Below are 72,089 nucleotides of genomic sequence, written 5' to 3' on the forward strand. Positions count from 1 at the left end.
GATCCACGAGAACATTTTGAAAACGTTTCGTCTCTTTTCAGCGGTGGTGATGGTGGTGGTGGCGGTGATAGAAGGTCGAACGGTTGTCATGTCAAAACAAGGTGTGCTGAATCAAGAGATTTTCCACCTTAATAACACGTGGTACGTGATCGGCGCTAATCCAGTGATCGTAACCTTTCCCGAAAATAACTGTTTACATTACGCGGAGAGCGTATGTTATAGACTTGCAGACACCAGCAGGCACCAAATCATAGTGTCTAGACACACGCCACATTATCGCAAATATCAACCGTTTGTTCGTCTCAGCAGCTTTCCCGATAGACTGATGTATGCGATCGAAAAACACGGATGGAAGATTGTTGGACGTTTAGCGCGTGTTAGAGGACTGAATAGTAGTAGTAGTAGTAGTAGTAGTAGTAGTAGTAGTAGTAGTAGCAGCAGTAGTATCATCGATACATCTACATTACGATCAAAATACATATGGGTGTCAGAAGGACTTCCAAAATCAGTAGCAGAAAGAGACGAGGTTCTGTGCACAATCGTCATCCTTATCGTGATCGTCACATGTATAGCGTGGTCAGTACATCAAATTACAACAAACAATCGATGTTTCTCACCAACATTAGCAGCAGCAGTACACTCGATTAGAGACCATTGACTGGACGTAACGTTGTACATTGCATCGTATCCGTTGCTACACGAAACGTATGTTATGCACACTGGAGGAGGTTCGCGTACGCACCGTACGCCCAACAACGTACGCAGTTCTTTACAGCCAAGCGTACAATGAATCATAGTCGATGACGGTGGCTTACCTCGTATCCTCAACGAATCTCCTACCTTTCGGTAAACGCTCTCGGTCACCAACGTTAAACGTTCTCGGCTTGTGATCGTTTGCGTTGTATCTAAGACCACGACCGGAATGATCCCCAACACCACCGCCACCACCAGCACGTTGATGATGACGAGGTAATACAGGTGTTTTTTCATCACTATGCTCGTCGTCGTCGCTACTTTCGCACAGTCCCCCGGTAAATACGTCGGTGAGCGTCTTGTCGAATTGTAACACGTTACTTCTGATGAGCTGATCAACGCTCAAAGGCCGGTCAGTGGGCAGAGGAAATGGATCCGACACGTATTCGTAGATTAACTCTATCGAACCGAAACAATTGTTTTGCTTGTTGTTGATGTCCAGCTCCAGCACAAGACTTTTATCTTTCATGAGAACGTAATTCGACTGTGAATGTAAAGTCTTTGTGACACTCACCAGCGACTGTACGACCGGAAAAGGAACAATGTACTCGTTCTTGTTACTACTCTTGAAGTTATCCTTGTCGAAATGATTCCTGTCCGAGATGGCCATCAACAAGCGACCGTTTGACTTGAGCGCTGCGTGAACAACGTTCTCAAAGTGTGCCGTGTTAATTTCGTCGATACCGTAACCGTCATCTTGCATGTACTTTGCGTATTCTTCAAAGTTTTCATGTCTTTTTGGCATGATGATTGACTGAGTGTCGTGATCGACTCTTTGGAAATCATCGATGACAACGCGAAAATCTCGTTCCACAAGATGTTTTACTAGAGACGTGCCAAACACTTGACGTACGTTATCACTCTTGATGTTGTTCATCATACTCGGTACGGCCACGTCGCAAGTCTTCTTGTCCGTCAGCGTTCCGTGGTACTCGACCCTCCATGCCGTTCTTACTCCTTTCTCGACAGTCTTGTCGGCCGTAACGTTTTGACGAATTACGTCGGCCGTACCCGCCCATGTGATGGCAGCCTTTTGGCAAAAGGCCGGCGTCATTAATCTGGTCTTTTTGTCGATCACCATCAATCGCCATCCGTACAGCGTTGACGGATCAAAGGTGCCTGCGTTCAATGTCACCGACACCTTATCGAACCGCCAAACACTACAGCCGGCATCAACATCGATTGGAAACAGCGCCCTCGACGGTTGACAGTCGGAATGCAGTTCAGTTTGTATGGCATAGTCGCCCGGTTTCTTTGCAGGACAAACGTCTCGCGATACGTCGTCTATTTTAGCAAAACATGAGTTTTGAAACTGAAACATTTCATGATGTCGACGAATGTTTTCGTAATCTCCATCATCACCTATCACGATATTTGCCATTTTCACACGCTTACACACACACACACACACACACAAACACACACACACGCACACACATTTATACGTTATTGAAATAAAAGAAAAGAAAAACAAAAATGGTATTTGCTTTTGTCTTTATTTTTCTAATTTCTTAAAACCCATATTTTTTTCGAAGTGAACCGTTGTTTCGTAGACGATAATCTATTCCGGAATCAGTGATGGTCATGTATTCGATAAAAAAGAACATTTTCCGCAAATGTCGATCCAAACTCTCCAGGTCTTTAGCGTTCTTTTCCACTCGATCCTTCCATGACTTTGCCGTCATCTGAACAATGTCTTCTGCATAAGAAGCAATGTTCTCCTGAACGTACCTGAACGGTATCAGAGAATCTTTGTATCGAAAACAGAACATGTTGTTGTATTGTGCCAACAAATTGTGCCACTTGGTCAATGTCGTATCATCTTCTCGACAGAATGAATATATCGGTTTCACAACGTTCGACGATACTTCGATGAATGGAAATGCGTATCCTGACTCGAATATGTTAACTTGCGTCTTTACACCGACGCCAACGACATGCGTGTGAAAATCGGATCCTAGAAAGGAGGCTGCAATCAAAGTGTTGAGACTAGCGTATGGACAGTACAGCGTGTCTCTCGCCCATTTGCCTAGCCTGTAACACGAAGTGATCCTGGGCAGTTTGCGTACCAGTAGAGCGTCTGATTGAAGGGCGGTGAGCGTAAACAAACAGTCACTGTCACACGTTTCCATTAGAATGTTGGACGAAGGAATCTGTACGTTGAAGCGTAGAATATCATGAAATGTGCCAAACAGTATGTCTGATTCCGATGATACGTTTCGATCGGGCAGAAAACTCTCGAAATCACAGCACCACTTTTCCAGCGTTGACGAAAGGCATGTGGACAGACGACACCAGTCTCGTGTCGTGCTGTCATCAAAACCGGCTCCGACGACCGTGTAAACGGCGTATTCGCGGTCGTATTGTCGATCCTTTTCGAACGTTGATCGAAGAGCTTGAACGACACCCGATTTGTTTTCTCTGCTACTGATGAACGATTCTATACTGCCGATGTAACTGCCGTCTTCTTGTCGACACACAGACGTGCCCTTTTCAGCGGCAATCGCGCACAGATTCTCGTCTACACTACCTAATTTGTTCACTTGGTTTTGAACTCCCTTTTTTTTAACGCTTCGTCTACGTTTCAATTCCACTGACTTTGCATACGGAGCTGCGCCGTCCACAAACAACAGCAGTGCCTTCAGCGAAACATTATCACTTTTCCGTCGTTGCACTTTTAAAACGTCATCCGCGCATGCCAGTGCGTCTTTGAGAAATTCTGTTAGTACATCTTGAACGGTGAAATGTTGATACACGTTCACCACACCGTTGTCTGTATTGCGCCAATTCTTACTTTCCAGGTTTCCGATAACGCTCGAGTTTTCGATACAGGATTGTAGGTCTGGAAAACATTTCTCAACACGAACTCCTATATTACGTTTAACGATCTTGTGAAATGTCTGCGTAGCGTCCACCATCACGGCCACAATATCGTTACAGTTTTCACCAAACGATTGATTAATCTTAGCATTGCTGTCAATGACGTCAGAGAATTTTCCCTTGAGCCCCATGGCGATTTTATGTCTCGCGTAATACACCTACGACTGACGTATATAATAATTATTATTATTGTAACGTGGCGTCAAGTTACCAAGATGATACTTGATTGGTTCGATTGATTATGATGGACGAAATAGTATGCGTGAAATGCAATTTGTCGTCGTCGTCATCATGAACACACACACACACACACACATAAAACACATATATGTTTGTTTAAATTTTTATTTCATCGACGTAAATTTGAAAAATCAATTCTATGCAATTCTGAACTTTTTTCTTTCACCCATTGCAGTACATCAACGATAGCATCCACGTTCACGTAACTGTACTCGAACTGTACATCGGAATCGTCCAGTGTCATCTGACATTTCAATTCGTACTCTTTTTTCACGTCGATGATTTGAAAAGAGAATGATGTGATGTAGTCACAAAGTGTAATTCGACGATCTCCCAACGGATTTGAACATGTTAGGTAAGCATTCGATATGGTACATAATACACAATAGGGTCGTCCGTAGTAGTTTGACGCTCCTACGTCTGTCAGATTACAACCCATGATAATAGTTTTCATTGCGTCCACGTTCATGCATTCTCCCAACGTATAACTGTTGCCGTCGTCACTTTTTACGTATCGAGATACACAGTCGGCTGAAGCGCATCGACGAACGTTTGCACGCACGTCCGATCTGTATCCGTGTTCGTACCCGTTGAAATTGAGCATGTCTATCGTCCACTGATCTGGAACGAGTGATTCGTTCGGTACGTTGCGTACACGATCTAGAAAGTGTTCATGAACTTTCAGTTGCTTGAGTACTCGTCGTAAATTCAACTCGTACATTTCTGATGTTGGTCCTTCTTCTTCTTCTTCTTCTTCTTCTTTCTGATATTCGTGTACGCTTTTTGTGAGAATGTCTGACTCACCTCTGGTCCTTTTAAGTTCGTCGACAATCTGTTTTATATCGCACGTAGACTGAACCAAAGACACGTTACCACCGGCGTTCATTCTCTGTCTAAATCTTGTGCCTGCACTGCGACTCGCCGCGTGACAAGTCGAGTCTGTCTTTTGAGCAGCAAAACATATCTTTCGCTCTTTTCGTTCTCTCTGAATTATTGGCGCAAAAGCACCATCTTGATCGTCAACGTTTCTTTTCATGTTACCGAATGAAACCTGCAATGCACTCACACACCTTTTTATGACTCTTCACACACAATTGAGTCACTGCACGGTATTCGTTGCTTCAACGACGGTTCTTTCATCGAAGAATAACGAGAACATACGTTTTCCATGAGTTTAGGATGGAATGCTAAAAAAAAACTAAAAACTGCGTTGGTCACATGAAAGGTTTGATGAAGTTTACGACCCATAAAGCGACGAGTATCATGACGACACACACTACAAACCATATTAGATAACAGACACATTGACATGTCTTTGAAAGTACCTTAAATGGTGCGGTAACAGTCTCTACGATCATGGTTGTTTCTTTAACGACAATGTAAACAACGTTAACGTGGGCAACGGTGCTGCTGGTGGTGATGATGACATGTACGTTTCTGTCGCCCTTTTTTCAATCCTTCTATTATCGTGTTTGTCTATTCTCGTGCACGACATACGCGTTGGCTTTAAGAAATTGTCATCGATAGACGATTTGCTCGTAAAAGACTTTAGTGACAGAACCAGCGCGAATATCTTATACTACGAAGACGGATGGAGGGAAGACAATCCGTTACTCGCAGTGATCTGTACAGCGGCGACGACACCGAGTCGATCGGCTCCAGTGAAAAGAAGAAGGGTCGGTTGGCTGGCAGAATCACTACTCGTAGGTCCGATAGAAGCAAAGTTAGGAGTGACATCCATCATGATGATAGACGTAACGACAAGTTTTGCCTACTCCTCTGCGGCATCCAAATCGTGCTCATAATTCTCGTGTGCACGATTCACGTTCATCTGAAACGTGCCTATCGCTCGTTGGATGATCACAAATGTAGACTGAACTTTGGCGACGTTGTCGTCACCTCGGACACGGGATATCGAATCGTGTCGGACGAAGGGCAATCGCTTCTGATGCGCTCCATCGATCGAACGTGGATGCCTTCCGAACCATGTCGAGGATCCGAAGATGATCATCAACAGTTCACGTGCATTTCTAAAATGTCATTGTACTCAACAAAAAACGCGTACGTGTTCACATTGTTCAACGACACAGATAGCGGTAATGTTATACTGGTGCAAGGACCCGGTTACGACGCTGACGACGACCAAGTACCCATCTACATGCGCACAGACTTGGACAGTGGCAAGATAAGCATTGGATATCCACCGGTGCCAAACGATTACGGACACAGGTTTTCAAACGATTCGATGATCTACGTTGACGGTCGTGTCGTGTCGCAGACAACGTCCAAGAATTTGTGAGCACATTTCGACGACCAACATTCCCTTCTCACATAACCTGAACGCAAGGTATATTGCAATTTCTGTCTGGATGAACGATGACATCGACCTGACATTTGGCAGAAACTTTCATTGGTGTCAAAGAAGAAACGATTGCCTCGTCTCGTCGTTCGCGTTATTTCCATGCCGGTGACACGTTGCACGTCGTCCACAATATTTCTCAACTGCTCTTCGGACAAAACTTCTTCGGTGGTGGTTGTTGTTGTTGATACATCTTTCTTTGGCTTTTTTACCAAATGTGACAGATCGTATGGTGTTTGACAAACGCTGTCGGAGCAGTAGTGCGCCAATGCTCGACGAACATCGACGCCTTCGCTGCTGCTGCTGCTGCTGCTGCTGCTGCTGCTGCTGCCTACACGACGCAAAAGTTTAATAGGTTTCGATGAGATTTTGTAACATCCCGGCAAACGCAACGATCTACCACCGGCGTAAATGGACAGATCGACGCATCTCATCTCCGGATAGACTTTGCACAAAGCTGTCATCATGGACGAGAGAACGTCAATGTTTTCAATCGGTCTCGGTAAACGTTGGTATACGTGTAAAGAAAACTTGTCGCTTCCTTGGCTCGAGTATACGTGTGGATTGTCGGGCAAATGGCCGAGCTCGGCCGAAAGTGCACGCTTGATGCTTTCGGCCGTTCTCAGGGCAGATTCATCGCTGCACTGAGGTCTGTTTGCATCGTCGATGTCGATCGGTATGTTGTGAATGTGGAGGTTTTCGTTAAACACTTCGCTGTACGACGACACGGAGCATGATTGAATACTACGCTCTAGTGCGGTCGGTGACGCAACCACAAAACTTCTACTGCCGCTGCCCGCTTGGCACATCTGAGATGCCAACACGGATATGCGTCTAGGTACATCGAGAGCGAAACAAGTCCACGCTCCAACGTCCCTACTGGCTGGAGGAGGTTGACACCGGGCGTACGTCTGTGCCACGGTATAGGCACGAGGAAGTTTAGCGTGACTGGCCAGCAGACCGACGGATGCGAATCGATCTGTGTTGTAATAGTTGACGATACGCTGTTGAATGCCGTTCTGATGAGTGAAGCGATCGACGATCGTATCATCATCATCAGTGTCCTGGTAACAACTGTAGTCCATAAATAAATTTTGCTATTTTCACACTGCTCTCTTTTGCCAGTATATTGTACTCTATAATCAAATCTAAATTGATCATGATCCATGCCTTTCGCAACTGTTTTATAAGAGCCCTAGGAACGAGTATGTGGTCTACATGTGAACCTCCTCCTCCTCCTCCTACTCCTCCTCCAAATTCAAATCTTGGATAGAGAAGAAGAGGAACGTCTACTATACCACCACCACCACCACCACCACCGTCTGTTACCAATTCCTCCGCAACTACCTTGTCGCGAATAATGTGAAACGTGTAGTCGCAATGTTCACTGGCAATTCGCCAAGCTTCGCACGTTGATCTTTTGCATAGTACGTCGAATTCATCCTGCATGGCCATATAACCACGAACATCGACTCTATCGATTACATTCTCGTCACGATCGCAGGCGTCAGAAAAGTCACTGTCAAACGTCCAGTAGCGTCTCCACTCCAAGTACTTTTCTAACGACATGCTGTCAGAATACTATCTGGACGCGGATGCAATAGAACGCGAATATTACCAGCACAGAATCGTCGCTTGCAAACGTAACGATATGGTGTACGTTTACGAGTCTTTAGTCACATTTCAAACGGTGCCTGTACTTTTACCAACACCACCACGACTCAATTGGATTAAATTTCCAACGTTCCAGACGAGCGATGGAGTAGTTCGAAGAGCAAGAGAAATAGAAAGAGTCGGCTACGATCCCTATCCGTTCCTGGAATCTGTCGTTATGAATCGTCTATGGAACAGACTGAACGATCGCGTTCGTGTACTCACCGATTTCAGAAGTCATGCACACAAACATAACTTGGCGTCGATAAAGTGTTTCGATCGTCTCTTTGTCTCCTTCGTACCAGCCATCCACATGCATTTGTTCAACGTCGCACAGTCAACGTATAACGCACGCATACGAACGAGTATAACGCTGGTGGGAAGAGTGTTGAGAGATTGGGGAAAAGGTGGTAGAGCCGACGAGTTTGTTAAAGCGTTACTGAAACCGTTGGTTCTTGAGACCGAAGCAGAGACGGGTATCGTGCAGTCGTTTCGACGATCATGTGGAATCTATAACCGAACGGTCAAGACAAAAAGGAACGTCGTCACAATTCAATCGGAGCCTATTTCGTGGACATTCAATTGGAACGATTGTCGATTGAAGCAACACGATCAACTTGTACTTTACGAACGTGAAGATGAACGGTTAAAGTGGACGTGCTGCATGTTTTTCGACAGACGAGTACCCATCGAACGTATTCCAATAAATCTTCTCATTTCACTCATTTCGGTGATACACATTGAGAAGAATGGAGAAACGATCGATAGAGGCCTCACCTCGTGCTTCACGCGGTCGTGTAATTCATTATTGTCTAAGAGAATCATGAGAAGAATTATTAAAAAAAATATATAAAACGATTTATTGTAGCTTTTTTTTTTAATTTATTTTGTTCGTCCAAGAGTCATTATAAAAAAAAAACACAATGTAACGCACGTCTTTGCTTTTGGTTTTATTTGTCACTACTACTACTACTACTACTACTACTACTACTACTACTACTACTACTACTACTACTATTTAATTTAGATTATGGTAAAAGATTTGTTTCAATTCATGAATCAAAGTAAACAATCCGATAAACAACATGTGTAATAGATAGATCATGAAAACACAGTTTCAAGATCTCTAGCGTTTATACCCGTTATCAATTCTTCACAATCACTATATATAAAAAAAAAAAAAACAAACAGCAGCACATCGATGATTCCAATATACGTACCAACTATTGAGTAACACAGTCGTCGTAACGGCAAACATGTTCGTAGTTCTATTGTGTAAAGGCAACAGTAAGTTTAAACGTGCTAGGTAGTAGGTAGACACGGACACTGAGAGAATCCATCCCATACGTTCATGCACGCGTCACACGTAATCAAATGGTCTTCTTCGTCGCTTACCACCGTCGCTGACGATTGTGGTGAATCAACAAAGATTATTGGCGAATCGGTAATCGATTGGTCATTCGATGTATTACTACTATACGTTTCTTCGCATAACATTGGATCCAAATCGATATGGTTCAACTTTCTTGTTATCTCATGATCAACGATGTCATCATCATCATCATGATATTCCCGGGCGTTGTCGGCATGTAAACATTCTTCATTATTGTACTGCAACACTGGATCGTTTTTGTATTGTATTTCAGTCACTGTATCGTTGCGCGTGTACCAACAAGGACATTGACCGTTTCCGTCCCATGTCTGTAAACAGTGTTCGCATTGAAAGTGATCTGTCAATTCTGCCATATAGCTATTTTTCTTCTCTTCCTCAACGAACAGCACCTTTATACTATCGTTATCAATTGGCAAATCAATATTGTACAATCTTCTTGTCATCTCACCATCATCATCATGACATTCCCCGGCATGTAAACTTTCTTCATCACCAGCGTCGTACTGCATTTCAGTCACTATATAGTTGCAACAAGGACATTGACCGTTTCCGTCCCATGCCTGTAAACAATATTCGCATTGAAAGTGATCTGTCAATTCTGCCATATAGCTATTTTTCTTCTCTTCCTCAACGAACAGCACCTTTATACTATCGTTATCAATTGGAAAATCAATATTGTACAATCTTCTTGTCATCTCACCATCATCATCATGACATTCCCCGGCATGTAAACTTTCTTCATCACCAGCGTCGTACTGCATTTCAGTCACTATATAGTTGCAACAAGGACATTGACCGTTTCCTTCCCATGTCCGTAAACAATATTCGCATTGAAAGAGATCTGTTAATTCTGCCATATTTCTATCCCAAACGAACAGCATCTCTATACGACGATGCGTAATCAACTAACTAATGTCATCTCATTGCCTCTTTTTAAGTACTACAAATAGCCTCCTCGTAACAAAATAGAAAATTCGTCCTCGTACCCCAAACAATGCGGATCCTCGTAGCAAAAAAGAAATTCGTCTTCGAACTCAAGAAGACCGTGCGGATCCTCGTAGCAAAAAAGAAAATCGTCCTCGAACTCGAGAAGACCGTGCGCATCCTCGTTGCAAAAAAGAAAATCGTCCTCGAACTCGAGAAGACCGTGCGGATCTTCGTAGCAAAAAAGAAAATCTATCGATAGGTCCTTCATAGTGTTTTGCTTGACAAAAATAAAATATACATACTATATATGTGTGTGTGTGTGTGTGTGTATGTATGATGCAACATCCGTGATGGCAGCAGGGTGTAGACTGTGCTCGTATGACGTTGACAGTAAGCAGAGACAATTTTGCAACAATGATCCTAGTTCACAAAACTATCATCCCGTGTTGCACGGTGAGCACATATTCGAAAAGTACGGCGGTAGAAATCAAAAAGAGATCCTTCAGAGTATCACAACCAGCATAGCTACAATAGACACATCAATGAACGATATCACGTTGGACGAGGTTCGTCTTCATTTCGATCAGCACATTATACCCAGCTATCGTCGAGTGTGTGAAGAGCAATTGTTGATTTGCAGACGTTTAGAGAGATTCATGGCGGATACGGTGATGATGGAAGACGAAGTACCGTCACCGAGTGATTTTAAAACGTATAGAACCGTGTGTCAGGATACACAAAAACTTGCCAAAGAGATTGAGCAAATAAACGCTTAATTTACACACGAGCACTTGCAATACTATGAGTTCAATATACATTCATTGTATTCATACACAGACAATCTACCGCATAATAAAATGTACTCGAGATGCAGAAAGCACGTTAGTTGAAATCGTTTTATTTTTTCTCTGTTGTGAAGGAAATGAATTTGTACGCACTGAACATCTAAAACCATCAAGATATCCGTCTTGGATCAATTCGATCGTTGTTCTAACTACCAGAAAATTTAAATCCATTCGACATGGGGCAGATTTTGTTAACTCACGGCAGCACAGTTTCACGAGTTTGCTTACGTTGGAAAGAAACAACGTCGTCGCGGGCTCATCAGCGGCTTTAACTGTAGTTAAGTGTAGTGAAGGCCAACAAACAAACCGTTCGAAATAAAGGTGAAGAGAAAACGCAGACCAATTGTTGTGTATTTTTTAATTGGTAGTGGAATAATAAAAAACAAAAACAAACATGTGCCTCAACCAATTCTTTATAATTATTATCATCATCATCATCGGTATTTGAGCACCAACTAAGTATTCGGTAGTTACTACTGGTTTTTTTTTAATACCACTTACGTTTTTGTCGGTCATGTGTATTACATAGTTTGTTACCATCATCAACGTCCACTCAGATAATTTACGTTTTTGCTTCTCTGGCCGTTGTTATTTGTATCGTTTACAGTACTACTAGCTGTCATCGATATTACAAACACACGCGCACAGTAATGAAATAAGAAGAAGACATTAAGGTTTGTGGTGCATTTATTTTTACTTTCTTATGTTATACATGACATTTTACACAATTGTTTCACACCACCGTTGCTCCGTATTCGGCCATCAGTTGATCGCACGTGTCTAGTAATGGATCTTCAGGAAACTGCACCGGTTCAATTGCATGACAAACATTTGCTTCTATTTGATTGACGTCGGCACAGTCTGTTTCAAGATCACCATCAACATAATCCTGTCCGATCAATAGATTCAGCTTTCGTATGACTTCTGTAACGGTTTGTTTGTACGGTAAGTTTGCTCTTCTGGCCAACATTTGACGATCCGCTTGCTCCTTCATAAAGTCTTGTTTGTTGATTTCACATTGAATTTTTAAAAGTTTGATCATCTCGGTCGCCCCCTTGTATTTGGAACATAATTCCAAAGTTTCGGGCAGTTTCCTTCGCAACTGTTCATACTTCACAGTCATTTCAGCGAGTCTTGCCTTTAGGCTGTCTATCTCGTATCGTTGTGTCTCCTCCTTTACCACATCCCTATGCGCGTCCATGGCGGCATGTGTCAAGTCTTTGTACATGTTTTGCGGTAACGAGTTGGCGTACTTTTCGGCAGCGATTACTCTTCCTCTCAGTCGATCTTGTTCTTGTAACATACTCAACTTATCAACTTGCATAGCTTCAAGTTCCTGTTTCAATTCCGCAATCATATCCTTTGACTTTCCCATACCGAACGAATCTGAATGATTTTTTTTTTTGCTCTGACACGTTATTATATAGTGTGTGTGTGTGTGTGTGTGTCGCGTCAAGAAAAGTGATACGGTCGAAAGTATCTGTTCATAAACAGTTCAATCTCGGGACTGCGAACGTTACCGTAGAAATCGGTAGCAAACTCTCCGATGGCTTTCACCATACACGGCGTCACACAACCGTTTCTCGATCGACAAACAAATCCCATAGACTTTAGTTGATTGGGAATATAATGATCGTTGCTAAAAAACAGCGAAGGATATGGATAGTTAAGAGCGTCGGTTACTCCGGGTAGCATGCCTACGGCCAAGTACAGTTTAGTACCCGCTTTTGCATTCAATCGACACGATTCGTGAACTCCAGACAGTGTTGTAATCATCTTACCGAAATGTTGCGTTGTTATGCACGGATACGATTCGTTCGTAAACCATTGATTGCCACCGAAAGAAAGCTGATAGCCGATAGGCAGAAAGTAAGAGAGGAAATCTCTAGGAGTTTTCATGCGTGCCAGTACGGCTCCAAAGCTGTCGAATCCACGTCGTTGACACACCGTTTTGATGTATTCGTTGTGCGGCACGTCGCGATCGAAACAGTCGTTGATGTCGAGTGTAACCTCTTCTTTGATGATGTTTTGGAGGTGAGGCAACGGCACCGTTGCCTTGTCCGTACTCGCTTTAAAACTGGGTTCGGGTAACGCGTAACAGTTTACAGGAGCCGGTGTTGCAGTAGACATTTTCCTTTGACCGTTGTAAAGAAACAGCATATCGCCTCGATTGAATTGAATGGATCTGTTGAAGAATTCGTGATACGTTGTTATGTCACGAACACCGTCCGTATCCTTTTGTGCGTGAGTTGACGTTGGATACATAAAGTTTCTTCTATCGCCGAAATTTGGTATACGCGACGTACCGGCCGTCATGTCTGTCTCATCGAGTCTGTACTCGCCACGACGTTCTGTCGCTTTGATCGGTGAATTTGGCTGTATGCCCGTGTACCATCTAATACCATCACCGGCGGCGTAAGGATGGAATCGTGATACCATTATTATTTGTGTGTGTGTGTGTTTTACGAAAACAAACAAAGAAAACCGGGACGTTAACAACAAGATGGAAGAGAAACGTTTGCTTGTCAATCATCACAAAGCGCGTGAAGATCTAGCATACGTCGGTCAACGACCGAGAACGTTGGGCTACAAAGGATCTGAACAGATTCGAGTATGTACATCGAAAGACAAAACGATTATGGTTTGGATAATACCCACGTACGAGAGTAAAAAGCCTAAAGGGTGCGTAAACATTATTGGAATGGCAAACGATCAACTTGTTGACGCGTTGTTGACGTTCATGAACACGAATAGAAACTCATACTTTGTCGCCACTCTTTCCTATCAGGATCGAATCTCTTGCTTGAGTATAGCCGAGAAGATTGGCTGCAAGGACACCATCTGCGTGTTTACGTCTGCCGTGTACGAGATGTGCATGCACGATCTGCTGAAAGCCAGAAGAACCGCCGACAGAATTTCATCTTGGTCGTTGACGAATGTCGTCGACTCGGCCATTTGCAGAACGTTTGGCAAAATTAAACTGCACGAACAGGAACTCAAGTGGGAAGAGTTGATGACCTGGCTGGATACGGCCAGACACGATCAGCCGACAGAAGTAAAATCGCACGACAGTGTGTACTATATGCCAGAATCGTATCTTTGGCATCTTGTGCACACATGGATTAACAAAAACGGCAAAACGGAACATCCAAGAAAACAACACGCTCTCGTTAAACTCATACGAGGCAGATTACTGAACGATTCGGAAATGCTGTACAGAATTGCGTTTGTACGTCTCTCCTCCATCAATCAACTGGTTCAAGATTTGAGACATTATGTAAAACAAGTGTTTCATCATCATCGATTGAACGAGCAATCGGCGTTGGGTGTTCGTCACAGTCATCGACAAATTGCCACTTTCGGAACAACAACGCCACCTCCACCACCATCAATACCACAACAGCAGCTGGAAGAATACGTACACGTTACCGCTTCGTTCATGACGGCACCGTTCTATCGAACTACCGTAGTTCGGAATCTGGCGTACACAGTATCTCCAGCAGACGAGGAGAACGCGACGATGCGTCTTCATCGATACAATGCCATCGTTGGAACGTTCGTAAGATTGCAAAACTCTACAACGAAGCGTACAGACGAATCGGTATGCCTGACGAGAATGAACGAAGATTTGTTGATACTAAGCGGTGGTGGAGCTAAAGAATTTGAAACGTTCGATTTGGATAGTGGTGCGTGGAGCGTGGAACAGTCATTGGATACGGGCGTCGGCGGTGAATTGTACACGTCGCACGCAACGTGTCAACACGGCCGCGACCTATGCGCATGGTACGTGGATCAAGCGGGTGATCATCTTCTGGTGATGTTGCGACGTACCCGAACAACGTGGAACGTCCTACTCAGACATCCAATTTCCATGGACGAAAACGAAAAGCAAAAGAATGTGAAACGTACCAGTGTGCATTCGTTCTTTGACGCAAACACGATTGTAGCGTTCCACGGCAACACCGTCATCACTGTACACGTACCGTCGGGAAGGTTCGTGAAAACAACGGCACCATTGCATCCTACGCCCGGTGAATGGATAGGCGAGGTGAAACACGAAAACACTGTTCAACGCATCGGCTGTAACGGCATTGTAGACACTTTTGTTTTCCAACAGTCTGTTGCTGCTGCTGCTGCTTCTTCTGCTGCTGTCGACGAATTTCGAATACAGATTGTCAACAGAAAAATAAAACTCGAGCACGGTACTATTGTTGCGTGCGCACCGCTTCTCTTTCCCGATGGTACAGTGCGACCGACAGTGCTGCATGCATCCGTTTTGAATTCCACAAAGAAACAACACAGATTCTCTCTCTTTCGACGATCAAGAAGAAGAAGTAGTAGTAGTAGTAGTAGTAGTAAGCTGAAAAGTTGACGTGAAATCATGTTCAGAAACGTCGAGCATTTCGGCGAGCATACGCCGTCCACAGCCTGATCGAAAGTAGGGCAGAAGGGGCATCATCATTTCAATGTCCTCAAACGCTCTCTTTGTCCACGGTTTCAGCGGTACGCCGTATTCTTTCATCCAATCGTCGAGCAGTGAACTGACGATGAAATCTTGCCACGATGCCGAACAATCGCTGACAATCTGCTGTAACATTTTCGCTGGAAGCGCAGACGTTGTTCCGTGGCGTGCAACGTTGCCGGCGCCTCCCCCTGACACCGGTATTGATCCCAATAGAACGTTTCTGACGAGAACATCGAGAGAGGCGGATGCCTGTTCGAGTCCCGATTGAGTTTTTACATCCAATCTGGACGCCAACATACTTCTCTCGTCACCAACATCCTCGGTCGTCATAACCGGTAACAAGTGTCGTTCACGTCTTTTATCGAAAAGAAAACTCTTTCTCAACTTTTCCTTCTCCTTTCTGCATCTGACTAGATCGCCGATAAGTTTCTCTTTTTCGTCTACTGTGCTCGTTTTGTTAACGTCGTCCAGTAGAGAAGTTGCCATTGGAACGCCCATGGTTCTGGCTTTGATCAGATTCGCTACGGCTGCTCCGGTAACCAAGTCTTCTGTGTTGTTGTTGTTGTTGTTGTCATCTTCGCCATCATTCATGCCGTTAGATTTTGATTGAATTTTAGGACCGGTCACAATAATGTTCGTGGCCGAATTGCGCACGGCCGCCAAATGATATTCGGTCAAGAGACGTACGTTTTCACAGCTGGCGAGCAGATTTTATAGAGCGCTGTGCATTCTACCGTCAACGCCTGGCCGATGAACGACAACGACACGCAAACGAGATTGGCTTTTAATCGATCTAGCATACAGATCACCTTCGTCGTCTCTGAATACTAAACATTCGTCCATGTCGACGGCAACCGGACGACCATCGACACACGTCGTCACCACAAATCCATAGATCCATATACATCGAATGGTGTCGCGTATGAAACGTTCGATGGATTCCTTGTACGTTTGACAAAAGACGGCAACTGTACATGAAGTCGGCGATGGTATTTCGACGGTTGTGCACTGCGTTCTAACGATCGCTTCGGCACTAGCACGCATTCCATGTTCAAACATTGATTTTACCGAGATGGATGCACACAGTCTATTGAGTATACACATGCACATTGGCAACTGATCGAACGTTCGACGCAATAGTTTGGCGTGCTCTTCGTCGAGTAGATAAAACGTTTTGTTCTTAAACTCTTCATTGACGGCCGTCATGCATGTTTTGCGTTTTTCAAACACATGTTGTGCATAGTCTTTTGCGTCGAGGAACATGTTAGCGTCTCGAGTCTCTGAATCAATGGATGCTCTAATGCTGTCAACTGTCTTTTTGGTCACGTTACTATCGACCGTAGTCAGGGGCATTACTTTCCCGCCCAGAAGATTCATTTTGGCCAGAGGTGATGTGATTTCCACCGATTCGATTCACTTTCAAACAATTGACTACTTTGAGTATTCGTTGCCGATAACCACACATTTCAGAAGCAGCAGCAGCAGCAGCAGCAGCAGCGGTCACAAAAATGTTGATTGATGCTTGGAAAAGATTTACGGATAGTCTGCCTAGTGGACTTGTCGAAAAGTCAAAGCCTATCTTGATAACGGACGACTTGTGGGGTGCAACGCTGACGGGTGACGGTCGAACAGAGATCGATCTCACGCAATTGTATGCCGTCACCAAATCGGCTGGAATTTCAATTAACGTATCCATGCCAAAAAGTACAAACAAGAAAATCAAATATATTTTATATATCGAACCTTCAAAAGAAGAAGAAGAAGAAGAAGACGATGACGACGATGAGGAGGAGGAGGAGGAGGAGGAAGAGGAGGCGGTGATGGGTGTGAACGGTACTAAAGAATTAGAGATGGCCGAGTGTACGTACGAAACGCCAGAAACTATACATTATAAATTCTATGTTCACACTTCTTTCTGGTTACCAGCCATAATCTCAAAGTTACGTAAAAAGTTTGGCGTCAACTTTCAAAAGTTGATTATTGCACCAAGATTAACGGAGAAAGGTATTGAGCTGTTTGTTGCAGTAAATGTGCGCGAACGACGAACGTCCTCCACCTCCTCCTCCTCGTCGTCCTTCTCCTCAGCACGACGAGTACGATCGAAATTGATGATTAAGATGATGATAATTGTGTTTGTGGCTGGAATCGGCTTCTTGAAATATCGAACATAGACATGTATCGATTTTAAAAGCAAATAGACTCGAGAAGTAGACAAAAGAAAGGAAGTTGAAACTGTTTTTTTTATTTTTTTTTTTTTTTATTGATAAACTTTATTAGAAAGAAAGCAAGTCCACGCCAACCACAGAATAAACGTCATGGCAAGATCATCACGAACACCAGCCGTCTTTCCACTTATCGTGATTTTACCGTCGGATTTTACGAGTCTTCTGAAGTTACACAGTTGATCCTGTAAAATGCTCATCTGTCCGTCATCGATGTCTTGTGCAAACACGACTCGATCGTTCTCCAGCAACATTTGTGACAAATGTACCAGATTTCCTTTGTCTCTTGTCCAAATTCCGACACACCTACGCCCGTCCGTTCGACGTCTCTCCTTTTCGAAAGATATGTCTACTGACGTACCGGCAAAACGATCCGTTACTTGCTTGGCCATGCGAGCGGCGTGTGCGTGCGATGTATTACGTTCTACGTACACACGAACTGGCATGAATGTCAACTGATTGTACGTAGCCAAGGTCCTGTTCACCGTGTCTATTATTAGTTGGGCGTGCATGTCCAGTAAAGAATCCATACGATCCATATGTGCAACGTGGTGTTTCAAAGCAAGTATCTGCGTAGTAAAATAAAGGTTATTACGATTAATAAATGCTTTTCTTTTCTTTTGTTCGTCTCAACGTATAGTAGGGAGAGAGAGAGAGAGTGAGAGAGAGAAACTGTATCAATATATATATATATATATATATATATATATATATATATAAAAGAAAAAGAAAAGGAAAAAGAGAATCAATTGGTAGCGTAATGTTGACGAATGCATTTCATCCCGTGTATTGCAATCTGGAATTTCTACAAGAACGACAAAGAATGTTTTTCGAATGGAAGAGCGCTATAGACAAGGCGGCTATAACGGACGAGATTAACGCATCCGCATTACCTATTGTCGAAAAGATTGTGAGAACGTGTGGTAGAGAGACAGTGTTGTTGGTGGAAATGAATGATGCAACCGTACAAGATATGGTCGAACAACGACAAAAACAATCGATTCTGGCTTACACAAGAACGGCAATGATGGCCGCCACGCAATTTGAATTGGGTCGACAACGAGAGATATCGCAATTGAACACGTTTCTCTTACAGGCAATAGAAATGTTCAATTTGACATTTTTACCAGATGTAGAACGTGAGTACAGAGCATCAACGCCAACCGATAAACATTGGATAATAGATAGCATTCGCAATATCATCGTACAGCTGTTGACCAACACGTACGATCAACCAATGTGGCATTCCGTCGGATGCGGATCACCGTTGGCCGTGGCCGTTGCAACGATTCGAAATCGAGTACAGAATACCAGTTGTTGTGGTGGTCTGTCTACGATTCGGGCCGGGCTCCCAGGGCACGCTACGTACGCGCTTCGAAGAATTATGGAGAGCAGAGGCGCCGCGTGCAAAATACCATCCGTTCGACTTACCTGCCTAACGTCCGACGTCGTTAACACACCGGCAACCAATCCAATGCCGGACACGTCCGACGGAGTTGGATCGACGCCAATCAACAGACCCGATGAGAAGCCAGATCTTGTGGTGGATCTTCTTTCGTCTGAAAACAGTTTGGTTAGCAATTTACCGGAAAAAAGTCGCTCGGCGAGTGAAGACGGTGAACAGACGGGAATGCCCATACACTCTAGTTCATAGCTTCCGGTGGCTATGAGGTTCATCATCTGCTGAACGACATTACCGTCGTTTCCATCAATGTGTTCCGGTACCAAATGTCGCCTGTGAGCGCACACTGTTCGCGTTCCTTTCTCGAAGCACGCATCGCACAGGTACGACTGAGTAATGTATTTAACCAGTGCACGTCCATCGTGTTTAATATTCACAAACTCTTGCGACCAGTGATCACTCGAAGTCATCGACGATGTTAAAAGAACCGACACGTTCTTAGGTTGAAAGATTGGCAGAGTTGATAGCATAGCCGTTTGCTTTATCCACGGATACTCGTCCATCCATCCCATATCACAACCGGTTCCTCTTGAAGCCTGAAAACAAAAATAAAGATGACAACAGCTGCTCTGAACGCGTATCTACAAGCAAATCGTTTCGACATATATCACGTGGACGAACTTCACGAATGTGTACCGAATAGATGTACGTTCGTGCAACCCATGCAAGACGGTGAGAATTTCGTGTGCATGTCGTCGCTACGCACGCACACCTGTTCATTGTCGGCAGACTGCGTCATGGAAAATTTAGATCACAACACTCGAAGATGCGCATTGACTGGTAAAGAATTCTATACAGACGAATATGAACCGATTGTCGTTGGACTCGATACGCCGCTATACGACAACATGCAAGAGGTTAGAAAGATGACAACGACGCGAAATAAACACGAAAAAATGTTTCGTTTCGGCACAACCGTACGTCAGGTTCTGGAACGATTGTACGATCGAAAGAAACGATGCAAGTACAACAACGTAAATTTCTTTGAACACAAGGCCTGTGAAATGATTTTGGAGAACATGGGCAAACAGAACATCGTGTCCGTAATCAGATACACCTTTCTAAAATACGTATCAGCAAACAGATTACCGGATACAGCGCTTCCAGAGGAAAACATGCTGGACGACGTGGTAGACTTTATTTTCGACGTTATGTCTGTGTTTATGTACTACTCGACGTTACAATATTCCAAGAAAGACTTTCTACTCAGCAACGGTCACGAAACGGTCGTGTACTTACTAAAGAGCACGTTGAATGGTATTCGTTCGGCGGAAAGCGTCATTCTAAAACCACGCTTTCCTCAACTGAAACCCATGCCAGGTGATCGGTTGATGTTTCCGATATTTCAGGTGTCGACCTCTCAACTGACAGCGTGCTCGAGGTTGTTACAGAGCATGGCGAATGAAAAGATTTGTCGTTATCATTTGGCAAAATTAAATCGAGAATCTTAGTACGTTTTCGTTTGTGTTTTTTCTTCTTGATTACGTTTTCTTTCTTCAACAACGATTTTGATGATGATGATGATTGTGTCGTTGTTGTTGTTGTTGTTGTTGGTGGTGGTGTTGATGATGATGAATTTACAGTTGATGTGGTCATGTACCAGAAATTACGTTGAATTAGTTCATCGGCCGATCGACGCCATGACATTTTCTCGTTCTTCTTCTTCTTCTTCTTCTTCACACGACGTACGTATATGCGCAACATGTCATTAATGACATAATGGTAAATTCGAAGACAATCATCATCATCATCATGTATACATCATCACAGACCGAAACGTTGATGGACACGACGGCTGTTAGACAGAGGCCGACAAAGAGAAAAGGACGGGACGATAATAAAGAGGTTGGCAAACAGTCGAAAAAAATGACGCCGTATCTTGGACGAGTTCTCGACGAACTCGCAGACCCGACGCTCACAACAACGACGCTCATGAGAATGGTATCGACTGCTTACAGATCCGGCTACCCTCCAGATGGATCCATGCTGGGTCTAAAAGCGCAGCTACTTCGAATGGACGGCTTTTCAAAACAGTTTTCAAACGCGTTCGTTTCTGGTCGCATAGTTGTTGTCGACGCAAAGAATCTTAAAAGCTTGTACGAAAGTCTGTGTGAAATAATCAAAATGATTGAAATCATCACAGAAATCAACAAACATGCTGACATGAAAGAGAGAACGCGTAAATTGTGCGACAGTTTGTTTCTCGGCGGTAGCTTTCTAAATTCGAAACAAGTTCGGGTCTCAATCGTCATCAAAGACGGTAATCTAATACAACAAAAGATACACTTTGCAAAACATCTCAAGACAATGACTGCCGTTCCAGGTATACATTCACAGTCGCCTGTAATAGGCGGTGGCGGCGCAGGAAAAGAGAAATCGTTTCTACAGCTGGGAAAGTTTCAGGCCGGCAATAGACTGACAATGAAAGATTTTTTTCTGAAACACTACACATCTACGCAAGGTAACAATTCCAGCGATCGTGATGCTCTCTTCAACGAAACCGGATTAAGTAAAGATGATTTCGAGAGATTGTTGAAAGCGTGTACGCACATTCAAAACGTGGAAATCGGAACCACGTTTCGATTGATGAAATACGTGTGCGCGCTGTTCGACAAAAGACCGAATCTGTACATGATTTTCGCTTGCCTCGTACTACATCGCATAGTTCATCACATCGGCGATGCTACACTGCTCGCCAGAGCCGACATGTGGAATCTCGTGTTGGGACAGAGTGAAGAGATCACAAACAGTTGGAACTTTGAAAGAATCGACGCGGAAATCACGGCAGCTGAGAGTAAATGGAACGCGGCACATGCTCCGTGGTTGACCGTTGACTCGGCGGAACGTCCCACCGTCGAATGGATCAGAAAGTTGGCAAAAAAGATACAAGAGGACTTTGCGCCATACGAAAGAAATGCTTTGGACATTGACTTTGACCATTTGTTTGGTGCGCTCGTGTCGTACATTAAAAAACACGAATTTCTCAAGATTCGTCTAAGAGATCATGCACTCGTTACTGGAACGATCGACGAACTTAAACCGTTTCAATGTGAACGACCTCCGTTCGGAACGCCCACTGCACAAGATGACATGCCATGGAGAGACTGTTGCCATTACGAGGCGAACGTATGTGCTATTCTACTCAACGCTCTTTGCAATATACCGGTTAGATCTCCTGAATCAACGCGCAAGATTTCACTCGACACGGCCACCGAAGGCATGGCAATGGTCGAACAAAGTCGGTTCGAAATAACGCAACTCAGTTACCAACATCTGCTAAGTTTGGAGGCTAAAGCGCGTGAACGTGCCGCCAACATCACTACTACCGATTCTGAATCTCGTATGCCGGTGATGAACACAGAATCTGCTGATAATATGTCGGTGGTGCAGCAGCAGGTGAACACCGAAACTGTTGACGACGACGACGAGGCGCGTACTACAAACGCATCAGATACGCTTTCTGTTCTCGAACCTCTGGTCATCATGGAAGGTATGCCGGCAAATACCACCCAAGACACACTACTTTCTGTGCTTGAATCTGGTACGACGCCGGCGGTGATGAACACCGAAACTGCTGACGCGCTTACTACTCACACCGATGATGCAATTTCTGTGCTCGAATCTATTGACATAGCAAGCATGCCGGCAAACACCACCCAAGACACACTTTCTGTGCTCGAATCGGGTACGACGCCGGCGGTGATGAACACCGAAACGCGTACACACACCGATGATACAATTTCTGTGCTCGAATCTATTGCCATAGCAAGCATGCCGGTGAACACCGCAATTGTACACGAAGAAGAAGAAGAAGAAGAAGAAGAAGAAGAAAAAGAAGGTGACGGTGATGATGATTTACCTAGCATCGGTCAACTGCTCGCTCCTTACGTGAACACGGCCAACAGCATCTTACCTTCAACAAACGACGATTTGCCCATCTTGGACGAAGACACCGTTCAAAGATTGCGTGAAATCTCGGACGATGTGAACGCTCACAATAGTACAATGCACGTAAAACTCTACGATATTGAAGATTGGATATCATCTCAGCCCGATTCTAATGCCGAATCCCAATCGCAGATTGAAGTCATGCAATGGACAAAGGCAAAAGCCGAAGAAGAACGACGGACGGCTTTGAACACGCTCGAGACTCAACGAGTAGAACACGAAGAGTTCAAGAAGACCATGGCCACCAGGAATGCAGAGTCGACGAGAGAAAATGAAAAAAAGACGCGAGTGAGCGACGCAAAAATTAAAGAGTTGGAAACGAAACTGGACAAGACCGAAGGCGAACTGCGAAACAGTAAACGTTTGGTGGACGAAATGAAGCAACAACTTCACGACACCGAAATGCAAAATGTCGACGAGTCAGACACTCTAAAAGCCTTGCTTAACAAAAAGACGGACGAAGCACGTGCACATGAATTGATTTTGAAGCGCAAGCAATCCGAATTGATATCGTCAAAAGAACACGTTGACGAGCAGACGAGTCGTCGCATCGAAGCGCTCACAAACGAAGTTGGTGAATTGCGCGTGCTGAACAGAAGATTGGACACGGCCAACACGCTTTCGGAGACAACGTACAGGCAGCGAATTCAACAGTTGGAAACTGATTTGCAAACGTACGAAGAAAAGAGCAGATTGTATCAGTCGAGCGTACAAAAAAATGAACAGTTGATGAGCCGACATGTTGACGATTTGGCGTCGCAACTTGATGCCGAAAAAATAAACTCTGCTTCGTTAAAACATGATGCAGAGAACATGTTAAAATCTCGAGAGCAGGCGTATTTGACCGATCTGAGAAAATTGAACAATGAGCTGCAAAACGAGAAGAAAAACGTACAGAAACTCGGTCGTGACTTGCAACAGACCACCGATTCGGCGCATCTGCAAAGAGAACAACTCAACAATAAACTGATGAACGCAAACACGACGTTCACCATCAAGCTGGACGAAATGAGAAGGGAGATTGAAGAACAGGACAAGAGGCAAAACTCGGTTCAACACGAAAAGAATCTAGATACGGTTCAACACGAAAAGAATCTAGATGATTTGAAACAAACTCTTGTCGAGACCGAACAGAAGGTAGCGCAACTGAAACGAGATGGCGACGAAAAAATAGATGAATGGAAGAAACGTGTTGAAGAAGTGAAGATGGAGCGTGACAAAGCAGCTCAACATCGTGTCCTGTTGGAAAGACAGGTTCGAGAGTTGACGAGCAAAGCTGCAGAGGACAATTTCACTCGAAAACGTTTAGAAGAGCGACTGAAAAAGTCAATCGAGACACACGCCGAGTACGTGTCGGAAGCTAAACAGAGCACGAAGAAAGAGACTGAAAAGAAGATGCTCGACATGTTGACACAGGCCGAGAAACAGCACACGCGGGAACGTGACGAGGAACGTGATCGACTCGAAAAACAACTGAAATCTGAAGTAACTAAACTAGGACAAAAACACGACGCAGAGATGAAACGTGTCGCGAAAGAACACAGCACTGCTATACAGCGACAGTTGACGTCGGCAGCGAACGCGTCGAGCAATCACAAAACAGAATTGAAGTCGACAATACGTGATCTAGAAGAAGCGCGAAAAGCTCGTGACTCGTTGTGTACGCAAAACGCTAAACTTCAAGAGAAGTTTACTGCCAAGGAAAAAAGTTTAGCTGAAACACATCGGTTATCCGACGACAAGAATAAAGAAATATCCTCTCTTGCCGCTCAGGTAATTATTTTAAAAAATCACAGCTTGACTGCACAAAAGCGCATCGAAAGTCTCGAAAAGGAATTGGAACATTCGCAGCGAAAAGTATCCGAATCCTATCTGAAACTGTCTGAATTCATAAAGAATCAAAGCGACGGAGGCGGTGGAGGAGGAGGAGATGGTGGATCTGATGTGTTACATGAAAGAATGAAAGATATCGAAGCGTCATTGGAGCAAGAAAAGCGCCAAAATCTATATAAAGATGGACAGATTGCACATTTGAAGTCTGATGTTAAATTTTTAACTAGTAAAGTTGAAACTGCAAACAGCGAACGAGAACGACAGGTTGCAAACTTACAACGGAAACTTTTCAATAAAAAACGTACGTCGCATTCGTTATATACGTTACATCATGATGAAGATGAAGAGGATAAAGTGGAGGAGGAAGAGATATACGATGAAGCTGAGTACAATCATGACTATTACGGTGATGAACATGATGATGATAATGAGCATAATGGTGGCAATGAGGATGATGATGAATACAAAATACAATTTGTTGTCGATTACAGTCCAAGTAATACGTCCTATCATCAGTTATTCGGAACCGGAGAGTTTACTTTCAACGAAGTGATTAATCAAGCAAGACATTACATCAATTCCACCGATGATGAAGATGTATCAACAGTAGAAGCAGCAGCAAAATTGACCGACAGATGTGGCTCGACATATTTTGCGCCTATGGTCGTACGCAAAGGCAATGTAACCGAAGGCGATAGAACTGTAATGAAAGTGATTTCGTTCATGGGAAAAATACCGGGCGTGACATTGGTAAAACCGAGTCAAAGTAGCGTTCCTATTTGTTTTCTTGCGTCAGACAATTCGTGCAAGTATCGCCGTAGAGGTGATGCACGATACGTAATTTTTGGCAAGGATATGCGTATAGATTGGTCGGAGAAAGATTGGTATGTACAATTGGTCGGACGTATTCTCGAAAACAATCTTAGACACAATCCAAAGGTAATCACTGCAGCACCATGTTTGACCCAACAGACGATCCAGTTACCAGCTCCGATAACTTTCTAATCCTAATCAATCTTCTCTTGACCAATCTAATAGCGAATACTCGTCGACATGAGCAGAAGAAGGAGAAGAAGGAAGAGGAGAGACAACTGATTACCTCCATATTTTAGATTATGTCGTTTGATTTATGGAAAAGTTTAGAGTCACGCGTTGAACGTAGATGGATAGAATGGTCTCATCATCATCATCATCATCATCACGACGACGACGACGAAGAAGAAGAAGAAGACAACGCTTACTTGAAAGAATTGTTGAAGGAATTCAAAGGAAATTTGGAGAGTATATGTACCAAAAAAGGCGATGAACAAGATGTTCTCTATTACGCACGATGCATTGCGCTCATCGAACGTCTCTTGTTCGACACAACCACGATAACGTCCGAGTGTTGTACAATGGCCGACATGGACAGTATATTGAAACGCAATGTTCTCTTTGCCTGGACCAATGTGCACTCTTTCAAAATTCTCGAAAGATTATCAACAATTTGGAGATTTGTGACTGTAATGGGAACCGTACCGGCAATGCCGATCGGATGCTGTCCCATTGTCGGCTACAAATGTTTTTGGTGTAGAATTAAAGATGAAAACCTTACAGATGAGTGTCATCATCTTGTCACTACCGTATTCAGCGAAACAACAGAACAAACAGCAAAAAAAGAAGAGACATCACTCGTTGTATTTCCACTTCCAGCATCATCATCACCGCCACCACCACCACCACCATCATCATCATCATCATCATCATCATCATCATCATCATTATCAACATCAAATTATTACGATGAGTTTGGTTTTGCCAAACGCATCGATAAACGAGTCAAGAATGCCGTTGAAAAACTTAGAATTGAAATCGAGAAAGAAATTCGATATGTAGAATCGTGCGTTAGCTATACGTTGTTGCCAAAAACAATTAGTCTCGAGTGTACGGCATCGATTGCAAAACTGTTGTGTTTTGCCGAACGCCGTCGGTGCATGGCGTCCAAGCAGTACGCGTGTTTCGAGCATTGTAATCTTGATGTTTGGAGTAGAAACCTGCTCGAGTGTATGTTGGCGAATCCGGACAGACACGATGAACGCAGAGCGGCAACGTGTACATTTTTTCGTCTCGTTGTCGATCCAAGTACGGTGGTCGATCCGGCAATCATTGGACACGAAACGGCGTTCAGGAAATGGATGGAGGCGTGTGACGTGGACGTGGAAAGAGTCTGTGACTACGTGAATGGATTGAAAAAAATGACACCGACAACAGAAATAAATAAAAATGATCAAGTTACAAGCATGTACAAATGTTTATTAATTTGGCACATGTTCTCGTCCATGCCCGTATCGGGAGGTGGTCCGTTAACGATCCATCGATGCGATCTTGACGGAATGCCAAGCGCAGACGGACTTTGTTTTCTTTACGATGACAGACGTTTTCTTGTTAAACGCGCTGATCGTGTACTCAATTTCACCTATGAACGTGCTGTAGAGTCATGCGTGGCCTGGATACGGTACGGTACGCTATCGATGAATTCACCCACTGTGAGGCGTGTACTGTTCCATACTGGCTTCGATGACGATCGACATGATATCCCCAAACATGATGGCCAGACGCGATGACATTTGCGACACGATAATGTTCTGCACTCTGTAATCGATTCCCATCATTACCGTCATGCGAAGTAAAGTCTCTGTCATGAACATGAGTCTACCCCGGCCACCGCCGTAGTAACTCGAATAGTATCTGATGAGAGGATATTTCAGTCCACTGTAGAACGTTATGGCAAACAGAATTATATTGGACGTCAACAGTTGCTTGTAGCTTATCTTCTCCTTATCGTACGTATTCCCTTGCCAGTTGTATTTCGACGTAAGACTGTACAGAACAACGACGAATATCGTAAAAGTCACTATTAACGGCGCAAATGGTTTCATTGTGCGCTATACTGCCTTATTGCATCAGCACGCAAACATGTTTGGTAAAAGAAAAAGAAGAGGCGAAGCCATTGAACAAAAACGAGTAGAATCTATGCGCAACATTGCCGCCATGCAACACACATTCGACGAAAAGACGATGCAAATGCAAGAAAGTATACAGTCAGGTTTGAAGAATGGAATTGATGCGAAAATGCTGTCGTCGTTGATCAGACGAAAGTCGAATTATGAACGAATGTTGACCACGTCTCAGAACGCCATGTTAAAGTTGGAGAAAGATGCACTTTCGTCTAAATTACGAACGTTTGACAGGCTGCAATACGATCGACTCAAGGAGGAAGATTACTCTCTCAGAAAATCAGAGAAGAGCATGAATCCCAATAGGATATGTTCACTTTTAGGAAGCGTTAACAACAGACGACTTAGACACAATACTGCAATGGATTCAATTCGAGGATTGTTGGACGATGATGATGATGATGATAGCAGCGATGAGGACGAATTGAATGATGATGACAATACATTGGCACGTGAGCTCGTCGACCGAGAGATTTGTAATAAACTTGTCAACTTGCCCGAACCACCTAATCGCTCAAAAGTACCTTCTTGATAATAATAAAAAAAAAAATATCTAAAGAACAAATTTGTCTTCTTCTTCTTCTTCTTCTTCTTCTTCTTGTATACGTTTACACGTTACGCACATTGTTCGAGAAGTTATCTCACTGCAAGTAGGGCACGAACGCATCATTGCCAAATCGGGCTGTTTAACTGTCAATCGTACACCGGCACCGTCCAACGACAGAGAAGCCAATCTTCTCGAATGACAGTTGTAACAGGTGGGTAAGAGAGAATTCTCGTCGATATACATCCCTTTTGTCGGTGGCCTGTTCTTCAGATCTACGTAAGTTAAAATTATATAACAGTAGCGACAAAAAACAATCGATTCTGATCCAAATGCCGCTGGATTGTGATCGTAAAAGAATTCTATCTGAGAGCATCGTTTCTGAACAAACATTATGCTCTTCATCTCGGATAGTTCATCTTTGCTTAATAACGACAGCGCTTGAGTTATGAGCGAAACAGAGTATTTCTCATTGCGCGTTTTGTTTAAAAGTAGAACGCATTCTACCAGTGCATTTGATCGATTCGGTATGGCAAACATTAGATTGAACGGCCAACTGGACTTTGTAAACTCCAAAATTGTTTTCATCATCGGATGCAACGGTTTTCTTTTCACATGATTCAATTGGAACAGAATGCATTTGAGAATGGCCGAATCGTGTATTCTGTCGGTTAAGGGCACCACAAATGATGACCGTTTTCGCGTCTGGTGGTGGTGGTGGTGGTGGTGGTGGTTGTTGCGTCGGCGACGACGATCAGCTTGCATCCATTGCATTAACTCATCAAAATTTGTTATGTAGGCAGCAATGTGTCTGTGATACGGCCGAGCGAGTGTATCGAGAAAATAGTAGACGAACGCCGTTTTGGGCGTCATGCTATCATCATCATCATCACCACCACCACCACCGATAGATACGGCCGCATCGAAATGACGTCGCTGTTGCTCGTTGCATCGTTCCAGTTTATTTTTGTACGATGTTTTCGATGCTGTGCCAATGCAGGCGCCTATCAAATTGACAAGTTTCACGTGATGGCTGGTGGTGATGATGGACGTGTTTTTGAAAATGTACGTTAAACCGGCAAGGAACGTTGGATAGGCCTCGGAGCGACTCATGATGCAAAAAAAATAAAAACAACAATACTCACGTTTGCCGTGTTTGCTTTGCTTCTAAAGTTTGCCGTCGTGCCCGTAGACTGCAACACTTGTACTCCATCCGGAACACCTTTGAACGTGAACGCGTATCGTCGTTGAGCCATCTCCAATAGACGAATGACGTCTTCTCGATTGGTACGCGCGCAGTTCAAATCCTGAGCCCAGTTAACGACGGATATACTATTTTCGTGTACAAGAAGAGATGCCACCACAAGTTGACCGGCGCGATTCTTGCCGCTACGTCGAGGCACTCTGACAACCGTAAACTTTCTATTGAATTCGTCTATCTTTCTAGCGGCAGAATGTCGTACGGCCGGATGCCATCGAGCCGGTTCGGTCATCGACTGTGCCTCCTCGTCGGACAGTACGCCGAGTATGCAAAGTGATGGAATTCTCAGCTTCGACGCTCGATCTCCAAACACTTTGTTGAATCGTCCAGCTATGACAGCGTTACACATTTCCTTCTGAAACGGCTCTAATCGTATGTTACTTTGGCGACACAGAAACTCTAGAGTTGACTTGACGTTGCTTACGAACGTTAGACATTTTTTGTCCATGTCCGCCGTTGCTGCATTATTGTCGGCAACGCATTCACTCAACGGTTTCAGGACGCATAATCCAAACGAATGGCGCTTTCGTTCTTCTATTCTATTGCATATGGTACGCATTTGTCGCTGGTGGGAAATCATCTTCTCTTCCTCTTTTTTTTTTTCCACGTGGATCACGTCAATGCACGAAAAGAAAAAAGTTATTAACGTTTAAACGACATGTCTTTAACAATTAACAAACGATGATGATGATGTTGTTGTTTATGTTTCTATTTTTTTTAAATTGCGATGGCAAGGTGATACGTCACGGAAAGCCATACGGTCAACTTGCGAACGGTAACAGAACGCTGATATGTTCAAGCGAGAGTATGTTTAACATAGAACGAAACGGAGAGTTTGCGTGTCCAAACTCGGAGGGAGAATACGAGGTGCTGGACATGATAACAACCGACAGACAAAGTAACGTTACCGTTTTATTTGACGATGAGTCGACGTTCAACGTGGACCTTAACACTAGACTGGAATTTGATTTGTCTGCAAACAAAAGCAAGGTCGACTATCGACAGCAGATGTCTGCGTCGTTTTACATTAAATTGAACGAATCGAGAGATGGGCAAATTCTGTACAGCAACAGTGACAAAGATTACATGTTTATACGAATTTTGGACAGTCGACTGGCTGCCACATTTGATCTTGGCTCGAAACCGTTGACGGTGGTGAGTCGAGAGAACGTTTTAGTTGGAAAATGGTATCATTTCACCGTTAAACGAGTTGGATCGTGGGCCAGAATCGTAACAAACGGTCTGTTCGGACCTTGGTCGAGTGTACACGGAAACTACACTCGCCTCGACACAAACAATCTGTACGGCATAGGTGCGTCCGACACGTTCCCATCGGTGAGCGCGTGTCTCGCTTTGTTCCAGTTCAACGGTAAACGCCTCTTACCGCAGAATCTGAAGACGTGCAAAGTAACTGAGCATCAGCAGCAGCAACGAGAACGTGGCGCTACTGCAACGCAATCTGTTAGCAGGGCAAATTTACTAAAGGGTGAACGTGCATTTCACTTATCTTACGCCGTTTCTACTACTTTTCAATGGCCTAGTGACGTCGACTATCAGGACAGAGTGTTCTTATCGTTTTACATAAAACTAAACAAAGACGCCGATGGACAGATTCTGTACAGCAGTGGCAACGAGGATTATATGTTTTTGGGTATCGTCGACGGTCGATTGAACGCTACATTTAACATGGGTTCTGGATCGCTGACAGTTGTCAGCGATCATGTGCTCGTTGTCGAAAATTGGTATCATTTCGACGTTTCCAGAATCGGTAATCAGGCTAGAATTGATTCGGATTTCAACGTCGGTGGCTGGACAAAGCTGAACGATACGATGGGCGGTACCAGCCTCGATTTGAACGGTACATTTCATTTGGGCAGTACCAATAGAACACAGTCGATAACCGGTTGCATAGCATCCTTTCAGTTTAATGGATGGTTACTGCAACCCAACACGGTTACAGACTGCACATTCAACAAAAATGATGATGATGATGATGATGATGATGGTGATGATGATGAAAACGCACGGGCAACGACAGCAGATCATACGGTTTCATTGATCGGCGATTGGAAGATGAAGTTGACGAACGATTCTTGTTATGCATTCGATATCGATCCGTACGACCTGTACACGTTCAATGAAACGGTGAACGTAAAATTCTTGTTGAAACTCACGAAAAAAGAAGACGGACAAATCATGTATTCCAACGTGGTGAACAACGCCGAAGCGTTCGGACCGTCCGTCTTGATAGAAGACGGCCATTTAGTCGTAGAGTTGCGTAGCCGCGGCTCTTCGGCAACAGCAAAGTCGAAAACGGCTCGACTTAGCAGCATCGAAAAACTTGCGATACGAGAATGGTACCAGGTGTTGATAAAACGGAAAGGAAATCAAGTGTACTTGTCGTTGAATACGGCCTTTGACGAATGGGCACAAGTGACGAAAAGGTTTACGCCCAACGATGTGGTGACAACGCTTAAGGTGGGCGCAAGTGATACTTTAAAGTCGATTGTAGGTACAGTGACAATGTTGAAAGTAAACAATCTTCAATTACAACCGAGTATAGCCGAAACGTGTACACACGATGATGATGTCGTCGACGAGGATACGTTCATGACGACACCGTCTGCACCGCCACTCGAGTCTGCATTCAGAATTGACTTGAAAAAGAAATCTTGTCGTTCCTTCACCGTTCCCACTTTGAATCGTATAGAAAACACAATGGTCATCGAATTCTACATTAAACTGGATACGGTGGACGAAAAACGACAAATACTACTGTATGAATACAGTGCCGACGTACGAATGTCAATTGTTGTCGTACCGGGAGGACGATTGAAGTTCAGTTTTGTGTCTTTGTCGCGTATGACTGTCATCAAAAACATCGGACGAATGACGCAGGGTACTTGGTATCAATACACTCTCGAATTGGTCATGGGGTTTGTACGCTTGTCTTCAAACTCGAAGGTGGTTAGTCGATGGCAACGGCTACCGTCTGAATTTAAGTCCCCTTACCGACAGGATGGTGTGTTTATAATTGGCGCAAACAATCGTTTACCGTCGATCGATGGAACTATCGCCGATTTCACCATCAACGGATGGACGATGGATTCTTTGAATCTTCGCACTGATTGCAACGACGGCCCGGCCGTCGTTGACAAAATTGAGCCAGAGAATATGATTTTACGCGACGTAGACACCAGGATAGACTATCAATTATGGTACGAACCGTCGTCATTGAAAAGTTTCTTTTTGAATCAAACAGACTGCGTCAAGCTTACAACACCGCCGTTGATGATCGATAAAGCGTCAGTCTCTTTTTACTTTATATCGCTAAGAAATTCCGGCAACATTTTAAGCTATCAGAGTGATACGACAAATTTTAACGCGCGACTCGTTGACAATTATCTACACGTTATATTCAAATCACCTTCCGGCCTTCGTGTTCAGATTATAAGCACGCAACAGTACATCACGAATACATGGGCGTATGTTGAAGTTTACAGAAATAGACTGTACGTTCGATGTAAGTTCTCCGGTTACATACAAGAAGAAAAGTTACCCACCGACGAGTTCAACACCGTTTCAACTACAAAGAATGCGACTACAGTGATTGTCGGAAAGGTAGACGAAGAAAGTAATTCTATAACCGGTGTCATAGCCGCTCTGTACATAAACAAGGCATTATACAAAGTGCAGGATGCTTATTCGTGCATCATCGACATACCTACCACCACCACCACCACTACAGCAGCAGCAGCAACGAATACCTCTATACACTCGTCTGACCAACTGCGTGGTGCGTCATCCACCTCCTCCTCCGGTTATAACATTTCATCGAAAATATTATGTTTATCTCTGTTGTTGTTGTTCATATTTCAATAATAAATATTATGTACAATATAATATCTCTCATCGTCGTCGTCATTACTTGCAATGATAACATAGAAACACCAATTTTTTAAACTTTTTTTTTTATTACTATACTACCAACATCGTGATCCGCCATAGGCAATAATGGCGATAGTTATATACATATCGTTCAACAAATCTCCAATTGAGCCTATCAAATTTACGTTATTTTCTGATATGAAATCTAGATGTTCCAACTCGATAAAGAGCTCAAACGAATTGTTTATCCGTTTTATGTGTTTTCTTGGCATGTAGCTTTTCAGAAGATTCTTCAATTCATTCACTTGCTCTTTATCAATATTTGAAGCAATATCAACAAGCATACGTCTAGATGAAAATAGATAAAATAATAATAATAAGATTCTGCTGACCATATTAAAAAAACAAACAAAAAACAAAAGAAAAAAAAAACCAAATATCAATATTAAACTTACCTATACCGTGAGATGATAGGCATCGCTTTTTTCTGCAAGTATCGTTCTACTCTACACGCCATTTCAATCTCGCCTATATTACCCAGCAGTTCTTCGAGTAAGTTTAAGTTCATTTTTGATACTTTCTTCATGCCTTCAAGACGAGAAACTAATTCAATGAATGAAGAGATTTCATCAAATTCTTCATAGCGAAGACCGATCGTTTTATCGAGACATAAGTATTTGAGTTTACAGACATCAGTTTTTGTCAGTGCACTGTCTAGTTCGACAATCAATTTGCTATAGGTTGCGTCAGTAAATGTCTTGCTATCGTTACCTGCACCCATGGTGAACAAATATAAACTGACTGATTTTCTCTCTCTCTCTTAAGTAGTCGAAAGTGGCCATAGCAGCTGCAGTTGTCATTGTTTTCGTTTGTATACTGTTTGTGATGACGAAAGTTATGACAAAACGGTTGTGATCGATGACGAAAGTTATGACAAAACGGTTGTATTCGATGTATTAGTTCTGAAAAGAACTGTTGAGTTTCTCGACGTTTCGATCAATATGCTTTGATCGTCTTCAGGAGTGAGAATGCAGAAAGTCGAGGAAACTTGGAATATAAGTGGAAAGGGTGGGACTGGTGTGAAAGCCAGAAACAATGGCAAGTTCACACAATGGGAGGGATTGAAACTGGCTGTTTCTCATGAACAATAGTGAAGTGTTTCTGATAGGTGTGAAAAGCAAGATGAGACAAGCTAAAAACAATAGCATTGTCTCAAAGTTGGGTGTAGACTGGCCAAAACATAGACCATGTGACAAAGTTCGTCTAAACCCGGTCACTGCTGATATTATATGATAATTGTTTTATTCCTTTCCAATTTTTTCGAGAAAAGATGTATCCCATTTTCTCCATCACACTAAACAGCTCAATTGAATTCTCAAAAAAATTCTGCTGTTGGTAATTCGCCTTTTAGAAACCGCTTTAAAATATTCATGTCACTCTCTCCCATTTCAGATGCAATATGAATTGTCATACGTCTGTGGGGTAAACGAGAAAGATTTTTTTTTTGTAAGGTGAGACGTAATCTGTTGTTGTTGCATACTGTTTTATTTTAGCAGCCATACACCCATGTCCTATCAACTCAAATAGTTCTATAAGCAATCCTAGCTTCTTTTTTTTTGTTACAACAAATCTCGTTTCTAAAGTCTGTAAAATATATCGTTTGCCTTTTTCATATTCTCCAATTCTCCACGATGTAGACCGATATCTGGACATACAAGAATCATTGCTGAACTTGAGCGGATGCAAACAGAGAAACGAAAAAAAAAAAAAAAGAAATCAATGCTGCTGTTCTTAGTTTGGCAACAGATTTGGGAAAGACATGCGAATTGAATTGACTAAACACAATAACAGACTTGATAAAATAATTGGTCAATATCAAGAGACGTATGCGTCACTTGAACAATCTTATAATCTTCTAATACTCCCGATAATCCTGAATTAGTTTTTGATGATTATGCAGCTGTAGAAGACGGTAAGTAATTTGGATGAATTATTACAATGTCTTCGTTGTCTGAAAGAGTTTAATTTCATAGAACATGTTCAGTTAGTTGATCACTTAGATACATGTGATGTTGATGAATACAATAATCCTATCTTATAAAATCTGTGCTGTTTTTGTTTTTTGTTTTGTTTCTTGCTAACAATCATTAATCAATAATAAAAGAAATTAACAGAATCTATAGTACGATCTATTCGATAACAATAAAGTGCATTTGGTAATCTAAACGGGTATGTATGCTTTTAATATAAACGACGGCGTGTTGTTCTCTAACACGATGTTCTCGATAAAGGGATAATGAATTGATAATAAAATGTGTAATTTGTAAACTAAACAGTATACAGAATTAAAAGTGTATTCGAAGTTTTACTAAACGTAGAAGACGGCGTGTTTGTTCTCGATAAAGGGATAATGAATTAAACGCCGTGTAGTACTAATTGTAGTCCTGATAACGAAAGAAATAAGTATTGCGCCCTCTATTGACAGATAATATGACTGTATTATGATATTAAACGTCGTGACAGAAAATATATACTGTATTTACTAACTTATAGTTGTTCTCTAACACGATGTATTCGATAATGAACCCTGATTAAAAAAACTAACAAAAGTGTATTCGAAGTTATACTAAACGGTATATTAATAGAAGACAAAGTGTTTGTTATCGATTGAAGGGCCGGGATAATGAATTGATATTATTATAATTTAAACGGCTTGTATAGTATTTTGTAGTCCTGATAACAAATACAATAAGTAGTGCGCCCTCTATTGGCATATAATATACCTGCGTTACACGCCGCGTGACAGACAATAACTATACTTTGTTTCTAAATGGGTATATTTTAGTTTTATTATAGAAGTTCTGTAACGCGATGTTGTCGATAAAGGGATAATGAATTGATAAAGGGCGGATAAAGGGATAATGAATTGATAATATTGAGTGAGAAGTACCGTATAAGGAATGATCTAGAAGGTTATGAACATATTTTGTATAAGGGGATGTATGTTCTCTCTTGTGTGTAAACTGAATGCTTAAACATTGACGCACACTGTCATTGAGGTCGAAGTAATCGTTTGTATTATAGCATGCCAGACAATGATGCACGTTGTTATATCGTTGGATTGAATGAATATGTTTTTTTTTTCTTTAAATAAATAATATGTCCAGTTTAAATATATATACTTTTTATTTCTCTCATTTTGTATGACCCGGTGTTTTAAACACGCATTGTGATTGATTTTTCTAAAACATTATCGAACGAACGTTATGCGTAACACCACATGTTGAATACTTTAACAATAAACGTGTACTGCCCTTGGTGAAGAAAGTCTTGAAGATGAGTTTTGCATAAATGTTTAATGTTCCAATGCATTATGTACATCGAACGAATACCCATTGAAAAGTTAAACAATCAAATGCTTTGACTTCTTACCGAAGTAAAAAAAGATTTTAATTGATTTACTCATCATACAACATGCGACGAATGCACGACATGTTATGCCTCTTCATTTGATTGCGTGCCCGGATCAGCCTAATCATGATCTAGAGTAGAAGTGAATTATGTTAACAGATTGTGTGCTCAAAATAATCCATTAATCAACATAATTATGCAATTTTTTAATTGTTGTATTTTATATATGAAAATGATAATAAAATTGAAAGAAATTAAAGCGTAATCTTTATTCGTATTCATTGTTTAAGTGTGTACATAATAACTAATGGTATCTTGAACTTTAAAGGCTGTTTTCTAATTGTTGATAATCTATTGAATTCGGAAGTAATCTATTGAATTTGGAAGTGCTTTGTTGAAATCGGGTCATATCTTAATTGTCTTGAAAGAAATTATAAAGCAAGTTAAATATTTTTTTGGAAAGTTTTAAAGAATACAGAATACATACAGAATACAGAAATTTATTGGTCCAAAAGGAAATTCGTTTCGTTGTTAACAAGCTCTCAAACAATTAATTGAAAATATATAAAAAGTCATGAATACAAAAATACAAGATCTTATAAAAATACGAATAAACATCAAAAAGACAAGAATATAAAAGATATATATCGTAACATATAAGATGTATAAAAATATATATATATATATATTAACAGTATTATATACAGATATTATATAGATTAATGTAGATTAATATTATTATAATAATACATTTTTTTTTTTTTTAAATTTCAACTCCTTTTGTAGGTGACACGACCCATATGTACTTGAGTTTACAAACGTCGTAATTATTCAATTGATTGCTGCAATTCATTAAACATCTGAATGTAGCTTTAATTTGTAAGTGGTGTCATCATGCCAATGTCAATAATGCAATTTTAAACATTTGGACGCACATAATATTATATACTCGTTTATGCCATCGACGAAGGCGACCACTTCTTCTTTCCTCCTAGATACATCAAAAACACTGTATCGTTCACGTTGTTTCTATCGAGATGTTTATAGTTGCGCATCACCGCTTCCAGTTCCTCGACTCGTTCGCTACGAATTGTAAGCAGAATGCCGATAACGTGAGAAATAATCCAAGCTACGATGGTCGTCCACCACCAGCCGGTGAACGGTAACAGAAAGATGAACGCGTGCAAAGGAGCCACGTGAAAGAGAATTCCGGCAACGCCAACGCAAATTCGATGTTCGATCGAAATGTTTGGTGTCACAGCGGCGGGTACTACTATCGAACAGAAAACCACGATAATTCTCACGGCCAGCTTAACTCTATGCAATCTTGATCGTGCGACGACGTACGAAGATGACGTCCATTCAAGGTAGATAGAGGCGAGCTGACACGTTAAAACTCTTCGCCAGTAAACTTCACGCTCGACTACGTTGCGAACAAAAACTTGTCCAGACAATCTGCCCGTGTATCCTAATTGTCGAACGTAAAACGCGTAGAAATTCTTTCCTCGTGTACCATCATCACCACCACCACCACCACCACCACCACTACTACCCATAATACGGTCGTAATGATGTTTTAGGTCACAGGCTATAACATCAGCCATTCGTCTGGCTCCAAACAACCATTCCAAGACGATTAACGGCAAGAACGAGAGAGAAAACAACAGCGTTCCAACGACGCGCAACGTCACCATCAGACCGTCTGAACCGCTTCGTTGTTGAATGGTGCATTCTTGCTGACCGACCGAGTAGCGTTTGTGACAGCCGTACAACTGGTACCGTTCGACCGCGAACGTTTCGTACAACAACAGAACGAATGCAGCAGACGCGATCAACGATACGCTGCCTCGTCGAGCATACTTTGACCGTATCACCCATACAGTGGACGCAGAAGTGATGCGTTGAATTGTACGTAGTCGGATAAGATTCATATTGATCTAAACATCAAGTCTCCGTCTCTGTTATTTAATACTTTTTCCTCCACCGTGCCGTTGCTCGTAGCGTACGCAAACCTGTTGTTAACCGTTCTGAAGAGAGGAGATATGGGATACCTCGACAAAAGTGGTGGCTTTTTCGTTAACACTAGTGAACCGTATACAAACCTTCCATCATCGTCGTAACACCGTACGTACACGTACTCTCCGACCACGCCACACAAACTACACTCGCCTTGGACGCTGCTGCACACAACCGATGCCAATATAGAAAAAGTGTCGGTGACGTGCATGCTGCACGAAAGATTCGCGTTCGTGAGAGTGGCACTTAAACAGTCTCCGCTCAACTGTAATGTGTCGGTGGTTCGAGATTTTCCAAAATGACGTGTTTTCGGTAGCAGATCGGGCGTGTAAGCACAGAGTATGACGAGGAAAGTGACGGACGAGATTGCTACAAACGATGAAGAGAAAACTAAGGAAACCATAACGTGTGTGTGTGTGTGTGTGTGCGCGCGTCGTCGTCGTCGTCGTCGTCAGAAGTCCTTAAATACGGCCGATTTTGTTTTTATTCGCAACATCAGTGTTCATCATGTCAGGGCAATTGCAATTACGATTCTCGTTGTCTGCCGAAGAAGTAGCTCTAGAAGAGTATCTAAACGATAAACTTTCTTTCGAAAAACTTTCTGCCGACTATCTGAGATGGGTTATGAACAAGGGAAAGAATTGGAAGTCGCCGTTGGATCCTCGAACATTGAATTGTACCGATGAGATGGTCATGGATTCCACTCTGTTTCCCGGATTCGAAAAGATCGAATGGAACGAGAGTAAGATACGTGACTTTGATACGTTTTTCGAAAACTTGAAAAAAACGCCACTCTTTGTGAAAATTCTCTACTCGATGCTAGAGTGTGCCGCCAAGAAACACGAGTCTTTGGACGACAGTGGCAAAAGAGTGCTCGAATCGGTCGAGAAATGGGACTGCGGGCAAAAATTTGACGTTCTCTCAATCAAGTCGATACGTCTCGAAGCCGTCAAAAAGGAGCAATTGCGCTCGAAATTTAACATCATGTTTGTTGATCGTGACGGCAACGAGAGCAAAACGATGAGCACCGGATCGCTCGCCATTACCGAATCTGGTCTGAGTGAACTGGGCAATTATCTCACGGCCGAACTGCTACAGAAGAAGATACAAGTCAACAAAGACAAACAGTTGAGAGAGGAGCAACTCGGCACCACCGACCTAAACAACGCAGCGTACGTGCTAACCGTGAACGGACATCAAAATCCGTTGAACGGATGTGTGCGATTCTGTAAACTGAACATTATACTCATGATGGTACAGTTGAAATATTGTTTCGAGGCGCATGTGAACTGCAAGTCACACGCCTCCTACAAAGATTGTCACAGCGTCGACAAAGTGGACGCGAAACGATGCATCACCAGCATCATGAAGAAATTCAGGGGTCAACATGGATCGAAAGATGTGGCTAACAATGCAGGCGTGTATCAAAAAGTCAAGATGCCCTTTGATGGATCTCCAAAGAATCCATACGTGAAGATGAAGACGAACGTAAGCTATAGACAAGCACGCGATTGCACGCGACAAGAGCTCGAAGACAACAATCCATCGTTAAAGTTCGTTTCCGACATGTCCAAGAAACTGTTTCTCGACAACGCCACAAACCGAAGATACAAGAACCTAAACGTGGCCAGATTCGTACCCGGTAAACAACTTCAGCCGATGAGTTCCGAACAGCGCTTGGCCATCGGTACTGGTGATCTGGCGCGTGCCGATCTGAGTATCGTATGCTATTCGGACAAAAATGCATCGCCTGCTAATCGATTTCTTACTCTCATCAACCTCGAGAAAGGAGTTGACATTACGCCAAGATATCTGTTTGGAAGCAAGATATCGCAAAACGACACGGCGTACCAAGAGTTTTATGCGCGTCAGAACGAAGACTGTCCCGAAACTATATTGGCCGTCGTAAAGGGCATAATCGGACGAGAAGCCGTTTCTGAAGAGCAGGCGTGTGAAATGTCCGGCTACACACTGGAAGAGTATCATAGTGCGATCGAAGTAACTGAAACTCGTCGTCGTGATGCCATCAAGTTAGAAAAGGATGAGGATGAGGAGGAGGAGGAAGAGGAAGAGGAGGAGAAAAAAAAAAGATAAGGAAGCGGAAGATGCTGCTTCTGCTGTTGTTCCTAATGAACCAAAAAAGAGAAAGAAAAGCATTCACAACGTAGACAGTAAACGTCAGAAGAAATGTTAAACTTACCACCAACAACAAAAAAAACCATTTAGAATAAGAAAATGTTTACAAATAAGGTTCTTGGAAATGAAATAAAGTTACACTACAATCATTTCTTTCGTCGTCGTTGTTTATGTGACTGAAATTAAGACACACAAAAAAAAAACTGTTTCTTCTTTTCTCTCTTTTATTTCTATAATACTAATGATTAAAATACATATTTTTTTTTTTTTACACGATGGCAGTTTCTGCCAACACATCATCGTAAGAAGGCGGAGCCGTCGATGTAAGTTCGATAGACTGTGGTTCACTTAAATCATTAGAAATATTTTTACATAGACGGACGGCTGACAGTACAGACGATGTATTGTACACGACTATCAAAATGAGCAGTGTACAGAAAATTACGTAACCTTCTGTGGAAAGTTCAGTGAACGTGTTTCGGTGCCTATGTAAAACCAGAGAAAAAAAGCAGAGTATTGGAAACATCAAATTAAAGAGTAAAGTAAGTACTGTATGTATGCAGACGGTCACTTGATATTGTGTCTTTCTCGGCCTCTCACGTTTCCAATACACTTCCATCAAGTGTAGCAGTCGAAGCGTAGCCTTGTTACCTTGAGATGTTAAAAATAGTATACTCATCGAATAATCCTTTTTCATACCGACTGATATGAATAATGAAAAAATGGCCGTAAAATAAAAGTGTAATTGACCTATTCTTCGTCTAGAGCCGAACATAAAAGTCTCCACAAACATAAAGGAAAACATTCCTGTTGCAATAGCAAATGTAACGTATACTTCTTGTTCACTACTCGTCAATTGATCGTACATCACACCCGATTTCATGCTCAATGCAACAGCGGTCAATGGCAACGTTAAGCTTACGCACATCTGAATGCACCTAAAATAGACGAGAATTATACACGTTAGTCGATCACTATAATAATAAAAAAAATGTGGCAGCAGTTTTTGTCCAAAGTTTTACTGTAAATTCAATTTTGTATATTATGCCCCTCTTATGTAATAAACTGTTATAAAGCATGCTTTTTATGGCGAAATGCTTTATTTTAAAGAACCAATAGTTGCAACGGTGGTTTCGAATAATAGTAACTATGGACATAAAGTGTGTTTTCAACGCGCTTTTATTTTTTACGCTAACCAAAGCCTTTGTTGTTAAGGTTTTGCACGCTTGACTGAACGCGAGAGCCCAGCGAACATCGCAGAGATAGCGATAATTACTAAGCTAGTAAATTAAACGTTACAATCATAATATAAAATATTAACAACAAATAATAATATTTACAAGTAAATATATTAGTTTTACAACAAGCAATGAAGTAATACTTCAAATTATGCAATATTAATTCAGTTATTAGTAAAAATAGTACGACTGTTTTAACGACCGCCGTACTCGATAGAATTGTAAATAAATAGCGCCCTCAATAAAAAGCGCAAAGTACAGTAGTAGTCACTTCACCGAAAAACTGACTGTTCAACGATCATTTTCAATATTTATTCTTTCACCGTTTAAGTTTTCGTTTTGACGTAAAAAACTGGTTAGAGGCTCTACACACCTGGTAAATAAGACTACTTTTTTTTAAACTCTAATGACAATTGATGTGGGTATTTTGGCATATTAAGATGCCTAGCCAGAGAGAGAGAGAAACACTGAACTATACCTGTACTGTTCATAAAACTTTATTTACATTATCATTTTACTGTATTTCATTGTATTATTTGTGTTGTGTAAATAAATTGCTGATTACAAAAATTACATAATTAATTAGGCCTAGGGCCTACAAATAATACTAATTATGGATTTCCATTCTGAATCTTTATTAAATATTTGTAGAATTTGTGGAATAAAATTCAAAATTTCTGACTGAAAATATGAACTTAAAAGCATCAAAACACAAACTTTAAATTTTCTAAACATTAAAATTGTTGAAGAAGATAAAAATGTTCATCCATCATATGTTTGTCATACTTGTCAATCAGCTGCATACAAACAAACGACATTAATTACACCTTACATCTGGAGACAACATGATGATTTACAGTGCACAGCTTGTTATCTTTATGAAAATCAACAGAAACAAGGTCACAGGATAAAATTCAATAAAAAAACTTTCATGCAAGATTTAAAATTCAATTCATTAACTGAGCAATTCACCCTTTATGACCAATCAGCACTGTCTTTGTTTCAATGTTCTATTTGTAAACATATTCTGTCGCTTGATAATGCAGAAACTCAGTGTTCCCACCATTTTTGTATGTACTGTCTCTGTCAATTGTTCTGTACTCTTCGACTACATACATTCCCCATGTTTTGCCTGTGCGTCACCGATAACATTTGAACGTGACATGAAAAAAACCATCATTACTGGTACAACAATCTTTGCAAACGGTTGAATTGCAATGTCGGTTGTGTGGGAAATGTCTGAAGTATAACTAGTGCAGTCAGCATAAATGCACAACAGAGGCTGAGCAACGGTATAATGCTGTAACCAATGCAATTAAGACCATAAACAAAGAAATTGTTGGCGAGAAGATACCCGAACCTGTCCAGCAATTTGCAAGGAAGTTGGTATCCAAATCACTAAAAAAAAAAAAAAAAATTGAGTTACCAACAAATAGAAGGGTGAGTTATTTTTTTTTAGAAAGCCAACATTTTTCACAAAACCACTGTACCAAAGTACAGAGATTTTATTGAATAATGGGCAAATCAAATGAACCTAAAAATTATATATAATAGTATATATATTTTAGACATATTTTTAAAAACTGACTATCAATGCAGGGTGTTTTGTTACCGAATTTATTGGAATAAACTACCCTACCACACAATATTGTATTAAAACACATTCCCTGAACATGAATAAATAAGGTATTAAACTTTGACAATAAATCTTGTAAATATAAAACATATAAGAATGTTTTACTTACAGCCAATGACAATTACTACTATGACAAAAAGCTACAAAATCCAGCAGTTGTGTTGGCAAAAGAACCCTCAGTTGACGCACCCATGAATTATCAACCATACGAAATTCAATATCGCATGATTCAGCTCAACTTCAATTTAATCATAAAATGCAATCTAACTTGCCACCAATTGGTATCATTGATGATGTTGACAGGTCACTGGCCATCAAAGCTGACTGCGATCTTACTTGGCAACAAATTCTGAAACTAAGAAGGCAAGTATGAAAATTAAGAAAATAGTGGTGCATAAAATAATATATCAACATTTTAATTAGCTGTATTTTAAAATGTCATTTTACAATTGTTATTCTAAATTCTATTCAAGATATGTGAAACCAGGTGTTATAGCATCAGAAGGCAAAATGCGAGATCACCAATTGGATATTGTAGATGGATACTTACATGGTTCCATGGATGAATTCATCTTAAAAAGCGATGCAGCAAATGCTGAGAATGCATTTGTAATATTTTCTGGCCCCTGTTTTGCCAGTGATTAATATTGAGAGGTTGATGTTTTCCTACTTGGACCACCATCATGAGTAAATAACATGCTTATTTTACATTTTGTAACTCCAAATTTATGCAAACAATAAAATACAATATTGTATATTTCACTTACAGATTAAACAATCTAAAGTTCTACAACAAAGAAGTATGGATCAAATTTTTGGAGGTGACAAAGGAGGTGGCAGTAGGAAATTTGAACTGCAAATTTGCAGTCTAGAGAAACCAAATGCCCTTCGCAACATTATTGTTATTCTAATGTTTGAGTCAGCAGATTATACCATCAACATCAGCAGGGTATTTCCGGATGTATGCGAAGAAACTGAATGGAGGTATGTCTTCAACATTAAAATCATTTTAATTTTTAAAAAACAATCTTTTTTTGTGTGCTGTATTAATTTTAATTTTTTTTTTCCTTTAAGGGGCCACAAAATTCGTCTCTTTTTCTTTGGAGACTAGGAGTTTTTGTCAGGGATGTATGGCCTCAATGGACCAAATGGTAAGACACAGTATCTTATTTAATATGCATTTAATGTGAATTATAATTTATTGTATACAAACCTTAATTGTTATTTCAAATCTTTCATTAGGAAGGTACTGCAGTCTCTTTTGCCATCATACCAAACATCAGATATGCAGAGGTGATGTTCCAAAAGACCACAGGTCTATTATAAAGACATTGAATGAAGACTATCAATTATTTGAAGATCATGGAATGGTAAACTCCAAGGAGGTATACAGGAGTGTAATCAGAAAAACAATGGTGCCTATTGACATCAACCATGTAGGAAATATCGCACTTATCAATTGTGTGACTTACCATATGACCCCCGGTAGAAGTGCATCATTTGTCCAATGTGCATCCTTTAGGTGACCATGACACACATTATGGAGAATGATAAAATGAAACACCATTGTTCATTGATGTCTACTATCATCCTTTCTACTACAACACCATGATGATGCTGCTCACCAATTTGTATCATAATACAGTCCGACACTTGTACAAGTACTGAAATAATAAAGTAATAGTACTAATATAAAATCTTGAGGTTACATTTGAAAATGTGTTATTATTGCAGGTATCTGTACCAAGCCTCCATATTTCTTTAGGAGTGTTTAAGAAATTATATGACCTGTTAGAAAATGAAATGCACACATTGGATTCAGAGATCTTCAGGTTAAGGCAAAAAAAATTCCGATGGAGGTGTCAATAATTTCGACAAAATTACTGTAGAGCAGGCTGCAACAAATTCAGCATTGATGAAGCACATCTCAGATATGCAAGCACAAATTTCCCACCTAGAAGATGAAATTCCGCTTGTATTTTTAAACTGCAAATCAGAAGCATCAGCATCTGATTCTGTAAAGACACAAATTATGAGTATTGCTGAAAAGCAACAAGAAATCAAAGACATGGCATGTTAAGTACGAATAGTATTACACATACATATACTGCATTCTGAATGCATAATTAATTATTCAAAAGTAGTTTACACAGATTATGTATTTTTTTTAGGAAACAAAATTGAACAAAGGTTTGAAATAGGGCACTGGGCCAATTGTTTGTGCAATGGAGGAAGTTCTCCAAACAAAACAAGGTTCCTAGTCAAGCCTATCATGGGAAGGCCTTTGTAGGCAATCATGTACACAAGTGTTGCCAGGTGATTATAAAAATAAACAATACACCATCTACTTAAGATAGTATACAGTTTAAATTTAATGACAATACTATTATTAAAAAACTAAGTGTTGTATGTTGCAATGTTTGAATATTTACCCAATTGACAATATTGTTCACAGGTTGATATTATTCACCAGCTAACATCTGCATCAAACCAGGTTCTAGAGGAACAAAGCTCAGATATCCCAATTGGATTTCTTGAAAAATTGCAATCACAATTGATTTATACACCTATCTTCCACCAATTTTCAGACATACACAAGGCAATCAACCATACCAATGCAATGACTGAGAATGAAATTGATATTGTTGGTAAGAAAAAAAAAAAAAAATCTGAATTGAGTTTCTATCACTCAGCTGCTTATTAAAGAATTAATTAAATTTATATATTAATTTACTTACAGCTTCAAATATATCAGACTTCATGTCCAACTGCAGAAAATTGGAGATCAACATATCTCCAAAATTGCACATGCTCGAATTTCATGTTGTGGAATTTTTAAAGTGATGGCATGTTGGAATCAGCTTGTTAAATGAGCAGGTGGGTGAACTTATTCACTGGTCATTTAACCAAAAAAAAAAAAGAAGTCTGTATGGTGTAAAGTCAGTTCTGGCAAAAACAATGTCAGTGATGAAGAATCACTTAATCTTCACACAACCTGAAGTACAAGCAAAAATAAAACATGCTGTGAAAAGGAAGCACAGTATGCATTTTAAATACCATCAGTAAACCTTTGATGATTTTGTAGAAATAATAGTATTATCAACATATTTGTTTTTGTTTGCAGATGCAGAACAGTAGATGGTTGAAGTGCTGCTATGTCAACAAACTGTTGCAATATTGGAAATATCTGTATAAACAAAATTTAGTTAGGTGTGCTTGCATACATTTATGCAGAGCAGTAGATGATTGAAGTGCTGCTATGTCAACTAACTGTAGACAACATCCTACATTTCTTTTTTCTTCACTTAATTAGTGTTTAATATAAATATTCAAACAAATGTTAGTTTATATACATACCATTTAAACAGTATATGAATATTGATTGCAGCTGATCCATGTGTTCTGAAAAAAAATATTATATGTTATTTGTTAAAATGTCAAGACATGTTTGGTTCAGTAAATATTAATTTAACTGCAGCATTGTCAACTGAAGTATTAATTTAAATAGAGGGACTATGCTTACAAAACAAAGGTAACTAAAGTAAAAAGTACATATTTTTTCCTCACTTACTTAAAAAAAAACTGTTTAATACTATAAGAATTAATACAAATGGTTATAGGTTAAATAATATACATACCATTTAAACAGTATCTGTTATATTACTGAATTCATTCCTGTTATTGTGGATGTATAGTAGGAGAACTGTCATTTGATATTCTTATACATTCTGTGCCAAAACCATGGCATCCTTTGTAATACACCTGAATAGTTCTATGCAAATTACCCTTTTCATTTAACTTCAATGCCCATCACTTTTGACTGTGACAATATTGATTGGAGCACATCCATGTGTTCTGAAAAAAAAATATTATATGTTATTTGTTTAAATGCCAAGACATGTTTGGATCAGTAAATATTAATTTAACTGCAGTGTTGTCAACTCAAGTATTTATTTAAATAGAGGGACTAGGCCTATGCCTACAAACATTTTGACAAAGCTGACTAAAGTAAAAAGTACATATTTTTTCCTCATTACCCTTTAAAAAAAACTGTTTAATACTATAAATATTAAAACAAACGGTTTTAGGTTAAATAATATACATACCATTTAAACAGTATCTTTTATATTACTGAATTCATTAATTAATGGGTGGATATACTAGCCTAGTAGGCCTACTAACTACTACTACTACTACTACTAGGCCTAGGCTAGCTAGTATACTGGACATCATCGCTGATTTAATCATTATTATTACCCAGTCCACCCCATCCAGATATCCATCCTACCTAGGCTAGCCTATGTTAAGTTTTAAAATTTTACATTAATATTATCACCTAAACTAAGCCTAGGCTAATGTATTTTTTTTTAAATCAAAAATAATCATTATCTTTATATACAAGCCAAGCCAAGTCGCGTCAACCTGGTAAGTGGACCTGACTACCCACGTCGTGGGGGTAGCCTAGGCCTACTAGATGGGGCGATCTTGGCCATGCTGTATACAATTCAAATACGGTTCACGTCAAGCTGAAACCTTATATTAACAATTCTCGTAACAATTGCCTACGAAATAAAATAAATCTCAGTTCCTAAAGTGACTAACAACTAATTATATATAAATATCCAAATTTAACCATATTTTTACATTGAATAATTACTAATTTTAAGCATATTTACACTCTAAATTTCAACTACTCACCAGGCTTCGAAGAAACACGCTTTTTTTCTCGCCATCCCATAGTAAGATAAAATAACCGCTCATTTAACATTTTCTCATGAATATTCATATTTTCGAGTCAAATTTTATGTCATTATCTCAAATATGTTTTATTTTCGTTTCAGTTTTTATTTTTAATGTTGTGATTGGTATGGACGCACCATCTACGCATGTGTGCCACTGTTAAAAAAGTGTTGTTCCAAATAAATATTATTATTATTATTATAGTGCGCCCTCTCTGGTTAGGTTATGGAAATATTAAGATTAAAACTATAGAGGGGGTATGACTTTTTGTCAATAACGAAACCACCGTAGAAACATACAATGTATTTCAAAATTATAACTTTTCTATATCAATGTAAACACATTACCAGCAACAACACAGTGGATTATACAAAACATAACTCACTAAGTCCATAGGCATACTACATGCAACACTTTATATATTGACTGTATATGTACAGGTATTCCAAAAGCAGTAAAAATAAAATACATTTTGGGGGACAGGCCTACCTGGCTGCGATTTTGTTTTTCGTACATAAGTTGGGGACCCCTCATGAAACGTCACAAAATAAACATGAATAATTCATCAGTTAATAAAAATGTTCTTGTTCCGTTTGCACCCGAAGCGTATAGCAACAAGAAGTGATTACACAAGTGCGCGCGCGGTACGATTCTAGGCCTATCTACGCTGTGGTTGCGGCGTGCAATTTCATAAAAGAATAACGGCGTTTTGTGTGGATTGTCAAAATAATCAGCCTTTAGTTTATGGTGTTTTTAATATAATTTATTACTAAAGAATTACGTGTTAAAAAATGATAGTTTCTATTAATACTACATGTATTAGGCCTAATGTTAGTCTCTAAACCCACGGTCTATTCAAGTAGTAGCTGTGTGTGTGTGTGTGTGTGTGTTAGGTATGACACAGTCCGAGTAATACTAATATAAGTCAGCAAAATTAAACAATAAACATTACACAAAAATACATTTTTTATTCTCGTGGGTCTAATCTTTCCCATCTCATGTGTTCATATACGCGCATTTTTCTTTGAGTACATATTGTTTGATAATAAAATAGCAGAATTACGATTAGCCTTGACACATTATGCATGCCAGTGGTGTGTGTGTGAAGAAGAGGGCGCGAAGGCAATCACGTGAATTGACCTAGAATCCCAGGCCGCGTAATTTTTTCTACTGTAGAAAGAATCGTATCGCTTTAGTTTAATCACTTCTTGTTGCTATACGCTTGGGTGCACACGGAAAAACAAATTTAACTGATGAATTATTCATGTTTATTTTGTGACGTTTCATGAGGGGTCCCCAAATTATGTACGAAAAAAAAAATCGCTACCTGGCTAGCAACTTGCAATACATGCAATTTAGGCCTACCTAGCCTAGACGTGACCTATGCATAAGTAACTAGAAAAGTAATAGAAGAAGATGAAGCAGAAAAACAATTTTTTTTTTTACTTACATCATCCAAATGTCTCGTGAGTTTTGATTGTAAAACTCCCGGTGATAATCAGACATTGATAACCTATGTTGAGCAGCCGAAAACGTACCGTACAATATGGACATTGCATTGGTCGTCGAGAGCACAAACACCGTAAAATCGTAAAACTGTACAATTACGCCTTTGATGTATTGCAACCGAATTCTTTGCAGATACTCGTCCAATTCCTCAATGAAATACGTAGGCCTACGTCGACCAGTGTATGCGAATTCTATATTCGCTCCCTGGAGTAGATATGCGATCATCATTTTCAATATCGGTTTTCCTAACAAGTCCGTGTGTGCTATCGTTGGATGAAAGTCCATACTTTTCGAAATCCGGACATCCGCTTCCCCCGGAATGTACCATTGATGGTCATAATAAATTTCGTGAGTGGTATGGTCTGTGTAAACGTCTCGATGTACATCGTAGCCTTTGATCAACAGAATTCGTTTAAATCTCTCTTCAAAGTATTCTGTTCTTTGAATTCTCAGCTTTTCAGTTACTGATCTTCGCAGCATCATTTCCCGTTTTGTTGTGCTTTTTTTTCTGTTAAAATTTCTCTTTTTATATCTACCATTTCCCTCGCCCCCCCCCCCCCCCCCATAATAGCCTAATGTGTGTGTGAGTGTGAGTGTCCAAAGACGCGCGGCGACGTTTAGTTTGTATCCTATTTTACAAAAGAGATATGTGTCGTGTCACCACAAAAGGAGCTTTGGGTTGAAATTATTTTTTTTTTTTTAAATTATTATTATAATATTAATCTCCATTCTTTAAGCTTTCTAAAAAAAAATAATGTAACTTGCTTTATAATTTATTTCAAGGCAATTAAGATATGACCCTATTTCAACCAAGAACTTCCGAATTCAATAGATTACTTCCGAATTCAATAGATTATCAACAATTAGAAAACAGCCTTTTAAGTTCAGTGGACAATTACATTGGTTTTATTCAATAACCACAACACATTCGCCTTGGATACCATTAGTTATTATTACTGAATCTACATGAAATTTTTAACACTTAAACAATGAATACGAGTATAGATTACACTTTAATTTCTTTCAATTTTATTATCATCTTCATATATAAAATACAACAATTAAAAATTACATAATTATGTTGATTAATGGATTATTTTGAGCACACACAATCTGTTAACATAACTCACTTCTACTCTAGATCATGATTAGGCCTATACAAATTCTTACACATTCTTCTTCGTTTTCAATAACTATCCTCGCCGTCAGAATCTTCGTCTATCCCCATCATCCAGGCTTTAGCATTAGCAAGAAGGCTAGCATTTAAAGCGTCAGCTATGACTTTTTCTGATCGTTCATTATCAGAATTTCTGACATTTCTATTAATTATATCAAACTATTAATTTGAATGATGCAAAAGAATTATAGTATAGTTTATTAAAAGATTGTAAATTATAACACTAAAGTAGGACAATAATGTAGTAGCACACTGTAAACCTCGTGCGAACAGCTTACCAAGGTAGTAAACAATACGTCTACGCACGTTCACAAGTGATTGACCAATCAGAGGACGCGATTAGTCCCTTTTGTTTGGCTGTATTTAAGGCCGAAGCCTTTATAAAAGTGATTGTGATTGGACTATGATTGCATATTTAAATGTTTATTCATGATATTCTGAAAGATGACGTTACAAGCTTTAAAACCATACCAGTTGTGACAATGTTTGGAAAGGCGGGAACATTCGATTGAAAAATAAGGTAGATGATTTTTGGCCGGCCGTTTACGGCTGAAATAGTCAGAATTCCACACAAAACCTTACAATATTGTCTATAAAAAAACGTCAAAATGTATGTATTTTGGAACAAAATTAAGTTTTAAGGACAAGTAAACTATAATAGTTGAATATGTCGAATATGTAAGAAAAAAAAAATTATTTTAAATTGACTATTCCAACATTCAAAGCTAATTATAGCAATATTATAGCTTTTGCGACACAAGGCCGGCGGCTCTTTTAGTTGTGACGCGACCCATATAGACGCGCGCGCGGGGGGGGGGGGGGAGATGTGGAAAACGCATTAGTAATGCTTAACATCAGTTTCTATAAGAGCGAGATGAGTGAGAGAGAGAGATAGAGAGAGAGAAAAACAAAAACAAAAAAATGTGCTGTATCAAATTTATTTTCTTTTATTAATCCATAAGAAAGTGACAACATTAAAATAAAAGTGAATTACATACAAAAAGTTTTGCATTTATTTATTTGGAATTACACCTTTAGATCTTTAGCACACTTAGCACAAAGGTGCATCCTTCACAATATAAAATATAACAATTAACAGAAAAGTAAAAAAAGGCAAAAGCAACTATCCTACCCCTCCCCCCCCCCCTCAATTTACATCGATACATACAGTAGATCATTACTTTACACAAATGAATACAAAACAAGATATAGTAAAAGTGTACAAAATAAAATCAACTGATAAACACAGCTTATTACGTAAAAACCCCCAACCTCTCCTCCCCCCCCCCCTTTTTTTTTTCAATTTACTTAATGTAGCAATGTAGATAACATAGTTGCATTGCAGTTAAAGTTTGGTGCTGTATATATACAATTTTTAAATGTCGCATACGCACAAGATTTCTATCGACATCGGCTCATATACTGCCGCGTCTACATTACATCGTTGAAAGCACTCATCCGATACGGGAATAGTTTCTGGATAACCAAACAGAGCGGGAACGCACCTTCCCACGTTTTCACCTAATGGAAAAAAGCAATGAGAACCAAACAGATCGCATCCATCATTGTCCGGTACGAGAAGCCATTGATCATCAGCCGATCGGTTTAGGCTACACGTTTCTAAAGAATATTTCATACCGTCCCATCGATCGCATTCATCACAACACGTAACAATATGAGTACCGTCTTCGATGATGTCAATGCACGCATATTTTTCGCTCTCTCTAATGCATGCGTCGTGATATAGAAACGGCGATACTCCGTCAACGTACACCGATCCAATTAACAAGTCCGGACGTTCATCGATGCACATTACACAACGATGGTGGTAAAGTAGTAGTAGTAGTATGAGTAGTAGTAGTAAAATGTGTTTCAACGCCTCTGTATCCATGCGTCACAATTGGTTCTGATGTAAAGCGATACCAACGAAAACAAAGGCCAATGTCTTGTCTCATTATGTTCTGTAACGGGCATGCAAACGTGATGAAAATGTTTTGAGAATCCACTTCGTATAGACGCTGATATGACGTGTGACGGAGGACGAGGTCCGGCGTTTTCAAATTTTACGAACCTGTTCAATTTGGTTGGAGCCATAGAATGCCAAGACCTTGTTGCCGGGTTGTAACCGCCAATCATGCGTGGTATTCCGTCTAATACGTCGTAAATAAAAGGAAACTTTACGGTTGATCTGACTTTTTGCCTGAACCACGGGCCGTGTTTTTCATTACGTTTAAAAACATGTTCATTGTTGACAACAAAAATGTGTCCACTGTCGTGTATAAGCGACGTGTTTTTGTCCAAGTGTCGAATGTATGATTTGGCAAAATTATCAACGAAACGAGACGGAAGTATTCTGTTCGGAATGTCAACGTCGGCCATCAATTGGCTCGAGATTATTGAAAGCTTAGAAACAACCGTTTTAGGCTCAGCTCTAGTGCACATGACGTTGCCGATAGTGAACAGTTCGATTTCACCGTTTGACTCGTTTCCTTTGCACCATTTACTCGAGTAATAACGATACGTCGTATTGAAAGCAAACCACTCTTTTCGTATCGTGTCATACACGAATCCATATTTTTCAGTATCGCATCTACTCATGTCGGTTCCTAGAAAGTCTAACATGTCAGTCGGTGCGCCGGTTTCGAATCTACCACCAACAAACACTAGCAATCTATCCAGAAAACAAAACATTTGCATTCCACAACGATGCCGGCAAACGACAGGCATTTCGCCAATTTTAGTCCATTCTGCTATACCGCCCTTGTTCAGGGTTTCTCTGGTGCACTCGTACACTTGAAAATCTGTTTCAAAGACGGCGTACAGTGTGTTCTTGTTACTCGTGCAACTTAAAACGCCCTTTATTGTTACGTCATGAAACAATGGTCGAATGACAAGTATGGTTGTACCTGTGAACGCATGATTCATGTACACGTCACCGGAAGAAAGAACGGTAAAAACAGATGCGTTCGGTGTGTCCTGACAGGCAAGTTGACGTTCCGGTGGTCGAGCAGACATTTTCAAGAGCGTCTTGATTCTGTCGGTGGTTCGTAAATCATCGACGACGACGTTGTTGTTGTGTTCGTTCATTCTATACGGCGAGAATACGGACGAGTCGAGAAGAATGCCCATGCTTGTCGCGTTGATCTTGTTGTCGGGCAATGATGCAACCCATACGGTCACTAACCGATTCACGTCTGCATTGTAACCGCTTTTGCGAGCGTTTCGACTCAGTAATTTGTCAAAGAAACATGGCGGAATCTGAGACATCCACATGGAAATCAAATCTGGTTTCTTAACAAACAAATCGTGAATGAGCGGTGCCCAGAAAATCAACGAATCGGCAATGACACTCGATATTGCGTATGCTTTTTCCCGTTGGATTGTCGCGTGAATCAATTGGAGTACAACTGCAGTTCTAATCGGATCAAAAAACATTACTGTCGCTTCTTTCGAAATTGTTTCAATTGTATCCGTTGAGATTTTTGGGAATACAATGCCTGTGTTTATGAGCATTTGCTTGATTTTATCCAGAGCAATTGTATTGTTCAAGTACACAGACAGTTTTGTAAACGAAACGATGTTTTCAATTGTAGACGGTTCATTTCTTTTGGTAAAGTTGTTTACGGCGTTTGCGTCCAACCATTTCGGTACTTTATACCAAATGTTGCCGCTTACTTTATCTTTTACAAAATGAAGATTTCTTATCTTATTTTTTGAGTCGTCGTGTTGTACTCTGTACGACGAATCGGTATCACGTTCCAAAAACCCGTCGTCGTATACATCACCTGCATGCTGCTGCTGCTCCGGTTGAACTTCAGTCTCCGAATCAATTTCGGGCACGTTATTCGGCGGCCGTTGAAATATTTCATAATTTAAAGGTGTTACGGTAGCAGATTTTGCTAACGTTGAAGGTCCATCATCATCATCATCTTCATCATCAGATGATATCCACACAGTATCAAGTTTTCTTACTTTCTTACTGTCTTCGTGACGTTCATTAGAACCGTGCCTGCGTCTGGACGCCATCGCAATACTACAGCAACACGCACGCACACACACAATATGATCGCTAATATTACTCACTTCAATAACTGCTTAAGAAATGTGGTTAACGTTTCAGAATATTCCTCCTTGTTTTTACTGGAACTAGCAAATTCACGTGCAACGTGAAGTGTGACAATAATGCGGCCCTCATTCACGTGGCCGTCTTCAAACATGCCCACGAGCAGATTGTGTAATGACTTGGCGCTGCGACATTTCACCTTATCAACTTGATTCTTGATTTCAGTTTTCAATTCTGCGTTGCTAAATGTTTCCGGATATTCACGTTCAACTTTTTCCTCGTTTTCCAAATAATTTTTGGCCAAAACGATCAATTTATCAACATCAAAACCACCGTTTCTCTTTAACATCTTGTTCAACAATATTTCTTTTTTTGAAGTGACTTTCTCGTTTATACGCACATCAATTTATAGTACCGGAATGATTCTCTGTCAACAATCCCGTTTGTACGGTTCCGGTCTAGGATTTGCGTTTGTGATGACCGCTATGTTATGTAAATGAGCCTGTGCAGCTGGTGTATTATTAATTTGCGCGCACACACACACACACACACACACACACACCCACACACGTTTCATAAGTTTGGTTATGGATTCAGAACAGGGCTTAATTGGAGACCAGGGGTATGCTACGTCTAAAGCCAAAAACTTGTACATTAACCAGGTATCTGATGGTTTTGATGCCAAGTTGAACAATTTTAAAAGGCATGTTGCCGAGGAGTCATATTCAGCATTGAAACGTGCTCGGTCAGCGCATTTCAACGATGAATTAAAGATAGTGTATGAAAACAACGATCAGAGTGAAACGCTCACCGAAGGTATTATGATTCTTGAGAAATGACAAAAATTAAAAAATTTAAAAAAATAAATAAATAAAAAATTTATAATAGCTTATTTTTTTTAATTTTTTTTTGTGTGTGTTTCAGGTGAAGACTTTGGACCACTCACAGATCTGCGTATTTCCGAGTTGGCAAGAGAGCTGGGCAATGATTGGTCAATGATAGCAACATATTTAGGAATTTCACTCGCTCAACAACAAGATTTACGTCAGGCTCATTACATTTGTAGTCGGGAACGTAATCAAGAAATGCTTGTTATATGGCGCAAGAGAGATTCATGCTGCCAAAAATCAGACAAACTACAATCATTAATGAATGCATTGGAAAAAAGTGGAAGAATCGACTTAAAAAACAAAATCAGTCTATGGCAATGAAAGTCAAAACTATAGCATTCGTATTTATAAAAGGTGTACGGTAGAGTACGTTTCTTCAATAATAAATCATAGCATTCGACGATCTATATTAGTTTTGTTTTGAAAAGAGTTTATTAAAAAAAGAAAACAACTTTAACCGAGAACACCGTGTACTGTTATTGTAAAAAAATTTCGTTTCTAAAAGTTCACGTTCACAACAAGAAGGATAGCGCGCAAGCAACTTGGCCATCTAGAATTCGTTCGATAATGTTTTAGAAAAAAATAAAAGCTTTACTTCGACGCCTAATGACAGCGTGCGTCAATGTTTTCAAAAAGAGAGAACATATTTCCCCCTTATATACAATAACGTTTATAACTTTCCAGATCATACTTCTTTTTCTATTCGATTACAGTTTCTAATGATAGCATACTTCAGGAATGATCCTGATTGTTCTTATATTAATTATTATACATGGTTTCTTAAATCCAAACACACTCTTATTCTAGAATGTTCATGTAAATACATACACCGTCTCTTTACCGAATGAACTGATAAGGTCGTGCAATCAATAAGAGGCATAACATGCCGTGCATTCGTCGTGCGTTGTATATCGAGAGAACAAATGAAAATATTGTTTACTTCGAGAATAAGCAATACACCGTCTCTTTACCGAATGAGCTGATAAGGTCGTGCAATCAGTAACAGGCATAACATGCCGTGCATTCGTCGTGTGTTGTATATCGAGAGAACAAATGAAAATATTGTTTACTTCGAGAATAAGCAATACACCGTCTCTTTACCGATCGAGTTGATACGGTCGCGCAATCAGTAACAGGCATAACATGCCGTGCATTCATCGCGTGTTGTATAATTATTATACATGGTTTCTTAAATCCAAACACACTCTTATTCTAGAATGTTCATGTAGATACATACACCGTCTCTTTACCGAACTAACTGATAAGGTCGTGCAATCAATAAGAGGCATAACATGCCGTGCATTTGTCGTGGGTTGTATATCGAGAGAACGGATGAAAATCTTTTTTTTTTTTTTTTTACTTCTAGAAGAAGCAATACACCGTCTCCTTACCAATCGAGCTGATAAGGCCGCGCAATCAGTAACAGGCATAACATGCCGTGCATTCATCGCGTGTTGTATAATTATTATACATGGTTTCTTAAATCCAAACACACTCTTATTCTAGAATGTTCATGTAGATACATACACCGTCTCTTTACCGAATGAACTGATAAGGTCGTGCAATCAATAAGAGGCATAACATGCCGTGCATTCGTCGCCTGTTGTATATCGAGAGAACAAATGAAAATCTTTTTTTTTTTTTTTACTTCGAGAAGAAGCAATACACCGTCTCCTTACCAATGGAGCTGAAAAGGAAGGCCGCGCAATCAGTAACATGCATAACATGCCGTGCATTCATCGCGTGTTGTATAATTATTATACATGGTTTCTTAAATCCAAACACACTCTTATTCTAGAATGTTCATGTAGATACATACACCGTCTCTTTACCGAATGAACTGATAAGGTCGTGTAATCAATAAGAGGCATAACATGCCGTGCATTTGTCGTGGGTTGTATATCGAGAGAACGGATGAAAATCTTTTTTTTTTTTTTTTACTTCGAGAAGAAGCAATACACCGTCTCCTTACCAATGGAGCTGTAAGGAAGGCCGCGCAATCAGTAACATGCATAACATGCCGTGCATTCATCGCGTGTTGTATAATTATTATACATGGTTTCTTAAATCCAAACACACTCTTATTCTAGAATGTTCATGTAGATACATACACCGTCTCTTTACCGAATGAACTGATAAGGTCGTGCAATCAATAAGAGGCATAACATGCCGTGCATTCGTCGCCTGTTGTATATATACAATAATGTTTACAACTTTCCAGATCATACTTCTTATTCTATTCGATTACAGTTTCTAATGATAGCATACTTCAGGAATGGTCCTGATTGTTCTTATATTAATTATTATAGGCCTACATGGTTTCTTAAATCCAAACACACTCTTATTCTAGAATGTTCATGTAGATACATACACCGTCTCTTTACCGATCGAGTTGATACGGTCGTGCAATCAATAAGAGGCATAACATGCCGTGCATTCATCGCGTGTTGTATACCGAGAGAACAAATGAAAATATTGTTTACTTCGAGAATAAGCAATACACCGTCTCTTTACCGATCGAGTTGATAAGGCCGTGCAATCAGTAACAGGCATAACATGCCGTGCATTCATCGCGTGTTGTATAATTATTAGGCCTATACATGGTTTCTTAAATCCAAACACACTCTTATTCTATAATGTTCATGTAGATACATACACCGTCTCTTTACCGAACTAACTGATAAGGTCGTGCAATCAATAAGAGGCATAACATGCCGTGCATACGTCGTGTGTTGTATATCGAGAGAACGGATGAAAATATTTTTTATTTTTTTTTTTTTACTTCGAGAAGAAGCAATACACCGTCTCCTTACCAATGGAGCTGATAAGGAAGGCCGCGCAATCAGTAACATGCATAACATGCCATGCATTCATCGCGTGTTGTATAATTATTATACATGGTTTCTTAAATCCAAACACACTCTTATTCTAGAATGTTCATGTAGATACATACACCGTCTCTTTACCGATCGAGTTGATACGGTTGTGCAATCAATAAGAGGCATAACATGCCGTGCATTCGTCGCCTGTTGTATATATACAATAATGTTTATAACTTTCCAGATCATACTTCTTATTCTATTCGATTACAGTTTCTAATGATAGCATACTTCAGGAATGGTCCTGATTGTTCTTATATTAATTATTATAGGCCTACATGGTTTCTTAAATCCAAACACACTCTTATTCTAGAATGTTCATGTAGATACATACACCGTCTCTTTACCGATCGAGTTGATACGGTCGTGCAATCAATAAGAGGCATAACATGCCGTGCATTCGTCGCCTGTTGTATATCAAGAGAACAAATGAAAATATTGTTTACTTCGAGAATAAGCAATACACCGTCTCTTTACCGAATGAGCTGATAAGGCCGTGCAATCAGTAACAGGCATAACATGGCGTGCATTCATCGCGTGTTGTATAATTATTATACATGGTTTCTTAAATCCAAACACACTCTTATTCTAGAATGTTCATGTAGATACATACACCGTCTCTTTACCGAATGAACTGATAAGGTCGTGCAATCAATAAGAGGCATAACATGCCGTGCATTTGTCGTGGGTTGTATATCGAGAGAACGGATGAAAATCTTTTTTTTTTTTTTTTACTTCGAGAAGAAGCAATACACCGTCTCCTTACCAATGGAGCTGTAAGGAAGGCCGCGCAATCAGTAACATGCATAACATGCCGTGCATTCATCGCGTGTTGTATAATTATTATACATGGTTTCTTAAATCCAAACACACTCTTATTCTAGAATGTTCATGTAGATACATACACCGTCTCTTTACCGAATGAACTGATAAGGTCGTACAATCAATAAGAGGCATAACATGCCGTGCATTCGTCGCCTGTTGTATATATACAATAATGTTTATAACTTTCCAGATCATACTTCTTATTCTATTCGATTACAGTTTCTAATGATAGCATACTTCAGGAATGGTCCTGATTGTTCTTATATTAATTATTATAGGCCTACATGGTTTCTTAAATCCAAACACACTCTTATTCTAGAATGTTCATGTAGATACATACACCGTCTCTTTACCGATCGAGTTGATACGGTCGTGCAATCAATAAGAGGCATAACATGCCGTGCATTCATCGCGTGTTGTATACCGAGAGAACAAATGAAAATATTGTTTACTTCGAGAATAAGCAATACACCGTCTCTTTACCGATCGAGTTGATAAGGTCGTGCAATCAGTAACAGGCATAACATGCCGTGCATTCGTCGTGTGTTGTATATCGAGAGAACAAATGAAAATATTGTTTACTTCGAGAATAAGCAATACACCGTCTCTTTACCGATCGAGTTGATACGGTCGCGCAATCAGTAACAGGCATAACATGCCGTGCATTCATCGCGTGTTGTATAATTATTATACATGGTTTCTTAAATCCAAACACACTCTTATTCTAGAATGTTCATGTAGATACATACACCGTCTCTTTACCGAACTAACTGATAAGGTCGTGCAATCAATAAGAGGCATAACATGCCGTGCATTTGTCGTGGGTTGTATATCGAGAGAACGGATGAAAATCTTTTTTTTTTTTTTTTTACTTCTAGAAGAAGCAATACACCGTCTCCTTACCAATCGAGCTGATAAGGCCGCGCAATCAGTAACAGGCATAACATGCCGTGCATTCATCGCGTGTTGTATAATTATTATACATGGTTTCTTAAATCCAAACACACTCTTATTCTAGAATGTTCATGTAGATACATACACCGTCTCTTTACCGAATGAACTGATAAGGTCGTGCAATCAATAAGAGGCATAACATGCCGTGCATTCGTCGCCTGTTGTATATCGAGAGAACAAATGAAAATCTTTTTTTTTTTTTTTACTTCGAGAAGAAGCAATACACCGTCTCCTTACCAATGGAGCTGATAAGGAAGGCCGCGCAATCAGTAACATGCATAACATGCCGTGCATTCATCGCGTGTTGTATAATTATTATACATGGTTTCTTAAATCCAAACACACTCTTATTCTAGAATGTTCATGTAGATACATACACCGTCTCTTTACCGAATGAACTGATAAGGTCGTGTAATCAATAAGAGGCATAACATGCCGTGCATTTGTCGTGGGTTGTATATCGAGAGAACGGATGAAAATCTTTTTTTTTTTTTTTTACTTCGAGAAGAAGCAATACACCGTCTCCTTACCAATGGAGCTGTAAGGAAGGCCGCGCAATCAGTAACATGCATAACATGCCGTGCATTCATCGCGTGTTGTATAATTATTATACATGGTTTCTTAAATCCAAACACACTCTTATTCTAGAATGTTCATGTAGATACATACACCGTCTCTTTACCGAATGAACTGATAAGGTCGTGCAATCAATAAGAGGCATAACATGCCGTGCATTCGTCGCCTGTTGTATATATACAATAATGTTTATAACTTTCCAGATCATACTTCTTCTTCTATTCGATTACAGTTTCTAATGATAGCATACTTCAGGAATGGTCCTGATTGTTCTTATATTAATTATTATAGGCCTACATGGTTTCTTAAATCCAAACACACTCTTATTCTAGAATGTTCATGTAGATACATACACCGTCTCTTTACCGATCGAGTTGATACGGTCGTGCAATCAATAAGAGGCATAACATGCCGTGCATTCATCGCGTGTTGTATACCGAGAGAACAAATGAAAATATTGTTTACTTCGAGAATAAGCAATACACCGTCTCTTTACCGATCGAGTTGATAAGGCCGTGCAATCAGTAACAGGCATAACATGCCGTGCATTCATCGCGTGTTGTATAATTATTAGGCCTATACATGGTTTCTTAAATCCAAACACACTCTTATTCTATAATGTTCATGTAGATACATACACCGTCTCTTTACCGAACTAACTGATAAGGTCGTGCAATCAATAAGAGGCATAACATGCCGTGCATACGTCGTGTGTTGTATATCGAGAGAACGGATGAAAATATTTTTTATTTTTTTTTTTTACTTCGAGAAGAAGCAATACACCGTCTCCTTACCAATGGAGCTGATAAGGAAGGCCGCGCAATCAGTAACATGCATAACATGCCGTGCATTCATCGCGTGTTGTATAATTATTATACATGGTTTCTTAAATCCAAACACACTCTTATTCTAGAATGTTCATGTAGATACATACACCGTCTCTTTACCGATCGAGTTGATACGGTTGTGCAATCAATAAGAGGCATAGCAGGGTTGCTAACTTCCATTTTTTATGAAGATTGTGCATTTTGTGACAAAAGCACCAAATTTGGCACAAACCTTCTTTAGGGTATATCTAACCATCCTAGAAGGGGTGCCCGAAAATCGGAACAATTTAACGACGTCATTTGGACCACGCCCTTTTTTTAGTATTACGTAATTAGGTGAAAACTTAAATCTTTGTATATACATACCAAGTTTGGTATCAAATTAAAACTCATGACATGTACATTGCAATACACACATAACAAATATATGATTTCTCTTCAGACGGAATATATAGGTCAAATAATGTAATTTTCTGTCATATTGAAGGGGATTTCAATCAAAACGCGCCAATATTGGGCTATGTTATGAACATTGTAGTTATAAGAACAACAACATTCATTTTTGTAATAGAACTACAGTACTAATATATATTTATCCTGTATCAGTTACTTTCCTTTAACATAATATTAGGAACCACTGAAAAAAAGTATATAAACATATACTGTATCAAACTTGGCTCAATAATCACTGGACTAAGTAAACAGACAAAAGACCATTTGACTGACAATTATGGCGTTAGCATCCATAACAATACATGGAGGTGATTATCAACTTTACTTTATGAAATTATTTATCTGGAAACAAACACTTATAATGAACAAGTTCCACGGCATGGGTAACAAAGACCAGTGCAAAAAAGACCTGCTGAACGGCACTTGCAGTTCCTTGAGCAATGCAGGCAACCCATTCCTCGATAATTGTTCAGAACTTCTGGTCTTGGATGCTCGAGATTGTGCCAATGAAAGTGCAGTAGTGACAGTTCGTACAATTCAGGATGTAGGTACTACCCAGTACCAAAAATATTTCAAGGAAGTTATTCTCGACAAGCCATCAAACAGAATAAGCTGCCGTTGTTCAACACACCATGGTCAAAATCAGTGTCCAAAACAAAGCAACAAGTTAAGAGTTTAAAAAGTGACTGCAGCCTATTCAGTCAACTGTATATTGCAAGTCAATCTAGTGATGGAGATTTGGAAGACTTCTTCATGCATGAAAACCAGCCATGGCAACCCTCTTTGGCAGTAAATGGAAAGCTTCGACTACCAACTAAGAAGTCTGAGTTGCTACAGCATTTTGAGACTGAGGCCAGCCTGAACCTCCTACATATTTTGACGTAAAGGTGTTTGACAGAGCTGCTATTGTCCATGCCCTTTCCAGCAACCATGCATTTACATTTGATGACTACGGTGATAAGGTGAGTACATTTCTTTGCATTCAGGATTGTATCTATTGTTTAACCACCACATAATTGGTCACTTCTATATGCGGATCGTTATTCTTGTATCATTTGTATGACAGGTCTTTCTACCGTGGACCAGACAGCAGCTGCAGAATAGTAACAGAATTGATATAGTGTGGGACACTTACAGAACAGATAGTCTTAAGCAGTCTACAGGAGAAAAAAGAGGAAAAGGGGTCAAGAGGAAAGTTGGGGGACAAACAAAGATTCCAGGGAATTTTCCAGACTTTCTGAAAGATCCAGTAAATAAAGAGGAGTTATTTAACTTTTTAACTACAAAGGTGTCTACCCATGATTACTCTGACTGCAAAGAAGTTTACATTACATCAGGTAAGTTTTATTATGATACATACTAATTTATTTTGTTTGTAACCAAACGATTAATTTACTTATACAGTTTCATACCAATAATTAATTAAAAAGGCATATTAAATTAGTAAGTAATTCTTGATATATGTCCTGTAGGCAAGTCTGTTGTATGTTGACATCTACTCAACCTATGTCAATCTGCGACCATGAAGAGGCCGACTCCAGGATGTGCATTCACATTGATGATGCCTTAAAGAAAGGTAGCAGGGTTATTTTGGTGCGTACAGTTGATACTGATGTCGTTGTTATCCTGGTTGGTATTTTCTGCAATCTAATAGCCTGTTATCTTGGTACGTGTATCTGGGTCGCATTTGGCATGCGTAAGCACTTCCAATATTTTAATATAAATACCATCTGCCATAACCTAGGAGAGGATAAGTCAAGAGGGCTGCCAGTTTTTCATGCATTTACTGGGTCCGATACTACATCCCAGTTCTTCGGAAAATCAAAACACTCCGCATGGGAGACGTGGAACTCATTTCCAGCAGTCACAGAAGCCTTTCTTTTCATGGCACACCTTTCAAATTTCTAGGAGTCAACTCATCTCAATTCCAGTTGCTAGAGGAGTTTACATGTCATCTATACGACAAGACAAGTACTTTAAGAAGTGTTACTAAGCTAAGACAAGATCTTTTTTCAAGAAAGGCACGGACAATGGACAACATTCCTCCTACACAGGTAAGGGGAGCTTCCATATAATTGTCAATTGTCGTTTAATAATTTATTATCAGATTCATGTTTTTCTTTCATTAAAAGGTAACACCAATCTTTAAATTGTTTATTGCAGGATGCACTTTTACAGCATTCCAACAGATCCATATACCAAGCAAGCATTTGGACCACCAGTCTACAGCCACAGCAGAATGCTCCATCACCAGAAGACTTTGGTTGGACTAAAACCGGCAGTACATGAACACCAGTCTGGACAATACTACCTGAAGCATCCAAGGCATGTAGGGAATTGCTAAAGTGTGGCTGCAAAAAGTTGCCTTTTTGCTCAGGGAACTGCAAGTGTCGTTCAGCAGTGCACTGGTCTTGTTACCCATGCCGTAGAACTTGTTCGTCATCTAGCAACTCTGTACCATTATAAGCGTTTGTTTCCAGATAAATAATTTCATAAAAGTAAAGTTGATAATCACCTCCATGTATTGTTATGGATGCTAACGCCATAATTGTCAGTCAAATGGTCTTTTGTCGGTTTATTAATAGTCCAGTGGTTATTGAGCCAAGTTTGATACAGTATATGTTTTAAATACTTTTTTTCAGTGGTTCCTAATATTATGTTAAAGGAAAGTAACTGGTACAGGATAAATATATATTAGTACTATTACAAAAATGAATGTTGTTGTTCTTATAACTACAATGTTCATAACATAGCACAATATTGGCACGTTTTGATTGAAATACCCTTCAATATGACAGAAAATTACATTATTTGACCTATATATTCCGTCTGAAGAGAAATCATATATTTTTTATGTGTGTATTGCAATGTACATGTCATGAGTTTTTATTTGATACCAAACTTGGTATGTATATACGAAGATTTAAGTTTTCACCTAATTACGTAATACTAAAAAAAGGGCGTGGTCCAAATGACGTCGTTAAATTGTTCCGATTTTTGGGCACCCCTTCTAGGATTGTTAGATATACCCTAAAGAAGGTTTGTGCCAAATTTGGTGCTTTTGTCACAAAGTGCACAAAAAAAGTGCTAAGTTACCCTGCTAGCATAACATGCCGTGCATTCGTCGCCTGTTGTATATATACAATAATGTTTATAACTTTCCAGATCATACTTCTTATTCTATTCGATTACAGTTTCTAATGATAGCATACTTCAGGAATGGTCCTGATTGTTCTTATATTAATTATTATAGGCCTACATGGTTTCTTAAATCCAAACACACTCTTATTCTAGAATGTTCATGTAGATACATACACCGTCTCTTTACCGATCGAGTTGATACGGTCGTGCAATCAATAAGAGGCATAACATGCCGTGCATTCGTCGCCTGTTGTATATCAAGAGAACAAATGAAAATATTGTTTACTTCGAGAATAAGCAATACACCGTCTCTTTACCGAATGAGCTGATAAGGCCGTGCAATCAGTAACAGGCATAACATGGCGTGCATTCATCGCGTGTTGTATAATTATTATACATGGTTTCTTAAATCCAAACACACTCTTATTCTAGAATGTTCATGTAGATACATACACCGTCTCTTTACCGAATGAACTGATAAGGTCGTGCAATCAATAAGAGGCATAACATGCCGTGCATTTGTCGTGGGTTGTATATCGAGAGAACGGATGAAAATCTTTTTTTTTTTTTTTTACTTCGAGAAGAAGCAATACACCGTCTCCTTACCAATGGAGCTGTAAGGAAGGCCGCGCAATCAGTAACATGCATAACATGCCGTGCATTCATCGCGTGTTGTATAATTATTATACATGGTTTCTTAAATCCAAACACACTCTTATTCTAGAATGTTCATGTAGATACATACACCGTCTCTTTACCGAATGAACTGATAAGGTCGTACAATCAATAAGAGGCATAACATGCCGTGCATTCGTCGCCTGTTGTATATATACAATAATGTTTATAACTTTCCAGATCATACTTCTTATTCTATTCGATTACAGTTTCTAATGATAGCATACTTCAGGAATGGTCCTGATTGTTCTTATATTAATTATTATAGGCCTACATGGTTTCTTAAATCCAAACACACTCTTATTCTAGAATGTTCATGTAGATACATACACCGTCTCTTTACCGATCGAGTTGATACGGTCGTGCAATCAATAAGAGGCATAACATGCCGTGCATTCATCGCGTGTTGTATACCGAGAGAACAAATGAAAATATTGTTTACTTCGAGAATAAGCAATACACCGTCTCTTTACCGATCGAGTTGATAAGGCCGTGCAATCAGTAACAGGCATAACATGCCGTGCATTCATCGCGTGTTGTATAATTATTAGGCCTATACATGGTTTCTTAAATCCAAACACACTCTTATTCTATAATGTTCATGTAGATACATACACCGTCTCTTTACCGAACTAACTGATAAGGTCGTGCAATCAATAAGAGGCATAACATGCCGTGCATACGTCGTGTGTTGTATATCGAGAGAACGGATGAAAATATTTTTTTTTTTTTTTTTTACTTCGAGAAGAAGCAATACACCGTCTCCTTACCAATGGAGCTGATAAGGAAGGCCGCGCAATCAGTAACATGCATAACATGCCGTGCATTCATCGCGTGTTGTATAATTATTATACATGGTTTCTTAAATCCAAACACACTCTTATTCTAGAATGTTCATGTAGATACATACACCGTCTCTTTACCGATCGAGTTGATACGGTTGTGCAATCAATAAGAGGCATAACATGCCGTGCATTCGTCGCCTGTTGTATATATACAATAATGTTTATAACTTTCCAGATCATACTTCTTATTCTATTCGATTACAGTTTCTAATGATAGCATACTTCAGGAATGGTCCTGATTGTTCTTATATTAATTATTATAGGCCTACATGGTTTCTTAAATCCAAACACACTCTTATTCTAGAATGTTCATGTAGATACATACACCGTCTCTTTACCGATCGAGTTGATACGGTCGTGCAATCAATAAGAGGCATAACATGCCGTGCATTCGTCGCCTGTTGTATATCAAGAGAACAAATGAAAATATTGTTTACTTCGAGAATAAGCAATACACCGTCTCTTTACCGAATGAGCTGATAAGGCCGTGCAATCAGTAACAGGCATAACATGGCGTGCATTCATCGCGTGTTGTATAATTATTATACATGGTTTCTTAAATCCAAACACACTCTTATTCTAGAATGTTCATGTAGATACATACACCGTCTCTTTACCGAACTAACTGATAAGGTCGTGCAATCAATAAGAGGCATAACATGCCGTGCATTTGTCGTGGGTTGTATATCGAGAGAACAAATGAACATTTTTTTTTTTTTACTTCGAGAATAAGCAATACACCGTCTCTTTACCGATCGAGTTGATACGGTCGCGCAATGAATAACAGGCATAACATGCCGTGCATTCATCGCGTGTTGTATAATTATTATACATGGTTTCTTAAATCCAAACACACTCTTATTCTAGAATGTTCATGTAGATACATACACCGTCTCTTTACCGATCGAGTTGATACGGTTGTGCAATCAATAAGAGGCATAACATGCCGTGCATTCGTCGCCTGTTGTATATATACAATAATGTTTATAACTTTCCAGATCATACTTCTTATTCTATTCGATTACAGTTTCTAATGATAGCATACTTCAGGAATGGTCCTGATTGTTCTTATATTAATTATTATAGGCCTACATGGTTTCTTAAATCCAAACACACTCTTATTCTAGAATGTTCATGTAGATACATACACCGTCTCTTTACCGATCGAGTTGATACGGTCGTGCAATCAATAAGAGGCATAACATGCCGTGCATTCGTCGCCTGTTGTATATCAAGAGAACAAATGAAAATATTGTTTACTTCGAGAATAAGCAATACACCGTCTCTTTACCGAATGAGCTGATAAGGCCGTGCAATCAGTATCAGGCATAACATGGCGTGCATTCATCGCGTGTTGTATAATTATTATACATGGTTTCTTAAATCCAAACACACTCTTATTCTAGAATGTTCATGTAGATACATACACCGTCTCTTTACCGAACTAACTGATAAGGTCGTGCAATCAATAAGAGGCATAACATGCCGTGCATTTGTCGTGGGTTGTATATCGAGAGAACAAATGAACATTTTTTTTTTTTTACTTCGAGAATAAGCAATACACCGTCTCTTTACCGATCGAGTTGATACGGTCGCGCAATGAATAACAGGCATAACATGCCGTGCATTCATCGCGTGTTGTATAATTATTATACATGGTTTCTTAAATCCAAACACACTCTTATTCTAGAATGTTCATGTAGATACATACACCGTCTCTTTACCGAACTAACTGATACGGTCGTGCAATCAATAAGAGGCATAACATGCCGTGCATTCATCGCGTGTTGTATACCGAGAGAACAAATGAAAATATTTTTTTTTTTACTTCGAGAATAAGCAATACATCGTCTCTTTTCCGATCGAGTTGATACGGTCGCGCAATGAATAACAGGCATAACATGCCGTGCATTCATCGCGTGTTGTATAATTATTATACATGGTTTCTTAAATCCAAACACACTCTTATTCTAGAATGTTCATGTAGATACATACACCGTCTCTTTACCGAATGAACTGATAAGGTCGATCGTGCAATCAATAAGAGGCATAACATGCCGTGCATTCGTCGTGTGTTGTATATCGAGAGAACAAATGAAAATATTTTTTTTTTTTTTTACTTCGAGAAGAAGCAATACACCGTCTCTTTACCGAATGAGCTGATAAGGCCGCGCAATCAGTAACAGGCATAACATGCCGTGCATTCATCGCGTGTTGTATAATTATTATACATGGTTTCTTAAATCCAAAAACACTCTTATTCTAGAATGTTCATGTAGATACATACACCGTCTCTTTACCGAACTAACTGATAAGGTCGTGCAATCAATAAGAGGCATAACATGCCGTGCATTTGTCGTGGGTTGTATATCGAGAGAACGGATGAAAATCTTTTTTTTTTTTTTACTTCGAGAAGAAGCAATACACCGTCTCCTTACCAATCGAGCTGAAAAGGAAGGCCGCGCAATCAGTAACATGCATAACATGCCGTGCTTTCATCGCGCGTTGTATAATTATTATACATGGTTTCTTAAATCCAAACACACTCTTATTCTAGAATGTTCATGTAGATACATACACCGTCTCTTTACCGATCGAGTTGATACGGTCGTGCAATCAATAAGAGGCATAACATGCCGTGCATTCGTCGCCTGTTGTATATATACAATAATGTTTATAACTTTCCAGATCATACTTCTTATTCTATTCGATTACAGTTTCTAATGATAGCATACTTTAGGAAACAGCGCGAGTCAATGTTTTCAAGCATTCAGTTCACCCAAACGGAGAGAGAACACTACCCGTTCCCTCTTCTTCCTTGTATACGATATGTTCGTAACCTTCTAGATGATACTTCTTACTCTATTGGTATTACAGTTTCTAATCATACTTTTGGAATGTTTCTGATTGTTCTTATAATAATTATTATACACGGTTTCTTAAAATCTAAACACATTCTAGAATGTCCATGTACATGTTACTGTATAATGTTGGAAAATTTTATGATGACGGTTAAACATATTCAATACCGAGTGGCAGAGGCACGCATTATAGGCGAGATATATTATCTAACTTGCCGTTTAAGACAATTGCATTGGTTCGATGTATGAAATGACCCTTTAACAGTTGTATGACAAAACCATTCTTCAATACTCCCGCACCAATGGACAATGCATGTCTCTTATTGTAAACGCTTTCAACTTGGTCATCTGTCATCATTGTTTAGAACAAAAAAGAGACAGAAAACTGGTACCCGTTTGCATTCATTGGATGTATGAAATGACCCTTTTAACAGTTTTATGAGAAAATTATTCTTCAATACACGCGCACCAAAGAGGACAGTGCGTGGCTGTTATTGTAAACGCATTCAACTTGGTCATCTGTCATCGATAATTCTTTAGAACAAAAAAGAGACAGAAAACTGGTACCCGTTTGCATTTGGTCGATATATGAAATGACCCTTTAACCGTTTTATGAGAAAATTATTCTTCAATACACCCAGCACAAAGGAGGACAGTGTCATGGTCATTGGTCATCATCAATCATTCGTTCGATAATTCTTTAGAACAAAAATAATAGATACTTTTGGAATGTTTTTATAATAATTATTATACACGGTTTCTTAAAATCTAAACACATTCTAGAATGTTCATTTAGATGTTACAGTATATAAAATTAGGAAATAGTAATTCATTACCTCTACCGCTCTCAATCACATGATAATCTTTTAACGAAGGAGGGTGAGTTGAAATTGGTTTAGAACTTGATACCAAGGTTCATTATACGATGGCAAACGATGCCAAAACATTTTCAATACCGATACAGTTGCCAAAGGTGCGCATTATAGGAGGCGCGTTATAATATCTAACTTGCCGTTTAAGACAATTGCATTCATTCGATGTATGAAATGATCTTTAACAGTTTTATGACAAAACTATTCTTCAATACCCACGCACCAAGGACAGTGCATGTATTTTATTGTAAACGCATTAAACTTGGTCATTTAGCATTCGTTCGATAATTCTTTAGAAAAAAAAAAACTACCACAACAAAATCATTACATTATTACAATGCGTGTACCAAAATGCAAGACAGAAAAAAATTATTTATATGCACATATTATTTATTTTTGAAAAAAAAAAAAACATAATCATTCAACAACAACAACGCTGTTATATATGTATTATCAAATACAAATGTTTTCAACTGCCTCTCGCTTGAATCACATGATATCTTGTAACGAAGGAGGGTGAGTGGAATGATTAGGTAGACTTGAGTTCAAGGTCCATATGATGCAAACGACGACGATGATGATGATTCCAAACAGCAATCCTGCAATAGACCATCTCTTTGCCGATCGTGCTGATCTGGCTGCACCCTCACCGTCACCGTAGTCGAACTTTCTCGAACTCTGTAAAAGTAAAAGAAT

The 72,089-nt window shown here is 39.9% G+C and overlaps 2 long non-coding RNA genes across 5 annotated transcripts; one reads left to right on the forward strand and one right to left on the reverse strand.

The window, feature by feature from the left end:
- Nucleotides 1-42,951: 42,951 nt before the first annotated feature.
- On the reverse strand, nt 42,952-48,991 carry LOC140043663 (uncharacterized). 4 transcript variants are annotated; one of them, XR_011844340.1, is made up of 10 exons: nt 48,805-48,991; nt 47,745-47,961; nt 47,464-47,508; nt 46,845-47,101; nt 46,539-46,730; nt 45,991-46,121; nt 45,579-45,770; nt 45,320-45,423; nt 44,216-44,461; nt 42,952-43,868 (listed from the first exon to the last, which is right to left on the reverse strand). It is a non-coding gene; the product is annotated as an uncharacterized lncRNA (long non-coding RNA). The 4 variants fall into 4 exon arrangements; XR_011844339.1 differs by having other exon boundaries at nt 45,895-46,121; XR_011844341.1 differs by lacking the exon at nt 45,991-46,121.
- Nucleotides 46,081-47,499, forward strand: LOC140043664 (uncharacterized). Its single transcript, XR_011844342.1, has 5 exons — nt 46,081-46,186; nt 46,278-46,422; nt 46,562-46,754; nt 46,847-46,983; nt 47,231-47,499. It is a non-coding gene; the product is annotated as an uncharacterized lncRNA (long non-coding RNA).
- Nucleotides 48,992-72,089: the final 23,098 nt, after the last annotated feature.

The sequence above is a fragment of the Antedon mediterranea genome, chromosome 3 (assembly GCF_964355755.1).
Source record: "Antedon mediterranea chromosome 3, ecAntMedi1.1, whole genome shotgun sequence".
NCBI lineage: Eukaryota > Metazoa > Echinodermata > Crinoidea > Comatulida > Antedonidae > Antedon > Antedon mediterranea.